General features: G+C 38.3%; 3 protein-coding genes and 1 non-coding gene across 5 annotated transcripts; 3 read left to right on the top strand and 1 right to left on the bottom strand.

Annotated features, from left to right (window-relative positions):
• Positions 1-30,281: 30,281 nt before the first annotated feature.
• Positions 30,282-38,492, top strand: LOC104212219 (histidine kinase 1). Of its 2 annotated transcripts, none has more exons than XM_009761436.2 (13): positions 30,282-30,672; positions 31,274-31,516; positions 31,613-32,404; positions 32,498-32,745; positions 33,410-33,569; positions 33,851-33,977; positions 34,100-34,189; positions 34,392-34,586; positions 34,692-34,761; positions 34,912-34,954; positions 35,250-35,390; positions 36,414-37,466; positions 37,886-38,492. In XM_009761436.2, the coding sequence occupies exons 1-13, from the start codon at positions 30,421-30,423 to the stop codon at positions 38,099-38,101; spliced, it is 3,630 nt and encodes a 1,209-aa protein (XP_009759738.1). In that variant the 5' UTR covers positions 30,282-30,420; the 3' UTR covers positions 38,102-38,492. The 2 variants fall into 2 exon arrangements, with proteins under 2 accessions (XP_009759738.1, XP_009759737.1); XM_009761435.2 differs by having other exon boundaries at positions 31,610-32,404.
• Positions 38,493-40,393: 1,901 nt separating this feature from the next.
• Positions 40,394-40,467, bottom strand: TRNAI-AAU (transfer RNA isoleucine (anticodon AAU)). The gene has a single exon. It is a non-coding gene; the product is annotated as a tRNA-Ile (tRNA).
• Positions 40,468-40,533: 66 nt separating this feature from the next.
• Positions 40,534-43,865, top strand: LOC104212218 (uncharacterized). The gene is made up of 3 exons (XM_009761434.2): positions 40,534-40,613; positions 42,053-42,166; positions 43,512-43,865. Exons 1-3 carry the CDS (start codon positions 40,593-40,595, stop codon positions 43,638-43,640), a joined length of 264 nt encoding a protein of 87 aa, XP_009759736.1. The 5' UTR covers positions 40,534-40,592; the 3' UTR covers positions 43,641-43,865.
• An 883-nt stretch (positions 43,866-44,748) lies between these two features.
• On the top strand, positions 44,749-45,501 carry LOC138885089 (uncharacterized). The gene has a single exon (XM_070165987.1). The coding sequence runs from the start codon at positions 44,749-44,751 to the stop codon at positions 45,499-45,501; it is 753 nt and encodes a 250-aa protein (XP_070022088.1).
• The last annotated feature ends 26,588 nt before the right edge of the window (positions 45,502-72,089 follow it).

Genomic DNA, 72,089 nt, shown 5'->3' with positions numbered 1-72,089 from the left:
GTCACTGCCGTTACACATTTGGCTCATCCATGTCATTATTGACTAACGGCTCAATTTTTATTTGGCCCATCCATGCCACTGTCATTAGTCAATAATGGCATGGATGAGCCAAATATGTAACGGCAGTGGCATGAAATAAGCATTTTTTTAACGGATGAGATGAATAGACCATTTCTGAAAGTTGAATGGCATTTTTAGATCTTTTCCATTTTTCTTTTATAGGTAGTCACTGATCGGACCGCTGGGTCAGAAAAAAGTCTTAAAAATGAGGACTAACTGTATATCAAGTTTCTTTGCTTGTCTGAAAAAATGAATCGAAAAATATAGCAAAAGACGACAAAACTGAAGAAAAAATAATTTAGCTTTATTTAATTAATTTGGTTTGATATGTATATATAGCCAAATATGTAACGGCAGTGGCATGAAATGAGCATTTTTTTAACGGATGAGATGAATAGACCATTTCTGAAAGTTGAGTGACATTTTTAGGTCTTTTCCGTCTTTCTTTTATAGGAAGTAGTCACTGATCGGACTGCTGGGTCAAAGAAAAGTCTTAAAAATGAGGACTAACTGTATATCAAGTTTCTTGCTTGTCTGAAAAAATGAATCGAAAAATATAGCAAAAGACGACAAAACTGAAGAAAAATAATTTAGCTTTATTTAATTAATTTGGTTTGATTTGTATATATAGCTAATTTACATAACTAGTTTGATTTCTTTTTAGGTAAATACTGAATCAATTCGCTACTTTGGCCTGTATGCTAAGGTAATGTATTTCTTTCTCCACCTATTGTGTTTCGTGGTATTTGACATGACAAGGGGTTTATAAAAAGAAATAAACTATTTTGATTTTAGAACTATGCCGAAATACTAAAAATCCTTTAATATCAAACAACCACTCTTGATTTTATAAAGTGGGCCTAAAGTAAGCGCAAAACAATAATATAACTAAAAATAGCACAGATATAGCCAGTTTTCGGACTGGTCATTCAAAAATAGTCAGCGTTTACGAAGTCAATGAAAAATAGTCACTATTTTGCTGCAACAAAGACCGGTCCAGCATAATATACTGGAGTTCGGTGCACTTGTGTATGAACTCCAGCATATTATGTTGGACCAGTATATTTTGCTGACTCCAATATAATATACTGGAGACTGGAGCACCGGTGCTCCAAACTCCAGTATATTATACTAGACAATTATACTTGCTGGAACTCCAGTATATTATGCTGGAGTTCTAGTGTATTTATGCTGGAACTCCATCATATTATGTTGGAGTTCCAGCATACTTATCCTAGAACTCCAGTATAATATACTGGAGTTCAAGCATACATATGTTGGAACTCCAGTATAATATACTGGCGTATTTTTCGGGTTTTGAACAGTGTTTTCGCTCAGATTTATCTTTACATGAAAAATGGCTAAATTTTGATTACTTTTGAAACTGGACTATTTTTGAACGACCAGTTGTAAATCTGTTTAATTTCTCCCTGAAATATCTTAGTCCTCATATAATATGTACGATTAGAATTGAGTATGACGCCTTTTAGGCTTCTACTACTATTAAAATTTCTTGACAGATTCTGTCTACAAAACACGCAGTCTTGAGCATTATGAGTGTTTTAATATTCAGAGATGCCATTTGCCTTTTAGTGGTAGTAATTCCAGAAAAACACACGTGTTATGTCTCCTATATTTTGCAATCTTTCAAATCCATGGCGAATATTTGTATTCTTCAAAAGTTTGATTTCTGCGGTGAACCTATATATCTCTTTTAATTCTCTTTGTCTCTGGAATTCGGCTTAAATAATGCAAACTTTAGTATCATCAAAGTAGAGGGCCGGGTCCTTCTCCTGATAAGATAAATATGGTCTAAAATGGGTGGATGTGTAGGGTTGGACACCAATCCATCTATACCCTTAAGACTATTTTAAGAATATTGTATCTTTATGCAATTTCTTAAATATATAGATTTTAACAGCATTACAAAGTGTAGTCGTGTCGATTCACGCCAATCGTAATGAGATAATTAATGTAAAATGTATCCAATAGGAAATATGTAATATTCAAACTATTTTTAGAACTACTAGTCTTAGGATACGCGTTTTGTGCGTGTATTCTAATCAATGAATACACTCTTTTAAAACATTATATAAATAGTACTAAGCAGTATGTTGATTTATAAACTAAAACTTAATGCAATAAAACTCTAAAATAAAATATTCATGAAAAACATAATTAACCAACACATACACTTAACCCCGATTTTGATAAACCCATAACTTCTTCCTTCACATTTCACAAGAATGCTATAATCAATTTGAATACCAATATATATTATTTGTTGCTAATTAACCAAAATTTTCATTTGGCAAAAGTGACAAAATATTTATTATATGCTTTTATCACGATTTTTCAAATATTTGTCAAACAACACCAATTTAAAACTTGAACTTCTAGTTTTTTATAGATTCGGAAATGAAGGGATAAATTGGATAAGTATAAATGTAAAATATAAAAATGACTTATATTGAGTTAATATTTTACAATAAATGACATAATATTAAAAACTACAAAGAGTCATTTTTTGGCAACAAAAATCACAAAGAATCAGTTTCTTGAATGAATAAAAAATAAAAGAAAAATAATTAACGTCAACTCATTTGAATATAATTTGTCAACACTGTCTCAATCTCATTTTTCTTATGTTTGCACTTAACCAATATTCTTAATATTATATTATAATCAAGTTTAAATTTTCTGATTCCTTTTACCGCTCATGTTTTCTTATAGAAATAAATTCATGCACTCAAAAAGTTATGTCAACTTGAAAAATAACTTTACTTATACGAAGAATTTAGAAAATAATTGAATGAGATTCTTTTTCTAATTAGTTAATTTAAAGACTTAGTTATTTATATCTTTTGTTTGATTCAAATTTTTAATGTTAGCTCATCCTGAATTTAAAACATTTAATTTTAGTTATAGTTTTATCGATTCAATAAGCATTATATTTTCAAATAGTTGAAAATCCAATCACTATTTCACTTTTGGATCTTTGTGTTTGTAGAGTTGTTAGTGTTATTGACTTTCGCTAACCGCCTCTCTCTCTCACACACACACATTTTTTAATTTTTTTACTTATTTGTTCATATTGTTGAGTGTAGTTTTCAAATATTATACAAAAATTGATGAACTATTTGAGTAGGAAAGGAGTTCAAACATAATATAAAAATATATTATAGTTTATACATTAAATGTTTAAAAAAATATTAAAGAAATTATTGTTAATTTATATTGTTCAGTTAAAAATAATTTATATTAGGTAAAATTTTAGTTTATTTTAAAGTTCTAAATATTAAATTATAATTTTTACATAATTCAAATAGGAAGGATTGGATAATTTGTCATGATTTTGTGAATGACAAAACATAAAATCATACGATCTACATTATATAACTCAAAAAAGACGTAAAATCCTAATTTAATAAAATTGACATAATTCAAGAAAAACCTAGGGTTAATTAATCTTCATAACTTAGTGAAAATGTGTAATATAATGAAACATCATGTTTAGGAGAAACTTTAGTATAATAGTCATGAAAAGTTATAAAAAAAAGGAAATAATCATAAATTTACATTCTCAAATAAGATCAAAATAAGAAGGCGAAGTAGTAATATGGAACTCGACAGACAAACCGAGTCACATTTTATAACTATTTTAAAATCCTCATTATTTTGATTTTTTTTCCTAGCTGGTTGATGTTTTGATTTTTCCCTTACTTTTACTATAAATATGTTGCATTGTTCGATAATGAAAGAATTTATATATGGTAGAATTTTAATTGATTTGAAATCTTAAATATTAGAATTTTTTATAAAGTTAAAATAAGGAAAGATTTGATAAGCAATAATTTTAAACTCCTAAATATTAGGAAATAATTTAAATGACTATTTTGTCTAAAGTGAAATCTATTCTTAAAGGGTAAAAAAGGCGAACGATATTTCGCTAAGGACCTTCGTGCTTTTAATATAATAAAAATATATTACTATCAAATATGAAGTAACAGGAAAAACTTAACATATCTCGCGGATAACTAAATGGTGCAATTGCTAAAAATTCAGTAAATTTTGTTAAGATTCACAAGCACGGGATAAAAATGCACATTTCAATTAATGCAAAGTTAAATATGCTTAGCAGAGGTTTGGATTGGTTTGGTTTTTCGAATTTTTTGGGTTTTTTTGAATTTTTTATTACATGAATATTTTTCAATCTTACTTTGTTTAAGTTATAGATAAAGTTTTGATAAGCCAATATATGTTTAGTAAAAAATAAAAAATTAACAAACATATATGTTCTGTTAAAATATTCTTATGGGAAAACTTTTTAGGAACACATGATAGTTATTTTCTTAATTGTGTAACAATAATTTTTCGTTAATATACAATTTCACGGTTAACCGAATTTAGTAATTAACCATTAAAATCAAGATGATACCTAAATAATGATATATTCTATTTAATTTTAAATTATCGAAATACCATTTCAAATGCGAAAAAGAAATAAGAAATCTTGACATATGAATATGGAAGAACAAATAGATGATTGACGCACTTTAGTAGCACTTTATAAGAAAGTGATACAATTCATTATTTATAGTAGCTAAAAATGAATGCATTTCATAGTTCTATTAAATATTACATCTCATGAGAGGATCTCAAATATGACTATTATTTTTTTTAAAGAAAATTCAATATAAAATCTTAAAAATATATATTTATATGTCGGTTTGGTTCATTTTTTTTTACTCAATACCAAACCAAGTCAAACTAAACTTAATCGGGCTTTTTAATCGGTTTGGTGCGATTTTCCGTTTCAGTTTGAATACCCCTAATGCTTAGTCAGATACATAAGGACCAAAATTGAAAATTCATTACGGACTAAAAACGCAAACTTCTCATTATTAAATTGAGCTTTAAATTAATTACTATTTAATCGAACCTATTGGATAGATTTTACTTTTAAAGTACAACCGAGCTAACCGAGTTGAGATGAATTTTGACTAAATTAAGCGAGGTGAGCTTATCAGCTGAATCCCAGCTATAACGCAAGTAGCGGCCAGACCTATATCATATTTATATGCAGCGTGAAATTTCAACATTATTGCAAGGGAAAGCATTTGGGCAAGTTACAAAAGGTATAAAAAAATTTAGAACAGCTATATTGTATATTTTTTCCAAAGTATTTAAGACCAATGCCAAATGCGATGTTGCACGTCGACTGGTAAGTCCGTAACACACACACACAAAAAAAAAAAAAAAAAAAAAAAAAAACACGGACTCCAGTTCAACACAGCAAGGCGGTGTAGTCGATATAAGGATCCATAAGAGATAATGTCGATGTCCCCCCTTACATTTGGATATTTTGTGACCTCAAATATCAATAATAGGTCGTCAATGACAACTACATTTTGCATAATGCCAGTACAAGGTTTCGATGGTGACCACTGACTGATTAGTCTATATCTATTCAATGGTAATTTTCAGCAATGTGAATCACAATATCAAACCCCTTATCCCAGAAACATCAAAAAAGAAAAAGAAAAAGAAAAAGAAAGAGAAAAAGAAAAAGAAAATAGCCTTAATAACAAATGCCTACAAAACCTTTTGTTTTTTCAAGTCACATTTGTAAAGTTAATAAGAAGCTGCTTATGATAAAAGTAGAAAATTAAACTTCAAGTGGTGGGTTCAATGTGTATGGGTCCAAATTTGAACAACCACGACCGTTGATGAGTACGACAAACGACGAGATCCTCGTAGTTCAACATCCTGCAGGGGACGACCTACAGGCGAACAAGAGACTGTACGACTTTTGGTGCAGTGTAGGCCCCTTAGGGGACATTAGGAATATTCTTTCAAATATTCCCTATGATTTGTCTTTTAGGGCTTAGAAGGGGTTTGTCCCTTATATATAGAGCATAAAACAACCCTGTAAGCCCTCTGGGCATTTTCCTAACTTATAACACTTGCTTACATAAACGATTGATGTCATTATTGTTTAAGGGTTCGTCTTGACAAGATAAAGAAATCTTATCCTCTGTATTCTCCTTGTATATCTTTTGTTCTAGAGATTATTATGCTTAGCTAAGATTTATCCCTTCATTTTCTTTAATTAATTTATTCAAAAAGGTTCCGATATCTTTTGAGTCAAACAATTTGGTGCCGTCTGTGGGGATTTCTATAGATGAGATCTTAGTTTCGTCTAGATCTTTGAAAGAAATAATCACCTCTTCTTAGCCTCGCAAAGACCAACAATGGCAGGAAAGGGAGAAGCAAGATTAAAGGCAATAGTAGGTGTCATGAACAACCTCCTGAATTCCCTCAATGAAGCAGGTAGGGAAGACAACGAAAACGCAATTCCAAGTGTTACTCCTGAGGGAGAGATCTCACCCCCCCTCCGCACGAGGGCGTGAGTGTCTCGTGCGAGAAGGAAACCTCAACATCCGCAGCTGGAGAAGAACCACCGGCTATGAAAAGGCTATTAGAAGAGTGGTTGACAAACACCTTCTGCAATATACTCGACAAACCCGTTCAAAAGGATATCGAAGGCATAATACCCGTAGAAATCGCAATTGTCACCGACGAGCCAGAAACTCCACGAACAGGTAACACTCATAATGTCATTGATGCAGATAACGATGCACTTGCGGCCATCTTGAAGAAAATGGAAGAGATGGAAAATGAGAAAAAAAACACTCCGCGATTAGATGAAAGAGCATCAGGAAAGGGTTGATAAAATACCGGGCGCTCCGAAGTTGCTACCAAAACGTGACGTGGGCCGATTCGTCGAACAACCATACAGTGAAGGGGTGTCTCCCCACTCTATTCCGAAAACCTTCAAAATGCCGCCATATTTGAAAATATATGATGGCACCACGGACCCGGAAGATCACTTAATCCATTACATTACTGCAGTAAAAAGTAACAATCTATCAAAAGAATAGGTGCCATTGGTGCTGCTAAAAACGTTCGGCAAAACTCTGACAGGGGGAGTGTTGACATGGTATTACCAACTACCAACACGTTCGATATCAACGTTCGAAGAAATGGCAGATAAGTTCGTCACCGCTCACGCGGGAGCGAAAAAGGCAAAGTCTAGGGTAAATGACATATTCGTCGTCAGGCAGACGACAGGCGAGGGACTTCAAAATTTCCTAGCCCGATTCAATAGGGTAAGAATGAGCCTACCAAACGTGTCGGAAGGGATGTCGGTAGCAGCCTTCCAAAATGGGTTAAACAGAAACGGGTCAAAAGCAACCAAAAAACTGCTAAGTAGACTCATGAAGTAACCCCCCACCACCACGTGGGGAGAAATCCATAATGCCTATTGCGTCGAAGTAAGGGTAGACGAGGATGACCTAAATAGCCCGATCCAACAGCTAACATCGGTCCAAATCGAGACAAGGAAAGATCGCTGCAACAACGGCAGAAGGGACTAACTACCCTATTTCAATCAAGAAAGGCACCAGCCCTATATCCGAACATCCAACCCACCTCGTCCTCGACATACAGACATCACGCCTTGACACACCGCACCACTCTGAAATGAAAGAGGTATGCCTCCACTGTTATCTGCTCATAACTTTTGTGTTTCTCCATCATAAATAGTGTATGCACTGGAAAAGCTCGGCGCAAAGGTGCAGTGGCCGCAAAAGATGAAGTCATATTCGAGCACCCAGAGATCGAACGTTCTATGTGAATTTCACCAGGAAAGGGGACACAAGACCGAAGACTCCATAGGTTTACGACAGGAAGTGGTAAGAATGCTAAACCAGGGACACCTGAAAGAACTGAAGAGCGATCGAGGAAGGGTTAACTTCGCTCGTGGACGCGATCAACCTCAAGGACCCCCAAAACCACCATCATCAGCTCGTACCATATAAATGATCATTGGTGGAGGCGATGATACAGTAATCAACCCTATGAAATTCACCACCACACACAAACTCAAACGGATAGTCGCCCACGAATAGTATGATGACCTCGAAGATAGTATCATCTTCGATAAGTCGGATATTAACGGTTTGTCTTTCCCTCATTATAATGCTTTGGTTATAACTTTACGCATCGTGAATACCATGTAAAGAGAATAATGGTGGATGACGGAAGCAACACGTGTATTATTCACCCCACGAGTCCTCATACAGATGAGGCTCGAGGATAAAATAGTACAGCATTGCATAACACTAACGGGTTTTAATAATGTAGTGGAACGAACCTTTGGAGAGATAGTGCTACCCGTTCTGGCAGAAGGAGCCACCCTGGAAATGACGTTCCACGTCATGAACCAGGAAACAACCTATAATGCCATCATAGGGCATCCATGGATACACGCTATGTGAGCCGTCCCGTCAAGTTTCTGTCAAGTAATCAAATTTCCTACCCCATGGGGGATATTCAGCATTCGAGGCGAGCAGTGCACCGCCCAAGAATGCTACTGAATCATCCAAGATTGCACACACACCCAAAAAGTAAAGGGGGCAAGTGCGGAAGCATAACAATCAGCTATATCGGGAACCAAACCTGACATACAAATAGAGGCTATCAAAGACCCGAATGTCGTAGAAGCTTGCAAGGAAACCGTAAAAGACCTTGAACCCGTTCAACTAGACAACACCGATAGCACGAAAAAGGCTTATATCAGACACAACCTCTCAGAACTAGGTAAGTACCATGAGTTCTTAACTAACAATGTTGATTTGTTTGCCTTTTCCTATTCAGATATGCCAGGAATCCCAAGGGACATTGCCACACACAGGTTGAATGTCGACCCTCTTTACCCGCCAGTACGGTAAATGAGGAGAAAGTTCAATGCCACCAACAATGAGGCGGTCAGCGAAGAAGTTGATAAGTTAGTCGTTAATGGTTCCATCCGAGTATCAAAATATCCCCAATGGGTCGCCATTGTGGTCATGGTATAAAATAAGAACGAGAAATGGCAGATGTGTGTCGACTTCACCGACCTAAACAAAGCATGCCCGAAAGATTCCTTTCCGTTACTACATATCGACCAGCTCATCGATGCAACGGTGGGACGTGAAATACCGAGCTTCTTAGACGTTTATTCTGGTTACAACCAAATTCTAATGGCTGAAGAAGATCAAGAAAAGACCATTTTCATCACTCACCGAGGAACGTACTGCTATAAAGTCATGTCGTTCGGACTCAAGAACGTAGGGGCGATGTATCAAAGGTTAGTCACCAAGATGTTCAAAGAACAACTCGGTAAGACCATGGAGGTTTACATTGACGACATGCTAGTGAAGTCGAAAAAGATAGAGGATCACATTAGTCATCTGAAGGAAGCCTTCGAGATATTGAGGCAATATGGAATGAAACTGAATCCTGAAAAATGCGCCTTCGACGTAACCTTAGGAAAGTTCCTTGGTTTTCTGGTGTCACAAAGGGGTATCGAAGTCAACCCGGATCAGATCAGAGCTATCGAAGGAATACCGGAGACATTCACCAGCAAGAAGCAGGTGCAAAAATTAACAGGACGAATAGCCGCCCTATCGAGGTTTATTTCACGATCGTCGGACAGATGCCATAAATTCTTCAATGTGCTAAGGAAAGACCACGGACTATAGTGGAATTCAAAATGCGTCGATGCCTTGAGAAAGCTGAAAGTGTACCTATCCTCGCCACTACTACTCGTCAAGGCAGACCCAGGTGAATGCCTACTGGTGTACCTAGAATTCTCCGAAGTTGCGGTAAGTGCAGTCTTGATCCGTGAAAATAAAGGTACGCAATCTCCGATTTAATATATCGGAAAAATCTTAATTGATGCCGAAACAAGGTACCCTCACCTTGAGAAACTAGCTCTGGCATTAGTCGTAGCTTCACGAAAGCTTAGACCATATTTTCAATGTCACCCCATAAAAGTGGTGACAACCGTCCCCCTTAAGGGTATCCTACACAAACCCAAACTATCGGGTAGGTTGGCCAAATGGGCCATAGAATTAAGCGAGCACGATATAACATACCAATCGCAAACTGCTATTAAGTCGCAGGTTCTCGTCGAATTTGTCGCCGATTTCAGCGCATAAATATTGCCTGAAATAGAGCAGGAGGCGCTCCGCGCTTCTGCGCATTCTGACCTCTGGGTCCTCTACACCGATGACGCATCTAATGCATCGAGATTAGGATTAGGACTCATCTTTGAAGTTCCTACGGGCGAAGTAATTCGCCAGTCCATACAATGCCCTGAGATGACTAACAACGAGGCCGAGTATGAAACTGTGATTGCAGGATTGAAATTAGCCCTCAAATATGGCGCTCGATGACTCGTCCTCCAGTTCGATTCTCAACTCGTGGTGAACCAAGTCACTGGGACTTTTCAAATCAAAGAACAGAGACTACAAAAGTACCAGTCAGAAATTCACAAACTGCTGCCAGAATTTGATGAATGCCACCTCGACCAAATACCCAGGGCATAGAATATCAAAGCAGATGATCTCGCCAAGCTAGTGGCAACCACCAAAAATATCAACAAGGAAAACATGGTCACTCTTCTTCATTCCACAATAGACCAGGTCGAGGTACATTTTGTAAACCTAACTTGGGACTGGCCCAACTGCATCGTAACATATCTGCAGGATGGAATGCTCCCACAAGATAAGAAAGAAGCCAAAAAGCTTTGAATACAGGCAACCAGATACAACATCGTAAACTGTGATCTTTACAAAAGAACGTTCGGCGGCCCCCTAGCCAAGTGTCGGGGGCTAAATCAAACAATGTGAGTACTAGAAGAAGTACACGAGGGGCACTGAGGCACCCATATGGGAAACCACACCCTCATCTGATGTCTTATCCGCGCCGGATACTACTAGCCTACCATGAAAAAAGAAGCTGCGGATTACGTCAAGAAGTGTGAACAGTGTCAAAAGTACGCCCCTATGATACACCAAGCAGAAGAACTCCTGCATTCCATCACTTTGCCATGGCCATTCATAAAGTGGGGGATGGATATTGTCGGACCCCTCCCGGTAGGACGAGGTAAGGTACACTTCCTTTTGGTTTTAACTGACTATTTTTCTAAATGGATGGAAGCATGTGCAAACACTGAAATACGTGAGCAAAAAGTTATCGTGTTCATATGGAAAAATATAATATGTTGCTTCGACATCCCCAAAGAAATCATCTGTGACAACGGACCTCAGTTCGTCGAAAAGAAAACGACCGAGTTTTTTGAAAAAAGGCACATCAAGCAAATACTCTCCACACCATACCATCCCGCCGGCAATGGCCAAGCTAAATTCTCCAATAAAGTGATACTGAATATATTGGAAAAGAAGCTTGAGGATGCCAAAGGGCTATGGCATAAACTAATACCAGAAGTACTATGGGCATACCGCACTACGCCAAAAACTAGAACAGGCGAGATGCCATATTCACTAGTCTACGGGACTGATGCAGTTATACCCGTCGAAGTCAGAGAACCTAGCTTGAGATACTCAAGCAAAAGCGGACCAAACAACAACGAAAGTAGGCTACAAAATCTGGATGACGTCGAAGAACGAAGGGATATGGCCCAAGTAAGAATGGTAGCCCAAAAGCAACAAGTAGTAAGGTACTATAACAAGAAGGCCAAAGTACAACCGCTCAAGGTCGGAGACTACGTCCTCAAAGCTAAAACACAAGCAGCGAAAGACCCTAACGAGGGAAAACTGGGAACAAACTAGGACGGACCATACAAAATCATGGTGGCAGCAAACAAATGAGCATTCCAGTTTGAGACAATGGAAGGAAAACTACTCCAAAACAATTGGAATGTCGCCCTTATCAAATACTTCCACTTCTCAAAGGAGGCGCCACCTAAATCGTACTCTCTTTCCCTCATCTAGGTTTTGTCCCAATCGGGTTTTCTCGGTGAGGTTTTTAATGAGGCGACAAGGGGGACGTCTCGAGGTCCAAAGTATTGTTCATTACCCCGCCCGTTGACGTGATCTTCAGGCCGAGTAATGAATGGACTGGATATAGATGATCAAAGCTCCATTGTATGCACAAAGTCGACATGTATTTCCTACAAAAATATAATCAAATCTCCATTGTATGTTTGACGATCCGGCCAGTCGTCTTATGAATTACTACTCTGTTCCCCCATTTATGCTTCTTTATTCTTTGTTTATATGTGTTATGTGGTATCAGGTCGGTCGTATCGAGTTCGGAAAGGATTTGGTAAGGTTTGAGACACTTAGTCTCCTTAGAGTGAATTTAAGTTGGAAAAGTCAACCGGATATTGACTTGTATGTTAAAGGGATCGGATGTGAGTTATGATGGTTCGGTTATCTTCGGGAGTTGATTTGGGACTTAGGAGTGTGATCAGGATGAGTTTTGGAAGCTCGGAGTAGATTTAGGCTTGAATTGCAAAATCGGATTTTTGGCGATTTCCGATTGATAGGTGAGATTTTTATGTAGGGGTCAGAATGGAATTCTGAGAGTTGAAATAGTTTCATTGTGTCATTTGGGATGTGTGTACAAAATTTTAGGTCATTTGGACGTGGTTTGGTTGGGTTTTTTATCAAAAGCAGAATTCAGAAGATTTTAGAAACTTAGGCTTGAATCCCATGTGTTTATGTTGATTTGATGTTGTTTGAGGTGTTTTGAAGGTTTGTACAAGTTTGAATGAGGTTTTGGAATAAGTTGGTGCCTTTGTTTGAGGTCCCGAGGGCCTCGGGTGAGTTTCCGAGGGTTGAACAGATCATTTTGAGTTGAAGAAAATTTCAGCTGTTGCAGGTATTTTACTATTCGCGTTCACGAGTGGACCCTTGCGTTCGCGAAGAGTCAGTTGATCAAGGTGGAATGTAAACCTACGCGTTCGCGAGGAAGCTACGCGTTCGCGAAGGGCTAAGGGTTTGTGCATCGCATTCGCGGGGGAGGAGTTGCGTTAGCATAGAGCAAAAAAGGCATCTAAGCTTCTGTGGATTTTATTCATCGCGTTTGCGAGAGGCAGAACGCGATTGCGAAGGTTGGTCTGAGCAAAGAATCATGTTTGTGATGGGGATGTCGCGATCGAGAAAGAGGAAAAGTGGTCAAAGTTAATTTGTGCTTCCCGAACGCGAGGCTTTGACCGCGTTCGTGAAGAAGGATTTCAGGCCTGGGCAGAAGGTTTAAAAAGTCATCTTGTCCACGAATGTGGGGTTTATTTCTTCCATTGTTGGTCCATTTTGGAGCTATTTAAAGGATATTGAAGAGGTATTCAAGGGGAATCACTTGGAGGTAAGAATTTTGGACTTAAAACTCGATTGTATTGTGAAATCTACCTAATAAATCACAGAATCTAAGCTTAAAATTGAGGAATTAGGGCTTGAGATTAAGAGACTTTAAAATGAAAATTTGAAGGGCCGTTTGGACTCCGATTTCGGTGTTCTTGGTATGTATGGACTCGTGGTAGGATAAGGATTCTGTTGATGTGATTTTTATCAAGTTTCGAGATGTGGGCCTGGGTATCGGGTTTGGTCAATTTTGGGGTTTTTGGTATAATTTGATTATTTTCGCTCGGGCTTCATTCCCTTAGCAAATTTTGACGTCGTGATTCTGATTTTGAATAGATTCGACGCGAGTGGAGGACAATTCAAGGGGAAAAGGCATTGTGTAGTAGTATTTTCACTGGTTTGAGGTAAGTAACCATTGTAAATCTGGAACTGAGGGTACAAAACCCCATTATTTGACTTGTTTTGAAAAGTGCGGTGACGCACATGCTAGGTGACGAGCGTGTGGGCGTGCACCGATAGGGATTGTGAATTTGTCCACCCGTAGCGACTATTGAGCCTCGTATTTGATTTAAAACCTTATGATATTTCGTACTTTAGTCATTTATACGGTATTATGGGTTGTATGCCACGTCTGGGGCCTTGTGCCGACCTGTTGATACCCTTAGGGGCATTTTTACTGTTTTCCTCACTTTATTTGTTGAAAGCATATCCTTAGTCATGTTTTACCTGTTTAAAAATTTAAAAACTAGTTTTATCACTCCACTTCTAATTGTGAAGACTATTTGGGCTGAGATCCCTAAGTTCTATTGTTGTGCCCGAGAGGTTGTGAGGTTAATGACTGAGAGAGGTTGAGAACCAAATAGTGAGGATATTATATGTATATATTATGGATCGGGATGCACGCCACAACAATACTTATATGGATCGGGTTGCACGCCATAGCAATATATATATATATTGGATCAGGCTGCACGCCGCAACGATATATATATTGGATCGGGCTGCGCGCCGCAGTGATATGACATTTGGGCGGGAAGAGCCCTTCCGGAGTCTGTACACCCCAGTGAGCGTAGTTGACTATAAATTATGGATGGGGCTGCACGCCGCAGCGGTTACTATGATTTCTTTTACTATGAGATATTAATGAGCCTGAGTGTTGAGAGTGAGTATTTAGTGACGAGAGTTAAATCACGAGTGACTGAGAGGCTGCCCGAGGGGCCATATTCTGAGTGATACCTTGCCGAGGGGCCCAGTTATGATATTTTCACTGATTTTACTCTTCTTTTGAAATAAGCCTCTGTGGTAAGAAATTGCTAAGTATATGATTTCCAGGATTTTAACTGAAATTGATGATTTTTCAACGAAAATCGGTTTTAAACTGTGGAATTTGATCTTTTATTCTGTTGTCTATTCATTCATATGATTTTTAACTGCTCGTCACTGCTTTCAAACCTTATTTACTTTAGTTAATTACTGAGTTGGCGTACTCATGTTACTCCCTGCACCTTGTGTGCAGATCTAGGTACCCGAGTGGCAGAGTGAGGGTCCTCAGCTGATCCAGAGGTTGCCGAAGATTTCGAGGTAGCTACATGGCGTCCGCAGCCTGTTTTCTCCTTCTTATCTTGTTCTTTTTCGTATTATTTAGACTTATATTGTATTAGACAGTTAGTTATGTAGTAGAGGCTCTAGACTCGTGACACCAGATATTTGGGGCTGTGTAGTTCATGTTTATTTGGCTTCTGCTTATATTTTGTTGTTTTTAAACACTTATTATGGAAAATTGGTATTTAAACCTGTGTTAGAAAAATAATTTTATAAAAGGAATTTGTTGTAGTTAATGGTTTGGGTTGGCTTGCCTAGTAATGTGATATGCACCATCATGACCGGGTATATGTCATATCCTTCTATTGGTTATTCTGGTGCTAGGGGTTCCCTTCAGTCCCCATCTCCAGCACCGGGGAGTTGTTATGAGTGTAGGGAGTTTGGGCATATGAGGAGGTAGTGTCCTCGTCTTCATGATGGTTAGTCTCAGCAGAGAGGTCAGCCCTCGACTTCTGCTCTAGTTACTTCACCACCTGCCCAGCCAGCTAGGGGTGGAGGTCAGTCAGCTAGGGTTCGCCCTAGAGGGGGAGGTCGATCAAGTGGTGGTTAGGCTCGTTTCTATGCCCTCCCAGGTAGACCAGAGGTTGTTGCTTCAAATGCCGTTATTTCAGGTATTGTTTCAGTCTGCCACAGAGATGCCTCTATATTATTTGATCCCGGTTCCACCTTTTCTTATGTATCATCATACTTTGCCTGTTATCTGGATACGCCCCGTGAGTCTCTTGTTTTACTTATTCATGTGTCTACTCTAGTGGGCAATACTGTTGTTGTAGACCATGTATACCGATCATGTGTGGTGACTATTAGGGGTCTGGAGACTCGATTGGATCTTTTTATTATTGTGTATGATGGATTTTGATATCATTTGGGCATGGACTGGCTATCTCTGTGTCGTGTTATTCTAGACTGTCATGTCAAGACAGTCACATTAGCTATACCGGGTGGGCCACGGATTGAGTGGCGAGGTGTGACTAATTATGTTCCTAGTAGAGTGATCTCATTCTTGAAGGCCCATAGTTCACGCGTTGAAAATTTGGAGGCATTACTTGTATGGTGTGTCTTGTGAGGTGTTTACTGATCATCGTAGCCTCCAGCACTTGTTCAAATAGAATGATCTCAATTTGAGGTAGCAGAGGTGGTTGGAGTTGCTTAAGGATTATGATATCATTGTATTGTACCATCCGGAGAAGGCCAATGTGGTGGCCGATGCTTTGAGCTGAAAGGCAGTGAGTATGAGGAGTTTGGCATATATTCCAGTTGGGGAGAGACCTCTTGCGGTTGATATTCAGCAGATAATACCAGAGATGTGACCATTGGTGATGATGGGGTGTTGAGGATGCAGGGCCAGATTTGTGTGCCCAATGTAGATGGGCTTCGAGAGTTGATTCTGGAGAAGGCCCATAGCTCACGGTATTCTATTCATCCGGGTGCCGTGAAGGTGGATCAGGATTTGAGGCAGCATTATTGGTGGAGAAGAATGAAGAAAGACATTATGGGATTTGTAGCTTAGTGTCTCAATTGTCAGCAGGTGAAACATGAACATCAGAGACCGGGTGGCTTGCTTCAGTAGATGGATATTCCCGAGTGGAAGTGGGAGAGGATCACTATGGACTTTGTTGTTGGACTTCCACGAACTTTGAGGAAGTTCGATGCTATTTGAGTGATTATGGATCAACTGACCAAGTCCGCGCACTCCATTCCTGTGTGTACTACCTATTCTTCAGAGCGGTTGGCAGAGATCTATATCCGGGAGATTATTCGTTTGCATGGTGTCCCAGCTTCCATCATCTCATATAGGGGCACTCAGTTTACTTTGCAGTTTTGGAGGTTTGTGCAGTGAGAGTTAGGTACTCAAGTTGAGTTGAGTACAACTTTTCACCCTCAGACGGACAGACAGTCCGAGTACACTATTCAGATATTGGAGGACATGTTGCGTGCTTGTATCATTGATTTCGGAGGGTCATGGGATCAGTTTCTACCACTTTCAGAGTTTGCTTATAACAACAGCTACCAGTCGAGTATTCAGATGGCTCCATATAAGGCTTTGTATGGGAGGCGGTGTAGATCTCCAGTTGGTTGCTTCGAGCTCGGTGAGGCTAGGCTATTGGGGATAGACCTGGTGCAGGATGCTTTAGAAAAGGTGAAAGTGATTCAGGAGAGGCTTCGTACAGTGCAGTCGAGGCAGAAAAGCTATGCTGATAGAAAGGTTCGGGACATGTCCTACATGGTTGGCGAGAAGGTTCTGTTGAAGGTTTCACCCATGAAGGGTGTTATGAGATTTCGGAAGAAAGGGAAATTGAGTCCTTGGTTCATTGGGCCTTTTGAGGTGCTTCAGAGGATTGGGGAGGTGGCTTATGAACTTGCTTTGCCACCCAGTTTGTCGAGTGTACATCCGGTATTTCATGTTTCTATGCTCCAGAAGTATATTGAAGATCCGTCTCATGTTTTGGATTTCAGCACGGTTTAGTTGGATGATGATTTTACTTATGATATGGAGCCAGTTGCTATTTTGGGTCGTCAGGTTCGAAAGTTGAGGTCAAAGGATATAGCTTCAGTGAAAGTGTAGTGGAGAGGTCGGCCCGTTGAGGAGGCTACCTGGGAGACTTAATGGGAGATGCGGAGCAAATATCCTCACCTATTTAAGGCTTCAGGTATGTTTCTTGGCTCATTCGAGGACGAACGTTTGTTTAAGTTGGGGAGGATGTGACGAATCGGCCAGTCATTTTATGAATTACCACTCCATTTCCCCCATTTCTACTTTTTATGCTTTGTTTATCCGTGTTATGAGGTATCGGGTCGGTCAAATCGAGTTCGGAAAGGATTTAGTAAGGTTTGAGACACTTAGTCTCCTTAGAGTGAGTTTAAGTTGGAAAAGTCAATCGGATGTTAATTTGTGTGTGAAAGGGCTCGGATATGAGTTCTGATAGTTCGGTTAGCTTCGAGAGGTGATTTGGGACTTAGGAGTGTGATCGGAATGAGTTTTGGAGGTTCGGAGTAGATTTAGGCTTTTGGTGAAATCAGATTTTTGGCGATTTCCGGTTGATAGGTGAAATTTTGATATAGGGGTCGGAATGGAATTATGAGAGTTGCAGTAGTTCTGTTGTGTCATTTGGGATGTGTATGCAAAATTTCAGGTCATTCAGACGTGGTTTGGTTAGGTTTTTGATCAAAAGCGGAATTTGGAAGATTTTGGAAACTTACGCTTGAATCCGATGCGTTTAGGTTGATTTGATGTTGTTTGAGGTGTTTTGAAGGTTGGTACAAGTTTTAATTAGGTTTTGGGATATGTTGGTGCCTTTGGTTGAGGTCCAGGGGGCCTCAGGTGAGTTTCGGAGGGTTAAACGGATCATTTTGAGTTGAAGAAAATTGCGAGTGGACCCTCGCAGTCGCGAAGAGTCAGTTGAGGAAGGTGGAATTTAAGCCTACGCGTTCGCGAGGACGGCTATGCATTCGTGAGGAAGGCTACGCATTCGCGAAGGGCTAAGGGTTTGTGCATCGCGTTCGCGGAGGAGGAGTCGCGTTTGCATAGAGCAAAAAGGGCAGCTGAGCTTCTATGGATTTTATTCATCGCGTTCACGAGAGGCGGAACACGATCGCGAAGATTGGTATGAGCAAAGCATCGCATTCGCAATGGGGATGTCGCGATCGTGAAAGAGGAAAAGTGGTCAAAGTTAATTTGTGCTTCGCGCGAGGCTTTGACCACGTTCGCTAAGAAGGATTTTAGGCCTGGGCAGAAGGTTTAAAAGGTCGTCTTGTCCGCGAATGTGGGATTTATTTCTTCCATTGTTGGTCGTTTTTGGAGCTATTTGAAGGAGATTGGAGAGGGATTCAAGGGGAATCACTTGGAGGTAAGAAGTTTGGACTTACAACTCGATTCTATTGTGAAATCTACCTAATAATTCATAGAATCTAAGCCTAAAATTGAGGAATTAGGGCTTGAGATTAAGAGACTTTAAAATGAGAATTTGAGGGTCCATTTGGACTCTGATTTCAGTGTTCCTGTTATGTATGGACTCGTGGGAGAATAAGGATTTCATTGATGTGATTTTTATCAAGTTTCGATATGTGGGCCGGGGGGTCCGGTTTGGCCAATTTCGGGATTTTTGGTATAAGTTGATTATTTTCGCTTGTGCTTCGTTCCTTTAGCAAATTTTGACGTTGTGATTCTGATTTTGAATAGATTTGACGCGAGTGAAGGCAAATTTGAGGGGCAAATACATCGCGGAGTAGTATTTTCACTGGTTTGAGGTAAGTAACCATTGTAAATCTGGAACTGAGGGTACAAAACCCCGGTATTTGACTTGTTTTGATAAGTGCGGTGACGCACATGCTAGGTGACGAGCTTGTGGGCGTGCACCGATATGGATTGTGACTTGGCCCATCCCGTAGCGACTATTGAGTTACTTATTTGATTTGAAACCTTATGATATTCCGTACTTTAGTCATTTATATTGTATTATGGGTTGTATGCCATGTTTGGGGCCTTGTGCCGACCTATTGATACCCTTAGGGGAATTTTACTATTTTTCCTCACTTTATTTGTTGAAAGCATATCCTCAGTCATGTTTTACCTGTTTAAAAGTTTAAAAACTGGTTTTATCACTCCACTTCTAATTGTGAGGACTGTTTGGGTTGAGATCCCTAAGTTCTATTGTTGTGCCCAAGAGGCTGTGAGGTTAATGACTGAGAGAGGTTGAGAACCAAATAGTGAGGATACTATATGTATATATTATGGATCGGGCTGCACGCCACAGAAATACTTATATGGATCGGGTTGCACGTCGCAGCGATATATATATTGGATCGGGCTGCACGCCGCAGCGATATATATATATATATATATATTGGATCGGGCTGAACACCATGGCGATATATATATTGGATCAGGTTGCACGCCACAGCGATATGACGCTTGGGCTGTAGGAGCCCCTCCTGAGTCTGTACACCCCTAGTGAGCGTAGTCGACTATAAATTATGGATCGGGTTGCACACCGCAGCGGTTACTATGATTTTTATTACTATGAGATATTAATGAGCCTGAGTGCTAAGAGTGAGTATTGAGTGACGAAAATTAAGTCATGAGTGACTGAGAGGCTGCCCGATGGGCCATATTCTGAGTGATACCTTGTCGAGGGGCCCAGTTATGATATTTTCACTGATTTCACTCTTCTTTTGAAATAAGCCTCTGTGGTTAGAAATTGCTAAGTATATGATTTCGAGGATTTAAACTGAAATTGATGATTTTTCGACGAAAATCGGTTTTAAACTGTGGAATTTGATCTGCTATTATGTTGTCTATTCATTCATATGATTTTTAACTGCTCGTCACTGCTTTCAGACCTTATTTACTTTAGTTACTTACTGAGTTGGCATACTCATGTTACTCCTTGCACCTTGTGTGTAGATCCAGGTGCCCGAGTGGCAGAGTGAGGGTCCTCAACTGATCCAGAGGTTGCTGGAGATTTCGAGGTAGCTGCATGGCGTCCGCAACCCTGTTTTCTCCTTCTTATCTTATTATGTAAAATTGGTATTTAAACCTGTGTTAGAAAAATAGTTTTATAAAAAGAATTTGTTGTAGTTAATGGTTTGGGTTGGCTTGCCTAGTAATGTGATATGCGCCATCATGACTGTGTATTTAGGATCGTGACAGTATGCACAAAGTCGACATGTATTTCCTACAAGAATATAATCAAATCTCCATTGTATGCACAAAGTCGATATGTATTTCCTACAAGAATATAATCAAATCTCCATTGTATATACAAAGTCGACATGTGTTTCCTACAAGAATATAATCAAATCTCCATTGTATGTACAAAGTCGACATGTATTTCCTACAGGAATATGATCAAACCTTCAATGTATGAGCGAAAATCCCAATGGCCAAGGCCATCGACGAAAATATGAGTTCGACCTCATTGGAACTACGACGGGGTCCTACTTTGACGCCAGCTCGAAAGTAACATCCCAATGGCCAAGGCCATTGATGAAAATATGTGTTCGACCTCATTCGAACTACGACAGAATCCTACTTCGACGACAGTTCGAAGGTAACATCCCAATGGCCAAGGTCATCGACGAAAATATGAGTTTGACCACATTCGAACTACGATAGGATCCTACTTCGACGCCAACTTGAAAGTAACATCCCAATGGCCAAGGCCATTGACAAAAATATGAGTTCGACCTCATTCGAACTACGACGGGATCCTACTTCGTTGCCAGCTCAAAAGTAACATCCCAATGGCCAAGGCCATTGACAAAAATATGAGTTCGACCTCATTCGAACTACGACGAGATCATATTTGATGACAGTTCGAAGGTAACATCCCAATGGCCAAGTCCATCGGCAAAAATATGAGTTCGACCTCATTTGAACTACGACGGGATCCTGCTTCAACGCCAGCTCGAAAGTAACATCCCAATGGCCAAGGCCATCGACGAAAATATAAGTTCAACTTCACTCGAACTACGATAGGATCCCACTTCAACGACAGTTCGAAAGTAGTGTCCCAAAGGCTAAATCCACTGCCAAAAGAAAAAGGGATCGATCTCACCCAAAACAAATCGGCTTAATAGTTCGACAAGTACCCTGGATACCATAGATATTACAAATATCATCACCGAATCAGCGAAACAAATTCTACATTACCTTAAAATGTTACTTACACCTATCTTTACAACGGGCTCAAGCATGCCCTTACAAAAGTCCCAAAGCAAAAAGTAAGTACAAAAAAAAGTTACATATCATCCCCGGTTAGATACGCATCTTCATACCAAGAGTCAGAAGCAAGACGGTTTGCATCGTCAGAGTTGATGTCATCCCCGTCAGGTGTAAGATGGTCGTACCCACATGCCTCACGAGATGCACGAGCTTTGGCACGCACACCCTGAAGTTCTGCTTCAAATGCCCTCCCTTCAGCATGAAGAGCCTTGTACACGTCAAGCCGGGCCTCATCATGGAGCCATAACTCATATAAGCAATGAGGCACGACCGGATCGACCGAGGCACGAGACGTAGAAGGTTGTGAGCGTCGACTCGCATCCTCTGTTCTCAGTGAGGCCACTTTCCCATTCAACACAAATAGCTCCGTCTTCAACTCCTTAACACGCCCTACAAGCCCCACTACCTTAAGCTTAGATGCCTCCTTATCCTCGGTCAGCTCCGACCTACAAATACAGAGGGTATTCTCCAAGGCCGACGTTCCAGAAATAGCAGTCGCCAACTTATCAGCACCGATACTCAGTTCTCCCTTAAGCCCCTCAATCTATACCGCCTCCGTACCCTATTCAGCAGTCAAACTAGCCACCTTCGCTTGCAAGTCGACATTCTTGGCCATCACCCTCTGCTTAACTCAAGCTTATCCTCCTTCACCTTAAGGGAGGTCTCAAGTTCACTGTTGCGGGCGACAGTCTTCATAAGCTCCTCATCTCGCTCCCTCAGCTCCTCTACTTTGCGCGCCATTTGGTCTTCCCTTTGTTTGAGTCTCTCGCGGAACAATTGAAAATCAGGGTCCTGATTATAAATATCGGCCATTGCATGATGCTTAGCACGATACTGTTGATATTTGTAAGACATCTTCCCGTAGATGGCTATCCTCTTTCTTTCCCGGCGCTCGCGCTCGGTCTCCATAATAAGGGTCTAGCACAAAAAGAAAGAAGTTAAAACAATAACATAGGTCGATAATAACAACGCAAGCCCAACGACGAAAAGTAAAAGAAAGACACCTACTCGCAAGGTCATGCCAGCGATGTTCTGAGACAACTCCATGTCGCTCATCGCTCTAAGCACCTTGCTCTCAGGGGCAACACATAGAGGGGTTAAAATAGACGCCACTTGATCGCAGTTCAACAACAAGTTGTAGTCCCCCGGGATAATTATGTGGCGATTAGACCCTTCCACTCCGACCTCCACGTGAGTATGTCGACCTAAAAACTCGCGAACGTCCTCCGGGTCGACATCTGAACCTGAGCCTTTGCCTTCGACACGCCGGCCTCCTCCAACATTGGATGATGCGCCACTCTCAGCGAAGCGCACGGAGCCAGACCCTGGGTAAATCCCTTCCGTTTGGGGGTGGGGGGACGGAGGTGAGGGGTTGGTACGGAAGAAGCCTCCTCCCTCATGACCATATCCCGAGAGGGACCTTCCATTTGAATCGGTTTAGGACAACCCCCTTGAACAGATTCAATCAAAGTAAACTGCATTCCTGCAGTAGTGACAGCCTGTCGGAATGCATGAACTGGTGCCCTCCACCTGGAAGCTCCTCGCCCTGTCGTCATGAAGAGTCGTATCAATAGACGATGACATATAACCAACAAAGTGATATAAGGGAAAGAAAAATTACCGGATAAAACTCTCGAGCCATAACGTTTTATGAAGACGGACCAATCTCGAGTCTCCGCTGCATGGGGCAACAGACGGGCTACCCAATGCCTTATACCCACAATAGGACGGGGCGAACGTCCCATAGCTGCAAACGAGAAGCAAACAAACCCTATAATGAATGAAGAGGAATAGAAAGAGTAAAATAAGTGGCGACACTTACGAGTCTCGTTCCACTGCTCCGGGAACCTGGCGGGGTCAGAAATAACGTGTTAGGTTTTGACAAAGAAGTACATATGCCAAAACTTGCGACTTGCTCGGTTGTCGGTCCCAACCACCAGCCCTTTTGTTCCACGGTGCCTCAAATGCACCATAGTACCCCTGTGGAAGCTGGGCGAGAACATGTGAAAGAGGTGGTGAATAGTAACCTCGCATCCCACCAACTCCGCATATTTTGTCAACAACATGAGTATCTTGAGCGTGAATGGCGAAAGTTGTGCCGGACAAACTTGATAGAATCTACAGAACTTTTCCGCTAATGGAAGGAGGGGTAAAGAATAACCAATCACGAAAGGGTACTCGTAAAAAGCGCAGTACCCAGGTCTATGGACTTCCACGAAATCCCTCCCCGCTAGAACCATGTCAACATGAGCAGGGATTCCATACTTTGCACGAAGAGCATCAATATGAATATGTTCCATTTCAGAGAGTATGAGGGTAGGAGTAGGAGGAGGATCTTTGAGGAAGTCGCTTCGAGACATGGGGTGTCTCGGAAGCAACTCCTCCACCGTAGGAAGGCTATCCCCTTCTTCCACCTTCACCGCCTGAGGGGGGGCCACGGACAACGGGGCGACCTCAGAAACTCCCCACGAGATCGATGTGATCTTGGCATATTTTCGATGAAAAAGGTGTTAGAACAACAAAAAATGTTGTGAGCAAAGAATGGGAGAAGAAGAAGCAGAAGGTTGTTGGAACAAACTCGGGAGGGATGAGAAAGGGTAATTTGAAATGAAATGGCCAAGAGTTTTTGAAAAAACAAACCCTCCACCTATTTATAGGATTGGGTGGCGTCAGAATCGAAGCGGAAGGTCGCAGAGTGGCACCGAAATCAAAGCGACAAGCCATCAACCCCTCTCTCGAAAACACGCATAATGATGACACACGTGGAGATGACGTCATTTCCCGATAAAATACACTACCTGGTATCTTGCTGAGCACGCTGACCACCAATTATTTGCCAAGACGTAACGCCTCGTAGGATCAAATTTCTCCATAAGAACGCGTGGTGTCCGCTTATCGAGGACACACCAAGTTGCAACCCCGACAAGCGGAGGGACTAACTGTATGGGTCCAAATTTGAACAACCACGACCATTAATGAGTACGACAAACGACGAGATCCTTGTAACTTGACATCCTGCAAGGGACGATCTACAGGCGAACAAGAGACTGTACGACTTTTGCTGCAGTGTAGACCCCTTAGGGGACATTAGGAATATTCTTTCAAATATTCCCTATGATTTGTCTTTTAGGGCTTAGAAGGGGTTTGTCCCTTATATATATAACGTAAAACAACTTTGTAAGTCCTCTGTGCATTTTCCTAACTTATAACACTTGCTTACATAAACGATTGATGTCATTATTGTTTAAGGGTTCGTCTTGACATGATAAATAAATCTTATCCTCTGTATTCTCCTTGTATATCTTTTGTTCTAGAGATTATTATGCTTAGCTAAGATTTACCCCTTTATTTTTTTGATTGATTTATTCAAAAAGGTTACGATATCTTTTGAGTCAAACACAATAATCAAAGATTTCTTCTAAACTCAAAGGTTATGATATGAAACGCTACTGTAAATGTACCCATTGCAACCCAGCTTGTTAATCCAAATTCCAAAATATTGATTAAAAAGCGAAGGGAAGATCATTTGACTTTTCATTTATGTCCTTGTTTTAAGTCGTACTAAGACTTTTAGAAGTCTTTCCCCTCCTTTTTAATATATATTTTTTGGGTGAAAGCTTTACCAATAATGGCGGAGCCAGAATTTTTAATAAGGGAAATTAAAATATAAATAAATAGACATACGAAGGGGTGTCAATTGACTCCCCTAGCAAAGAGCGGCTCCGCCATTGTCTACCGGTGAGCTAAGAGCTATTACTCTTTATGCCCTATTTTAGATTGCACTCTATCCATTTTGGAATACTTCAAAATATTTGGCACGTACTATTGTACTCATAAATTTATTTTATATGACTTTCACAGCTTTCAAACTAAAAATCCAAGTCCACATTTATTCTAACGTTTAAAATATGATTTAGTATTTTCTCTAGCGCATTAATCTTCAATTATTTTTTTAAATATTTTTTCAATGTCATTAACACAAAGGAGTATGTAAAATTAGAATAACATCGTAAACTCCATTTTGAGTGAAATATTGATGTTCGGCCAAAAATACATATATTTTTTCATTGTTGCCTCAAAAATACATATATTTTTTCATTGTTGCCTCATGTTCTAGTACTTTTTAATCGTCTTTGAAGTATTATTTATCACTTTGTACTTAATATTATATTTTAACTGTAAGGAATAAAGCAGTGTAAAAATAAAGACATTTGAATCAAAATCGAATAAAATACGGAAGAAAAAAAATAAAATAAAAGAAATAAAAATGGGGAAACAAAGGGGGGACACCCTTTGGGGTTTGTGCCCCCAAATGTAAGACAAAGGGGAAGGAAGACTAATTGAGTTAAAAGAAAAGAAGGAATTAGCGTGAAAACGCTACTGCTTTCAGTGTCCAGGCGTTGTATTGCGGGAGTTTTTCTACTTTGTTCGGGACAAGGTTATTTTGGCCCTACACGGTCTCAATTTGTATAAAAGGGGTCCTAAACCTATTTTGGAGGGGGAGAATATTTTTGAGAGGAAAACACAAGCATAGAGCCGCAGTGAAGGCCGGAATTCATCAAGTTCCATCTTTCTTCTGCCAAACTTAGTAATTTTTATGTTTCTTTGTATGATTTATTGTTTGGCTACCATATCTATGTGGAGCTAAACTTCACGTTCTAGGGTTGTGGTTCTTTCATGGCTATGTTATTCGGATATTGATTTTGATTTATTAGTTTATCATATTGATTTATTTATTCACTCCTGCACTGAATTATTTGATTGCTTGATCATCAATTGAATAATATCTACGAATCTAGAGTTGAACTCGAAAGTGAGAATTCTAGATTGCATATAGGATTGAGTATAGCAAGTTCTTGAACCTGGGCATTGGGGAACGGATTCGCGGTTAGGATAGACATATACCTAATTGCCTTCCTTGGTTGATATACATGAATTATAAATGTGTTCTTGTTGATTCTAACTCCATAGACATATAGGCGTTAGGTTAGCTTGAATAAGCAAGTAAGAACTCGACATATTCTTATGAGCAATATTAATTCTGTCAACCAATAAACTAGATAAATTAGTTAGTCAATTCAATTGAAGAATACAATAGGAATGTTAGATAGCCCATGACCCTAGATCGTTTTCATTACATTGATATCATAAAAATCCGCTTTTCCCTTGTTCAGTGTTCACTAGTTGTTTTTCTTTATTTAATTAGTCTAGAATCGAATATTCCTAGGTTTAATTCTTGTTTAGATAATTAGGATAGTCTAATTTAGTTAATAGTTAATAACAAGTCCTCGTGGGTTCGACAACCGACTTTTAGTCACTTTATTACTTGACGACCGCGTATACTTGTGTGTACGTTTGGCCGCAACAAATTTTTGGCGTCGTTGCCGGGGACTTAGAAATTAACTATTTTTCTAAATTAGAATTTTACTTTTATCTTTACAAGTTTTTTTTCCTTCTCTTTTTTGTAAATATTTTTAATTTTATAACTATTTGACTTTTCTCCTAGTGTGTTTCTAGTTCTCTCAACATGACATCTGGGAAAGAAATATTCGGTGATAAGGTTATTGATGAAGACGCTTGGTTGACGGAAGAATTTTATGGCCCGTCTTTTTGGGCTTGTCATGACTTGAACTCTGACAGGTCTGAATTTGAATATGGGAGTAAAGGTTGGTATTGAGATTGATATTCTCGATTAGGTGAATATGTGGAACGACGTTGTATTCTAACAATGTTGGTGAATGATTGGTCTAAGGAGAGAGATGAACTTGCACATAAAATTGATAATTTTCGCTTGGTTGTACATAACTTAGATGCAGATTTGAATGCAAAGGTTGATGCGTGTAATGCCCAACAATTTAATAATGAGTTGTGTGAAGCTGAAAAAAATCTTCTAGACCAAATTGAGGAGCTAAAACGAGAATACCAATCATTAGACCATGTTTTACTTGAGGATGCCAATGTTGAGAAGAGTGATCTAGAGTCATTTGAGGGCATAGATAACATTACTTTGGGAAACTTGATTGTGTGTAAATATGGGGATGCAAATAGCAGTAAAATTCATGAGTTAGGGCGCATTAGACCTCATTCCAATCATTTTTTCACATTGTGTTTAGATAGTAATCGAGCCATATGAGCCAATGAGGGGGTCAAAGAGTGAGGATGAGAGTTCCTATATTCTTGAATTTGTTGTACCAAAAAGCAAAAATTACATTCCTCATCTAAAGGCCAAGAAATTTAAAGTGAAATAAAGGAAAGATTTAATATCTTCTATTACTACAACTTGTAGCAGAGTAATATATATGTGAAGAGCTACCCGCTTTATTCTCCAATTTGTACTCATAAATAAAAGAATGCAACAATAAAGTAGAAGTTTATTGATATAAAAACTCATATCATAATAAACTTAAAGTTTATTGATAATTGCACGCGTCATGGTATAAACCTAAAGTTTATCAATATTGATAATTTATTCAGTTGGTATAATTGGTTTAGTCATATCAATTTAAGTATGATGTGCAAAATAAAAGAGAGTACATATGGGTAAATATTAAAGAACTAGAAAGTTCTTTACGAATTCTCTTATATTGCATGTTCTCATTAATTAAATTGACCAACTAAAATTGGGATTGAATCCCATGAATTCTGGAAATATCAAAGGTGAATATGGGCTCATTCACCTGCCATGTATACCACATAAGATGTATTTATGAGATCGTTACATGTGCAATTATTATTAACTCGCAACATGGTGTTTTGCGATGTAACTTGCTCAATAGTTTAATTTCGAGCATAATTTCCAGATTTTCTATTCAAGAAGTTCATCTTGATAAGTTGGTTTGCATCACAACTGGTTTAGCAAAATAATTTATTGAGTGCCTCCACTTAATAGCTAAATTGTTGCTCATAAGAACAAAGTTATCTATATCAGTTTGATATAGGTCATATACGAAAGTATATTACATTCTCCCCTCACAAGTGGTTCGGGGTCAGGAACCAAATAATTTCATCTTGTTATTATTGATCTGCGGTGTATATATTGATTAAGACCATAACGCACAAGATGAGTTCCCAAAATTGAGGAAACAAGTTAGTTTTTCTAACATGAGGGGGAGACATGATAAACAGTTGAGAAAAAGTTACTTGGAATTGATTATCATTTGTATATCTAGATCCTCAAATACGATAATATGAACTTGAAGTTCATAAAAAGATAATTCATCTGCAATATATTGCAAAGTATGCTAGACGATTTGTTGACCCAAAGAAAGTAACTATATTCTCATTGCAAATGCTCCTATTGAGTCCTAGAAGGACAAAGTCTATGGTACGCTTAAACCATATAGACAAATCGGTTTCAAATAAACTTTTTGATAAAGAAGATGAGCAAATGATCATAATAAAGGAGGCAAGTGATCTAGAAGATCACATGACATAACACTTCATAAAATCTCATGAGAGATTCAGGTACCTGAATATATGAATGAAGAGATCTCTATGTTATGTCTTTATGAAAAAATATTGGAATCGATATAAAATGTTTGTCGACGATATCTATCATAGCGCTAAGTATAGATGAGTATCGTAAGTCTATCGAATACAGACACAAAAGTATTGGCCAAATGGAAGAGACATAATTCAAGTAGAATTGATTCCATATGAAAGACATATAATTTTGTCTATGTTGTTCAAATACTTGAAAGTATAAAGTCAATGGTATGTGCAATCAGTTTTCGATATCTTATATGTCTAGCATGACATAAAAACTTGATATGCATCTAAAGTTTATTATATGGCTTATATGACTTAACTTATATGACAATCCTTGAAGGATTTAAATCGCTTGAAGCATATACAATTCTTGGTCCCGAAGTATCGTATGATAAGTGTAATTTGTGCACATATGTATTTTGCTATAACTATAAGCATGATAATGTGATAGCGAGAATACCTCTATGGAGATATTGAAAAGGCCATTCTACGGCAGTTTATGAAGACATTACATCTCTATCAAGAATGATGATTTCAAGATGCAACATATTCATTCAAGTTAATATGGTTGATTTGTTTATCAAGTCTTTACCAAAGATCGTTTGAAGATGGTACACAAGATTGGAATGCAAATGCTTAAAGATGTGAATTAATACTCTCATCAGGGAGAGTTAATACGCGTTGTACTCTTTTTTCTTACAAGGTTTTGTCCCACTGAGTTTTTCTTGCAAGGTTTTTAACGAGGCAACCAAAAGGCGTATTGTTAGATATGTGTACTCTCATCAGGGAGAGTTAATACGCATTGTACTCTTTTTTCTTACAATGTTTTGTCCCACTGGGTTTTATTTAGTTAAGGTTTTAACGAGGCACATTATCTGTTGAATAGACATTCAAGAGTGAGTGTTATAAATAGAATTTTATTTATGGTGAATGTCCATATTTAGAGAGATTCTAGGGTTTATTACTTGGTGGCTAAGTCAACCTCTCCCTATAAATAGAGGGTTCTATTCTATTGTATTTTATCACAAAATCAATAAGAGTTCTCTCTCCCTACTTTTCTATGCAATAGTCTTCTTCTTATTTTATTGTTTCGTAACAATATATAATAAATAACACCAAACCTCCCACTCGCTATTCCTTTAGCACATCCATAAAGTGGGAAGCGACAGTGTCACAAGAAATTTTATATAATTAACAGAGACTGCCCCTTCTTTAAGTCTCTGTCATTTATGTCTATAGGCTTCAACTTCCTCCTCTAGTTGTTAATTACTGCAAAGTACTATTCACTAGCTAGTCTTGTGATTATTCTTCCTTTGAACAAAAAGAATATTAATGGCACATAATAAAGCTTATGGAACTTCTACTACTCTAAGCTCTGAATCTTCGTCACCTCCAATTACACCAAAGGGATCATTGCCTGAAAGGGTTCTTTACAAGATGCTTGGCTTTGCTGATTTTTCAAAAAGAAACCAATTATCTCCTTCCTTCCATAAGGATGTAGAGGTCGATGAAGAACTTCAGTTCGACAGTAGCATTTGTCAGTCTTCCTACCGTGGTGTTTTCGTCGTTCGTCTTGCTATCATGGTACCCAAATTTTATTTGTTGAGTTGAAAGCAACTACTGAAATCGTTTTGGCTAAAATATTTCAATCATTTTCTTGGTTCGATCAGTTTTGGCTGTTTTTAGTTTTGCTTGCCAATTTTTGATGATTCATCCCCATAGAGAAAAACCTCTGGCATTAGCTGCCTATTTTATCTTCTGGCTAGTTTGCTAAAAACATACATCAAATTAAATCCTTTGTTTATTTTTCATCTTGAGCTGTCAATTTATTTCAGTATCCCACTTCTAATATCTTAGTGGTCTGAAAATTAAAAGGGTAACTTGTGCGCAAAACATTCCACATTCAGGCAGGGTCCGAGGAAGCCGGCACTCCAAGGTTGTGATGTACATAGCCTGCCCTAATACAAGAATTAGTGGCTGCTTCCACAGCTCGACCCCGTGCCTTATAGGTCACACGGAGACAACTGTAGTGTTGCTCCTAGGCTCCCGTTCAGTGGTTGGAAAATTGAATCTTGATTTTTCATCTTGAGACAGTACAAGTGTTGGTTAGATACATATTGAGTTAAATGAGGTGGAAATATATTCAGATTCTTGATTTGGCCTTTTTCTTTATGGGTGTATGCAGGTCATGCTAGCAATTTTGATTGGAATGCTAACATTATTAACATGGCATTTTACCAGAGTTTACACAACAAGGTCACTTAACACACTAGCATTTGGTCTTCGTCATGAACTTCTGCAGAGACCAATATTACGAATGTGGAACATTTTGAATTCCACTGTTGAAATAACCACTGCTCAGGTTAAGCTGTCTGAGTATGTAATCAGAAAGTATAGCAAACCTGTTGATCAAGCTCAACAAGTTGAGGTTATTTCTTTCTCCTCTTGCTTTCTTACTTTTATGAAGCAGTGTTCAAGCTTCTAATTATCTAATTTTATTAATTTGATGTTTGCCCCTCAGCAGCTGTACGAATCCATGAAGGATGTAACATGGGCTCTATTTGCAAGTCGGAAAGCTCTTAATTCCTTAACCATCAACTATAGAAATGGTTTTGTTCAGGCTTTCCACAGAGATCACAGGAGCAACAATACATTCTACATATACTCTGATCTTGCCAATTATTCTATAAGTGGTATATATGATGTTAATTTGTTGTCGTCTCGTCAAGGATGGAATGATCAAACTATACACAACAACATCTCAGCAGTTTGGTACCGAGAACCCTTAGATCCCTCTACTGGAGAAAAGAATGGAAAGCGAAGCATAATTCCTCCCGATGAGTTGATCAACATTGCTGGAATATCTCAAGTACCAGATGGTGCAGCTTCATGGCATGTGGCTGTGAGCAAGTATACAGACTCGCCGTTGCTTTCAGCAGCGTTGCCAGTTTGGGATCCATCGAACAAAAGCATAGTTGCTGTTGTGGGAGTTACTACAGCTCTTTATAGTGTAGGTCAATTGATGAAAGAAATTGTTGAATTCCACAGTGGTCACATTTATTTAACCTCTCAGGAGGGATGGTTGCTCGCTACTTCCACGAATTCCCCTCTCTTGATGAATACCACAAAAGGACCGAAGCTAATGATGGCTATTGATTCTGAAGACCCAGTTATACGGTCTGGAGCTGAGTGCTTACAGAAAGAATATGGAAACAGGCTTCCCCCAAGTCAAGAAGTGCACATAGAGAATGCTAAACTTGGGAACCAGCTCTATTATATTGACTCATTTTTCCTGCACTTAAAGAGACTTCCAATGGTAAATTGTTAGCTTAGCACAAGTTTAGTATATCATGGTTGGATAAGTTCGAGGCAAATTATTAGACGTCTTACTGTTCTGCAAACTTTGCAGGTAGGAGTTATCATTATTCCAAGAAAATATATAATGGGAAAGGTAGACGAGAGGGCTATCAAGACTCTAGTAATATTGATCTCAGCATCAATATGCATCCTAATCATTGGATGTGTCTGCATCTTTGTACTGACAAATGGAGTGTCGAAGGAAATGAAACTTAGAGCACAGCTGATAAGCCAGTTTGATGCAAGAAGGAAGGCAGAGGCATCGAGCAATTACAAAAGCCAATTTCTAGCAAACATGAGGTGAATATTCATCAGTCCTTTATTATTATTAGCTTAATATATTTGTACCTGCTGTGGGGGTTTTTAGTGCATTAATAATGGGTTAAGTTCTAGCAGATCTTTAAAAGAGAAATAATTGCACTGTTTTGTGTTTACATAGCTCATATTAGCAAGTAAAAGCCATCTTCTGAAAATATATTATCTGAAATAAAGCTATCAGACATTTCAGTAGTGTCTATCTTTTGGTCTAGTTTTTGCTTGCCATAGTTGTTTTAAATTGCGTCAGACCACAGACGAATTCCATGAAAATATGGGCATTTTCGCAAATTTAATAATGACTGGAATAGGTATTATAGTATACTGAATTGTTACTTTCCAAATTAAGGTTCAACATCTGCACCGGGAAATAATAACCAGCACGTATTCCCTTCAAGTTCAGCAGAAGTTGCATTAACATTTTTGCTTGTTCAATGAAGCAAACTTTAACCGAGCTTTTAGCTTTTTGTTTACATTTCCTTTCTTTTGGACTGCTTTCACTTTTAACTCTATAATTAGCTAAACTTTCACTATTCTACTCTAGATCTTGCCTTAGGGTCTGATTCATTGTGATCAGTTGAAAGTTTTAGTTTCTCAAATGTTCAAGTTGTACATTTCTACAGTTACTTCATGCTTTGTTTTTTCACAGTCATGAATTACGAACACCTATGGCTGCAGTTATTGGCTTGCTGGACATCCTTATAAGTGATGGTTATCTTACAAATGAGCAGTATGCAACTATTACCCAGATTCGTAAATGCTCAACCGCTTTGCTTCGCCTTCTGAACAACATTTTGGATCTCAGCAAGGTAAGATGCAAAAGCAAACTATGGAAATATCAACACGTTTGTGAACACTGATATAGCACATTGACAAGTCTTTTGATGATATATTGGAAAGAGTTTACTCTTTGATTGGCTAAAGTTACCTCACTGTTCCTTGGAGAAACTATAGTAGCAATGAAATAGTACTATAGATTTTCATGGACCATTTTGGGTAACGTTGCAGCTGGCTTAAGCTTGTTCTTCAAAGAATAGTTTTAATTAGACCTGAGAAAAATCATATACATCATCTTATACTTTTTGTACAGGTAGAATCTGGAAAACTGGTGTTGGAAGAAACAGAATTTGACTTGGCTAAAGAACTTGAAGGACTTGTTGATATGTTCTCTGTCCAGTGCATTAATCACAATGTTGAGACAGTTCTAGATATCTCCGGTAGAGCCTCTGTTCTCCGTACAATTGTAGAAAATGCACAAGAATTATGATTAAGAGTTGAATTTGAGACTCTTCGCATTGTTTTCTAAAGGCATATTATGTTTTCATATTTCTATCCGCAGATGATATGCCAAAATTAGTTAAAGGAGACTCTGCCAGAGTTGTTCAAATTTTCGCAAATCTAATTAGCAATTCTCTCAAGTTTACTACCTGTAAGTGCAACTTTTTAATACATACATTAGCAAGTTCTTTCATTTGTCCTCATAATTGGTAAAGCCCTTACAAGAATTAAATAGCGTGATTCTACTGACCCTATTCCACCTCTGATAAAATGAAGAGATTAGATCTTGATCAATAACATTTTATTGCGAGACAAGTGCATTTGGTGATTTTACAATTTGAAATACCTTACAGCGGGTTACATCATTCTTCGGGGATGGTGCGAGAGTGCAAACACTTTTTCTTGTGGAGGGAATTTTCCACTTAATCAGAAAGACTCTTGGTCTGCTCCTAAAGTAAAGTTGAAGCGACAAGAGAGCCAGGGAAAAAAATTGTCCAAGAAAGATAACAAAATGATCTTGTGGTTTGAAGTTGAGGACTCTGGTTGCGGTATGAAATAACCATTTAAACTTATTTTCCCACTTGCTGCTACTGCATATTAACTTTCTCTCTCTCTCTCTCTCTCTCTCTGGATTTCCCTTGTTGTTACTCTAGGAATTGATCCAAGTAAATGGGAATCTGTATTTGAAAGTTTTGAGCAAGCTGATCCTTCGACAACTCGCTTGTAAGCAGTTTTCACATCATTCTATTGGGTAAACTTTGTTAGTTATATAACAGAATACATGTATGACTGAATGAATTTACTTCCTGCACACCTTAAAGCTACTTTTATCTAACTAAAGATATTTCATTGTTTGATTAACTTCATACTCAGGCATGGTGGCACTGGCCTTGGACTATGCATTGTACGTACCCTGGTGAGTTCAATTTTTTCTGTTTCAAATAAATAAGTTTCAGGAATTTGAGACTTCGAATTCGCAAGAAAAAATATTTCAATTTGGATTTGGCTTGAAAAAGAATTCAAGTTCTGTCTTTAGGATTTTCTAGACTTGATAACGTCTTAAGCCCCTTACAAGCCAAAACAACCCCTCTAATAAAAATCCACACTGTTCATAATTTCTGAAAGTTTTCCCCTTGGAATAGGCTTTAAACATAAAAGTGAAGAATATTGACTACCTTACCAGTTTCTAATGATGATAGGATGATATACAGGTTAACAAAATGGGTGGAGAGATTAAGGTTGTAAAGAAAAATGGACCAGGGACAGTGATGCAACTATACCTTCAACTAAACTGTCCTCCAGAAGTCACTGGACAACACTGCCAGTTCAATTTTGAAGAGCATAAAATGAGGGTAAGTATCACTACGAAATGATGTGTTTTTAGTGCTGCACCTACGAAATGATGTATTTGCAGGAATACATAGACCATGACCAAACCATCTTAGGCTAACTTCTCTCATTTTATCATATATATCTACAGGAGTTACTTGCATTCTCTGTGGACGCAATCATCTCTAATCCTGTATAGTCTGGTACTACCGCACATCAATCATAGCATTCACATTTCTAGGACACCTAGGCCCAGTATTTACACACATGTAATATTGTTGGTCTTCCGATTGTTATATAAAACTCGCATCACTTTGCTAGCCCGCAAAGCTCCTCCATTTCAGTCATCCTATTTGAATTCTATATATTATATCTTCATCTATCATACCATTCTTCTAATAACTGAGCCTAGATATCTAAGTTGCCTTCATTTTAAGCACACAATCTCGTCTAATTTCAGTTCACCTCCATTCTTATGGGACTAAAATTGCAGCGGATATCTTCTGTCTTACTTCTGCTTATCCTAGAACCTTTCCGCTCTACATTTATGTTCCATATTCCAACTTTTGGTTGAATACTTCGCTAGTTTTGTCAATTAAAACAGTGTTATATGCAATAGCATGTACGTTTTAATCTCATCATGTTTTTTTACTGGTCAGTTCATCCATAACTATGTAACAAGTGTAGATTCAAGGGAGATCGTTGGCGTAAATTCACAGTTATGGGAAGCTCATTCCTAACTCCACCCCTGTGTCACACTTGTGATCGCTCCCTCATACAATTCTTTGTGGCAAATGTATAATTGATATGGGTTCCTCCTTCGCCAGCACCCATCGAAGTACTTTTTTGGCACTTTTATCTTGTGATATCCCTACTTGATTATCTTATCATGATTCCATCCCCAACTAGCCCTTACAATCCCCAACACCCTCATTAAGAATGGCTATATTACTTTGGACTTGTGAAAACCCTCGTGTACCTTGAGTTAAATTGATTATAATTTGTGAAAGTCTGAGCAATTTGTACATAATGGAACTTGAATACAGGTGTTGCTTGCACTCAATGGCAGAATGAGTAGAGAAATAATGTCCCAGTGGTTAGAGAGAAATGGGGTGCATACTTGCGGAGCATCTGATTGGAATGAGCTCACTCAAATTCTTCAGGGGATTTCAATATCCAAAAGCCATTTGCAAGACGTACCTTGTGAATGTTTAGAACCTGAAGATTTGAGCATTCAAGATCCTAGTGCCGCATCACTTCTTGTCATAGTTGTAGACATTGGCATACTTGACTTGAGCACAAATATATGGAAGGAGCAGCTAAATTTTCTTGATAAATACTATGACAGAGCAAAGTTTGCATGGATTCTTTACCATGACACCCCCAGTACCATTAAGATGGAACTGCGAAGGAGACACCTAGTTATGGTCAATAGACCACTATATAAAGGGAAAATGATTCAGATTTTGGAAACTATTATAAAAGAAAAAAATCTTGAACTGCAGTCCTTTGGCAATGTAACAGTAGAAGGAGATTTGCATGAATGTCTTGAAATTGATTCTAACCACTCTGATATTGCCTGCTCAGATGACTCTGACAAGTCAGATAACGGATATGAAAAATGTGGAAGTGCCTTCCTTTCTGAAAAAAATAGGGAAGAAAATTTTGCCAAAGCCTCTCTCTCACATTTTGGGACATTAAACAACTACTACATTGACTTCAATGAAGAAAACACTTCGGACATGAATGATCTCGGACAAACGAGGAATGGAGAACATCATTTGACAAGCAGTCCCACCAAAGAGGTCACTAATGCCTGCTCAGATAAGATAGCAGACCAGAAGTCTCTAGCTGATCTTCGTATACTGCTTGCTGAGGATACTCCAGTGCTGCAAAGAGTAGCTAGAATAATGCTGGAAAAATTGGGAGCTAAAGTGGTTGTTGTAGGAGATGGGCTGCAGGCAGTGGATGCACTAAAACCCATGTCTAGTTCTGATGAATGTAGAAATGAATCTCTTCAGGAAGAAGGCAGTTCAATTACCCTCCAAGCTGAAAGCGTTCATTCCCTTCCTTATGACTTGATCCTCATGGATTGTCAAGTAAGTCGATCACGACTTTACATAATAATCCCTCCTTTTTCATCTTATAGAACAATACTTGATTGGCCACGGATTGTACTAAAGAAATAAAGACTTTTCCCATGTGCCAAAAGTACCCTTAGAACTTGTGGTTTTGAACATGCCATGACATTTCTATGGCTATAAGAGCATAATGTTAAGGTGGTAAACTAGAAAGTTTACAGCTAAAAGAGGTACTACATATACAAAAATATCATTCTTTTTTTAATAGAGTAAAAAGGAAAGAGTGTCATAAAATGGAACAGAGGGAGTTTTTGGAAGAAACAATCAACAATCACTGAATGGAGGAACAGTTAAATGAGAATTGTTGTGTTGTTTCATTCTAATTCTCTCGACATGATCATTCTAAAATTTTCTGCTAATATAATTGTTCTTACCAGATGCCAAAGATGGATGGCTATGAAGCAACAAAGGCAATTAGAAGAGCGGAAATGGGGACAGGAACACACATACCTATTGTTGCACTGACAGCTCATGCAATGTCATCGGATGAAGCAAAATGCTTACAGGTTGGTATGGATGCTTATTTGACCAAGCCCATTGACAGAAAGTTGATGGTTTCCACCATTCTTTCCTTGACCGAGAGAAAATCCTAACCACCATACCTCTCCAGCTACTGAAAAACAAAAACAGAAGAAAACAAACAAAAATGGAAGAGCTCCGAAAACTTGTGAGCTTGAGCAGAGTTTTGATGAGCAAAAGTTTTGCAATCTGTACAGGAATGTTCTAACTTTGTATCTGTTCTATAGCTTATGCAGAAATTCGAATTAATAAGAGTCTATAACACTGCACGCGCTGGCTTTTTTTTCTTTTTTTCTTTTTATAGTTAGCTTAAGCAGAGTGTTGATTAGCAAAATATTGGCAATCTGTACAGGAGATGTATGTATCACATTGAACACTAATTCTGTATCTGTTATAGTTTATGCAAAAGTTTGTAATAAGCGTCTTCAATATGACTGCTGGTTCTTTTTTGGTCTCCAACTTTAATATTTGTGTCTTTGTTTCTGTAAACTTCTAATTTCTGAACAATCTTTAACGTGCAAATTACAAACCCAAACTCATCTTGGACTTCCTGGACAGCCGCCCCAAGTTATATAAACCAGGGATCTTTTTTATAAAAGAAGTTAATTTAGACAGAAGACAAAATGTGAAAAAAGAAAGAACATGGCAAGCACAACGCTTTATTGTCGCGAGGATAAATAAAAAACAAAAAAGGACCAAAAAGAGAGTGTATGTGTGTCAGTGTAACATGTCAAGCCTGAGAACTTTATTATCGCAAAGATAAATAAAAAAGGAACACATAGCTAGTAGTAAAACATGACGAGCCTGGGAAATTTTAATTGAAAAAAACTACTATGTCAATGATTCGGTTTGACTGGTTATTTTATAAAATTTGTACCGTATCAGTTTTTCAGTTATTCTACTATTATGTATAATTAAAATTAGACTTTTCGAAACTGTCTCAATCATGTCAGTTTCACTTCAGTATCGGTATAGTTCGGTTAATATTTTGGTATTTTCTTAAATGTTATGTAAAAGTCACTAGTGAAGTAGAATGTAATAATATTCATACTTTTATAAGACGTCGCAAAACTCTTTAGACATTTTTACTATTCAAATGGTGATGAATTAATAAAACATGAAAGATAGCTGAAGTATATATATCCATCAACTATTCTACAACAGCGTAAAAAAAAACTACGTTAAGACAAAGAAAAAATAAATCACACGAGGAAAAAATATTAACCAAGCTGAGACTCAAAACTAAAGTCTATAGGAGACTAAATATTCAAAAAAATAAATTTAAATCATACGAATGAAAATATATTCAATATATTGTAGCTGGCTACTCCGCTAGAATACATTGTGTCTTGCTAGTTAATATGCGAAAATAATTTAGTTTCACTAGGAATAGCATAACCTATTTAGGAATTAGAATTTGAGTTTAATTACTTGTTGGCTTGTAAATATTTTCATAATTCCAAGGCCAAAGACAAAATTTAATGCTTTATTATTTTTAAACTTAGTATATAAATATATTTCACATATAAATTTATTCGGTACGGTTCGGTATTTTTCTGGTTTATTTTCATAAAATAAAAAACTTACTCTAATTATCGGTACGTTTATAAAATTATACAAAAACTTACGATTTATTGAAAGAAACCTAAAAATTCGTTCGGTGCAGTATGGTTTATATAACCTGTTTGGCCAAGCTTATTTTTGGCAAAAAATGCTTCTTTTGACCAAAAATTGAGGTGTTGGCCAAAAGTTAATATGCGAAAACAACTTAGTTTCACTAGGAGTAGCATTAACCTATTTAGGAATTAGAATTTTGAGTTTAATTACTTGTTAGCTTGTAACTATTTTCATAATTCCAAGGCCAAAGGCAAAATTTATTGCTTTATTATTTTTAAACTTAGTATATAAATATATTTCACATATAAATTTATTCGGTACGGTTCGGTATTTTTCTGGTTTATTTTCATAAAATAAAAAACCTACTCTAATTATCGGTATGGTTATAAAATTATATAAAAACCTACGATTTATTGAAAGAAACATAAACATTAGTTCGGTGCAGTATGGTTTATAACCTGTTTGACCAAGCTTATTTTTGGCCAAAGGTGCGTTTTTTTTTTCTTTTCCAAAACCACTTTTGACAAAAAATTGAAAAAAAGCACCTTTGGTAAAAAATTGAGGTGTTCGGCCAAGCTTCACTAAGGAAAAAAAAGTGTTTTTGAGGAGAAGCAAAAGCAGAAAAAGTAGCTTCTCTCCAAGAGAAATTGCTTCTCAAAAAGCAGTTTTTTAAAGCTTGGCCAAACACTAATTGCTGCTCAGAAGTGTTTTTCAAACAAATTAGCCAAAATTTTAAAAAAAAACAGAATTGGCCCATGCAGGTCTCGAACCTGCGACCTTCGCGTTATTAGCACGACGCTCTAACCAACTGAGCTAATGGGCCTTTATTACTTTGGCAGAAATATGTTTTATAAGATGATATTGACTCAGTAGCCTTGGTATATTAAAATTGAGGTTAATTGCGAATTTGAGGGGGAAGAAGCAGGGAAGAAAACCCATAACTCAGTCATGATGAAGGACGATTACGAGGTACCAAGCTTTCTGCAATTTTCCTGTTACTGTTACTGTTGCAATTTTCCTTTTGTTTTGTAACACTAGGTATTTATTTGATTTTGGATTGCGGCTTTAAACCTTTTGCGTTTGGTTTTAATAGACTCTCGACATTGTTTGTGTTTTTTGAAGCTTTAACTGAAGCTTCTTATTACCCCTTTTTGGTTTTTCTTTCAAGTCTATTAAAAAAATTAGGCCTTATCCCGGATGCAGTTGAACAATTCTAACTGTAATTTTTTTATTTTTTTGGGAGAAGTGATGCCATATAAAATGGCAATAAGTTGGTATGTTAATCAATTGGAACCTGTAGTTCCAAAGATAACTTAGCCATAAGCATGGGAGAAAATATATTAAACCTTGGATCTCAAAATCCTGTGGCCTTAGTAGCATTTGAGTCTAGAATGATTATCAAAATTGGGTAATTTTCAAAAGTGGGATTTTTAATAACTATGTCTGGTACAGGTAACACTGCCAACTAAAGCTTAGGCAAATTGGAAGAAGTGTTTCAAGCAAGTAGTGAGTATTGATTTCTAGATTCTAGCTTTGCCTTATCTGGTTATAGATCACCTCCTTAAAGGCAATCCCAGGTTTGCAATAGGTGAAGGTTTTAGGAGGCAAATCTACCCTTAGTCTTTCTTTAAATAACGAACAAAAAGAAAAGGAGATTTTTTTCCTCAGATTGAATCTATGGCTAGTTCAAATTGGTGAACTGCCTAGCTAAAGAAAGGAAGAAAGGAACCGATAATCAAAGTGAAAAAGGATAATCAAGATCTAACTTGTTTTGGCAGTAATAAAATTCAGTATAGAAAACTTTTATTGTTAATAGTTGAAAGTGGAAATACCCACTAAGCGAGAGAGTTTTCTTCACCTCTCTAAGGATTGATGGAAGTGTTTGACTGCAAAATAAGCGTCTTGTATAAATATAGGCACAATTTTTTTATTTTATAGTTTTTGGTATAGCCATGAAGTTTTTGTATTGAGTGACATTAGCAGACCATGTTATTGTGCATGTTCACTATTTTTTGGTATACGGCTTGTATACAGGAGTTTTTCACATAGTGATAAAATTATTTACCTTAAGAAAAAATTCTCCTTGGGATTTGTTTGATGATTATTGTTCTGTTAAGCATCTGTAGTCATGGGTTTTGGGTTTTTGATACATGTATTAGGGACGCCGCTGGTGCATAAATAATTGACATAACCCCTCTAAGATGGAAATAAGCATGGCTAGAAGCATGTCCATGCATATAAGATTTTATTGCTGACTTTAGTTGTCTGAAACTATTTTCCTTATTTTAGGAGTGACCACTGCTTGCTGAAAAGTTTAAGTTTGGTTACCATGCAATGTGCACGAGGATCCTTTGGAATTTTCATCTCTATATTGTGCTATTAGCTTTAACTCTCATATAACATTCCAGGTTGAAGAAAAGAAGCAAGCTGCTGCAGATGTCTTGTTTCAATATTCAAATTTTGTTATGGCATGTATTGGTAATCAAGTTCGACCTTGTGACTTGAGACTGCATTTGATGAAGGTAAGTTGCATTAATGAATTTTCTTGCTGTATCAGTGTCACATGGGAACAATCTCATGAGTACAGCGTGTGATAACCACTCAAATTTGAGGATCTCAGCCATTTCAACCAAATAACGACTCATAGTTGACAAACTTCTAACAGCATGTAAAAGCACATCAACCATTAGGGACAAATGAAAGAACTATTTGTTTTCTGCTTCCGCTTTTTTCCCAACTCTCTTTTCTTTTGCCATTTCTTTACTCTTTGTCCTCATCACTGCACTAAATCCGGATTTGGTCCCGTCTTATCCTTACTCGTTGTTCTCCTTATATAGTATTCTACTGTAAGTTGCCATATTTTTCTTAATGAAGACTGTTGCATGGTTTAAAAAACAAACAAACAAAAAAAGACTGCTGCATATAACCCTGTGCAACAGTTTCATTCCGACTTTGAGCATGAAACTGAACAGAAAGGTAAAAATCTAAGGTTATTGTTCTTTCCAACATAATCTTCATTTTGTTAAGTGATCCAAGTTTAGTAAGAACAGTTTGATAGGTCTAATAAGCGGTGCATTCTAAATATGTTCCTTAATCTGGGGTTTCTAATTCATGATGTAACTTCATCTTCTGTGTTGCAACTTTATGTCGCGATAAAATTTTAAGCTGTGATGTGCCAAATAAGAAATTGGTGAACTGACTAACTGGAAGCAGCTATTAGTCTATTACTACTGATACCATATTAAACTAAGCATGACTCAAGGCCACCTCTAAGAGTGAGGCATTGCACTGTGTCCGTAACGATTGAACTGATGCATTTACCTTTTTCTTCTTAGAACACCTAAAATGAAATAAGTTCAGAGGAAATGATTATTACAGTCTTATATATTGCGGTGCTTCACAAGAGCACAGATACCTGCATTTAATATTAAAAGTGACGTCATTGCATTTTGAAGAGGAAAGATAACATTCTGCACCTGGTATTTCTGTCTAAAGGAATCATAGCAATACTCTCTGTCCAAGGCCTGTATTTCCAGCAGCATCTAGATTTGTTTCCAAGGGTCTTTTGGAAACAGTCTTATGGAGGGGTAAGATTTGCGTACACTTCACCCTTCCCAGACCCCACTTGTGATATTTAACTGGGGTTGTTGTTGTTGTATCTAGATTTGATTTAGCTAGAGTTGTTGATTTGCTCAAATATTTGCGCAACTTCTCAAACATTGATGTTAAATCGGTCATCTCAATTCTTACAGTTGTTGGTAATATTATGTATTCTTAAAGAAATGGAACAAAGAATTCAAAATGAGAGCATCTCTCCCTAGTCATTGAATTGTGTAGATAAGAACTGTCCTATTAATTCTTTTTCAGGAAGTTTCAGGATTGCCAACTTCTTTGAAGCGGGAAACACGTCCAGCACCTTCTCCTGATGTAATGGGAGAATCCTCAAGCTCAGGTACCTCAAGACTGGATAAAACAGACAGTTTTCGAGGCCCTTAGATTTGGAAATTGCAACATTATTTTTGTTTTCTAGTTTGCTTTGTGTAAAATACAAGTATCATCAGTTGATGTACTATTTGAAGCATGTAGGATCTTTGTTCATTTTATTCTCAGTGGTATCAGTGTCTGCAGTAAATCTCTGTCGCATACATGTTTATTATGACAATTATTTCTTCCATCATGACACAAGTATGCATTTATTATTGTATCGGCGTAAAACCTAAACTATGTCTAGAGCTGACTATCATATAATTTGCTATTATCCTCATCCCTAAGAATATAATAATTTGTTCAAGTTTCTTCAGTAGATTATCCTTTATCAAAAAAACCATCATGATACTGGGTATGTCGTTAAAAAAACCATCATGATAAAGGAAAAATTATCATAGAGAATAAACTTCTCAAAACTGACAACAGTCAATAGTACAACAATCACTCCCTATTGACCAACCAAGTGATTACATCATTCTAGTGATGTCATCCAAGTTGTATTAACAAAGAGCATTACAACAAAACATCACTTGAACATTTGAGAATTCAATTCAAGCACTCCAACCGTTCATCTGTCAAGCATTCAATTCTCAAGTACATCAAGAACAAAGTACAACACTACCACGGACCAGCTCCTACAACAAGTCTCTTGTATGTCCTTAGTTGAGTTATAACTTTGTAATTGTTCTTCATTGTAATTCCTACTTTGCTTATCAAGAAGCTTTAATTAGGAACCTCTTGTAAACCATAAACCTTCAGTGTTTGTGTCGTGAGTTGAAGTCTTTGTAATAAGTGTATTGCAAAATGGCTTGTAATAGGTGTATTACAAGTTAGTGAGGGATTAAGAGTTTAATTCCTAGATTGCATAGGTTGTAATCTAAAGTTTGCTCATAGTGAAGTTGAAATCCTACCAGTGTAGGTCGTGATTTTTTATTCCCTTGAGCAAGGATTTTTTCACGTAAAAGTTCCCTATTCCATTTACTTACTGTTGCATTAGCATTATCTGTGGAAACCTATATAGGACCTGGTCTCTATATAGTTTGGTGGACTCATATATTCTATCAATTGGCATTAGAGCGGGTTCTTTCTATCAGGTTAACACCTAGAAAGGATCCTCATGGCTGCTCCACCAAATTTTGAAAAGGGTCAGTTTACCTACAGAGCACTCAGGTTCAATGGGCAATACCATGGGTGGTGGAAGACAAGAATACATGACTTCATCATGGTAGAAGATTCTGAGTTATGGGATGTTATTTGTGATGGTCCTTATGTCCCAACAAAGAAGGTCAGAGACCCTCCAGTGATGATGCCAAAAACTAAGAAAGAATACAACGATGCAGATAGGAAAGCTGTGGAGAAAAACTTTCGTGCCAAGAAAATTTTGGTGAGTGGCGTAGGACCTGATGAATACAACAAGATCTCAGCCTGTCAATCCGCCAAGAAAATATGGGAAGCTTTACAAACAACACACGAGGGAACCACTCAAGTAAAGCAATCTAAGATTGACATACTCACCACTGAGTATGAACTCTTCAGAATGAAGGACGATGAATCCATTCAAGACATGCACACAAGATTCACGTCTATCATAAATGAGCTATACTCGCTTGGGGAAATCATTCCTAGGAACAAGCTCGTGAGAAAAATTCTCAGTGTTTTTCCCAGTTTATGGGAGAGTAAAGTGAATGCCATTACTGAAGCAAAAGATATGCATGCCCTAACTATAGATGAGCTAGTTGGAAATCTAAGAACCTACGAAATGAAGAAGAAGAAGGACAGTGAAAGAATAGAACCAAAGAAGAAAAAGAACCTGGTACTCAAAGCTGAAAGCAATGACTCAAGTGAGGAGGATAGTAACATGGCTTATTAACTAGAAGGTTTCAGAAAATGGTCCAAAGAAATAGAGGCATACCAAAGAGAGGTAGTTCCAGCAAACCAAAGAATGATGACCTCTATCATAAATGTGGAAAGCCAGGGCATTTCATCAAGGATTTCCCTCTCCTGAAGCAAGAACACTTTAAGAACAACTCTGATAAAGCAGCCAAGAGGAACTCGGTTCCTGACAAATGCTTCAAAAGAAAGAACCCCACTGACAATGTTGTGAAGCAAGCTCTTGCAGCATGGAGAGATTCCTCCAGTGAGTTTAAAGAAGAAAATGATGCAGGTGATAGTTCTATGATGGCTGTTGAAAGTGAAGTAAATGAATATGATTCAATCTTTGCTTTGATGGCTCAATCAGACAATGATGAGGTAAACTTCAGGGATGTTCAGAGAAATCTGAAATCCTACTCTCCTAAGAAACTCATGTCATTAGCAAATGTATTAATTGATGCCTATCATAGTCTTGTAGATGATAATGATGCCTTAACCATAGAATTAGGAGATACTGAACAAACTAGAGATGCCCTGGTAGTTTGTTTAGTTGATCTGAAGGAAACCATGGGTAATCTGGAAAATGAAAAGGAGGTTCTAATTGAGAAAGTTGCTAGTGTAGATCATGAAATAGACGATTTGATGGTGGTAGTTGTTGACTTAAAAGAAACCACTGAATTTTTCAGTTAAGAAAAGAATGGCTTAGTGGAGAAAGTTGATGCCTTCGAGCAAGAAAGAGATGACTCATAGTTGTGATTATAGACTTGAAGGAAACAATAGAGGAACTCAAAGCATAATATAGGCCTGGAAATTCTGAGAGAGGAAAAGAAGTTGCTAGTGAAGCACATATTAGGCTTGAAAATGAGTTAAATGTTGTAAAAAATAGTTTATGTGGTGAACTTAAGAAAAATAAACAACTTCAAGCAGAATTGGAAAGACTAAAAAATGATCTTGAGAAGTCTCTTAAGTGGACCTAGTCCTCGGATGCTATTACTGCCATGTATGTTAACAATGGTGGAAATCGGCAGGGAATAGGGTTTTAAAGGGAGAGAACTCCTTATAACCCTCATAGCAAGTATGTTACTATGCCTGATAATTGGCTATGTACCCACTGTGGGAACAATGGGCATTTCAAAGAAAATTGCCAAGCCAGGGTTCAGTCTCTTAAGAAAAACAAAGTTTTTGCCGAGAGAGTAACTGCTGAAAGAGGACCAGGTGCCACCCATAAAAAAGTCCATGTTACCTGCATGGACAAGAAGATCACTTATTCATCCTCTTTTTATTACAAGGGACCCAAACTTGCTTGAGTTCCTAAATCTAACCCGTGATTTCCTTGTGCAGTGAACATTAAAAGGAAGCAGTCAACAATGGTTCATGGATAGTGGAGGTTCAAAGCACATGACTGGGAATACCATGAACTTTATTTCACTAAAAGCTCTGCAAGGAGGGAGTGTCTTCTTTGGTAATGGGAAAAAAGGGTACATTCTTGGAGTTGGAAAGATTGGGAAATCACCCACTCACTAAATTGAGAATGTGTACTATGTCAATGGTCTTAAGTACAGTCTCCTGAGTGTTTCTCAAATATGTGATAAAGGAAACAAGGTGGAGTTCTTGTCAAAGATATGCACAGTTACAAATATAGTAACTGGTGAAGTGGTACTTGTGGCCAAAAATACAAGAATATCTATGTTGCTGATTTTGAGTCCCTACAAAGTGGTGATTTGAGCTGCTTAAAAGAGGTTGATGATGATGTTGAGCTATGGCACAAAAGACTGGGGCATGCAAGCTTCTCTCTACTGAATAAGCTAGTTCAGAAGGACCTGGTTCTTGGTCTGCCCAAGTCAAAGTTCATGGAGAACAAAGTTTGTTCCTGCGCCAGAGGGAAACATGTGAAATCCTCATTCAAGCCAAAGAACGATGTCAACACCTTGTGAGCATGCGATTTTTGCTCTATTAGAATTACTCCTACAAAAGTAAAGAAATAGATTTTTTCCAAATTGTTTTCAATTTTATAGGATTTTTGTCGGATTTTTATTAATTGTTTGCATTTTGTGCATGTTTAATTTTGTTAAAACCATGAAAAATGCCCAAAAATGTCAAAATATCATGCATTGCATATTAGATTTCATGTTCACATTTTAGGATTAATTGGTTATTAATTGCATTATCAAAATAAAATCACAAAGAAAAATGTCGTTCATTTTTAGTTTTAATTCCCTCTTTATTAATGTAGGATTAATTAATTGGTAGGTAATACAAATAGATGATTAGCTTAATTTTATAATTTAGGATAATTTAAGATTAAAATTAGGATTTAATTAATTAATTTAGATTTTTTATTATTATTAAAGAAAAAAGCAAAGAAAAAGAAAGAAAAAAAAGCAAAAAAAAGAAAACAAAAGAGGGGCTGGTATTTCAAATTTGGGCCACCCAGAGACCAAAATCTAGTGGCCCAATTCCCTTTACCCGTTCAAACCCAAGCCCAAAGGCCAGTCTGCCCGGTCCGTTTCCCACTAACCTAAAACGACGACGTTTCCCCGCCTTTCAATCACGGTCGTTGGATTCTTTTGATCTATCGGCTCAGAACTGATTGCCCATCTCCTTTAAAACTGTCCGAACCCACCCCAAACCCTAAAATCCCTCTCACTTCTGTCTCTATACCCTCTCACAAAGAAACCCTAGTCGCCCTCTCACCCCTTGCCGGCTCCGCCTCTCTCCGAGGCCCAGAAATCGCCTTACGGCGCTGGAGTACCTCCAAACCGCTTTAAATTCACACAATGTAATCCTGAGCCCCTCCCAAACGCTAATCCCTCATTAGGTTCTCCCAAATCATCACCCAAATCCTCCAATGTCAAATCCGAAAAGTCACACCCTAAACCCTAGGTCGCCCAACCCCAAATTCATACCATAGGACCCTCAACTCTCCCTCACCACTAATCTACCACTGGTTCTCCAAATATCCCCTTACATTTCCTCAAATCTTAGATCTTAGGAAGAACCAAAAAAACCTAATCCCCTTTTTCTTGATTCTGGTAGTTTTTTTGGGTTTGATTTAGTTCGAAATATATGTTAATTAATCGTTCCCAGTAGGAACGATTGATTAGCATATGTTGGAGCTATTTCAAAGAAGTTCTGGTTTGCTAGAAAATCCCTCCGATATATTTCTTTGACCTATTTTCCCTTTTGTTGTGTTATGATTCGAGTGCATCTGTTTAGGTTAATTAAACTGCTAGTTTAATTTTGAAATTATTCAGGCATGTTTGACTTTTAAAAAATTAGTTTAATTGTTAGTTTGTTTGATTCGATCATTTGTAAATTAATTAGGTTAATTTCTAGGGTTTCTTAACATCTTTATTTTAGTTCTTCGTTTGGTTCACTGTTTTACTATGTTTGCTTGTTTGAATATAGTTTTGTTTAGAGTTTGATTAGATTAATCCTTTAATTCACTAATAGACTAGGCTGTTTGGTTTAAGGTCCAGTTAATTCTAAGTTTAATTGATAATCAAAGCTTCTAAGGATACAACTGAAAACAATGTTAGGAAGTTTCAATGGTGAAATCTGTTAGATTGTTCTAGGAGGTTCCACAAATAGTTTTGAAATCAGAATTTTAGTCAGGACTGGTTAGAATTGAAATAATCAGTACTTGAAAGGGTAAAATTGGATTTTTACAAAGAGTAAAATATCAGAATGTTCTAGTATGAGACAACTTCCCCATTCTTAACATGTAAATGTTGGAATTGAGTTGAAAAAGTGGAGAGACAGCTGTCCAAATATGCTGTACTATCTGACCTTTCGGGCATTTAGGGTAGAATATGCTCTTTTGATGCTGTTTTGGGCATACTCTATAAAAGAAAAACTACTCCCTCATTCTAAAGAGATTTTTCAGATCCTAAAAACACTCTAAAAAGTTCAGCTCTACTATTCCATTAGTAGCTGATCCAATTTCTAATTTCAAAAGAAAAGCTAGAACAAATTTCTGGGAATTTCTGGTTTTAGGAGTCGAACTATGGTGTGAGGTTGAAGTTGTGTGATATTGCTGTCATTTGCTGCTGAATTACTTGTTTCTTGTTGCTTTTTTCTGTTGTTTCTCAGAGATTCCTCACCCTGTTCTTGTTGTATCCAGGTACTTCATGAACCTTTGAGTGACAAAATGAAGCTCTAAGCATGTGTTTAGGTGGATGTAATAAGAAGTTGATATTCAAATGTTGAGCTTAAATTTTTCCTTACATATATTCTTTCAAGTTACTTAGTTTTTTTTGCAATTTCTTAGTTTTGTTTAAGCATGTTGGATTCTGCTTGATAGTTAATAGCTTAGTTGGAAGCTCCATTGTGATGAAGGTTTAAATTAGTTCACCTTTTCATGTATTGTTCATAATTGCTCCAGTAACTTATTTGATTGTTTATTATAGGATATTGATTAGTATGTCACACATGTTTGAAAGATGCATTGCTTGGTCGCTGAGTACATTCAATTTAGTTGTCTAAAAATCCAGCATTGATAAGGTGATTGCATATTGTAGATTAATGTATTTAATGAGTAGTTTAAGGTTTAAGCTTATAAGTATTATAACTAATGGTTTGTTAATGATTTAAGGCTTAGAATGTGGATATTCAATACTTTGATTTTCCAATATTTATGTAGTGTTTTTTGTCATATCTGAAATAGAAGAAATCAGGCCTCATTAGGGCCTTAACGTTACATGTCCTCTTGTTAAAATAGTTGGGCCTGGCGTTGGCCCAGATGAGGCAGCTTGTTAAAACCAAGCCCAACATGTTCCTACTCCGTTTTTTCTTTCACTTTTGGGCTCAATTTCGAGCCTAAGCAAGTTCAGCACCTTATTTATTAAGTTTTTTTTTAAGATAGCAAAATGGGTTTTAACGTTGAAGGCTTTCTTTCAAACAGCTGGGCCTGATATTGGCCCAAATGAGGCTGCCTAGTCAAAAACAAGCTCACTTGTTTTCGTCCTCCTTTGTTTTCACGCTTGGGCTCAATTTCGAGCCCAATCAGCACCAACCATATTTTTCTTGCAAATATTCCTTAGATAATGTAGTGGGCTTGCTGCTGGCCCAATTTTCTCCAAATAGAAATTAAAAGCTAACATATCTACCCAAAGTATATCTATAATTAGTAGCCGTTCGTTAAATTTTGAATTTGTTTTATATACGAACATTCGTAGTTGGCTTTAGGCGCGTAATTAAATCATCGTGACTATGTGTACGGTTCCCGTGGCATAGTCATGGTACATAATTCCAAATTCGGGTGTGCATTTCATGTTACCCAATCATAATAACTTTGAATAATTATAAAATAAACATATCGCAAATCGCGGGTGCATTTCATGTAGCGTGGTTTGCAATTTGTTCCAAAACGACAAGTGTACGACAATCGTGACTTGTTCTAGAAATAATTCATAAATCCTAAAAAAGCGGTTAAAAAATAATTAAAAGTGATTATAAAGTTAAAAATGCACAATAGGTTTAAAATATGTAATTAATCATATAATTAGGCCAATTATTAATAGTTAAAGCGACCATGCTAGAACTACGAAATTCTGGAATGCCTAACACCTTCTTCTGGGTTAATAGAATTCCTTACCTAAGATTTCTGGTTTCACAGACTTTTAAATAAAGTCAAAATTCTCCTCGATTTGGGATTTAAAATAAACCCGTGACTTAGGACATCAAACAAACTATTTCAAGTGGCAAATCTGAAATTAAATAAAATAATCCCATTTCGATTAATGTCACATTAATTGAAAAAACTCCCTTATACCCCCTACCGGGTAAACAGGAGGTGTGACACCTTTGGCGACTCTGCTGGGGACAAAAACCCAGAACTTTTGGTTCAGGGTTCAAGAATTTGAGCTTAGAATAACTGTTTGGCTTTATTCATTATTTAATTTTTACATGTTTGAGCCTAATGTGCTAAATGCCGCTTTTTACCGCTTTGATATTGTTTGGACTGTATATAAATTGTTACGAAATCCTTCTTCTCTCTGAGTCTTCTAATTCATATGGGAAGTGTGCACTTCGTGTGACTTCTTTTTTGTTAGAGTCATATCCCAATTTTAGAACGAGGTTCAGACAAGTTATAAAGCCGGTGAAGCTTTTATATTCCCGGTACGCTTGCCCCCCTCGACTCGAGCTGTCCGCTCGGGTAAGCCAGGTCTAGAACAAATACACCCAGGTTTTACACCTAGAATAACATATCCTCATGCCTGATCCCTAGTAGGAACACTTGTTTGCATCACTTGCATATGACTTTGGGGACTCAACACAGGGGTTGGGTCCGTCTAGGACAGGTGCACCCGAAATCAAAAGATCATCCTGATGCATTTTATTTGCTCCTAGTGCATTTATTTTCTTCGGATTGCTTGTTGATCGGCTTCTAGAATAAGGGAGAAAAGTTGGAAAAATTAAATTGAGGTATGGGAGAGATAATTGATATGCTCAAATTACACTTTAATTAAATAGTATAAGGCGGTCGATGTCAAATATAATAACCCAACAAGGTTGGGGTCGAATCACACAGGGAATAGGCGTGAAAAGGTTACTCGAGTAGTGTGTTACTTGACTTAGGTCGTAATTCTATTCGGTTAATTGTGACAAGAGTATAATATGATTGTGATTTGAAGAGATAACTAATTGTAATATTGAGAATGTAAATAATTTGATTAAGGAAATCAAGGTTGTGTCCCCTTCAATGAAATGTAATGCTATCGGTGTTAATATGATATATTTCTAATGGAAGGTTCTTTAGATATGCAAACAATTTCTAAATGACTATCCAATATTTTCGAATAGTTGGGTAGTATTTCCTCTTTATGATTTTTCCAAATGTAAAAGAGTTGCAATTAAGAGCAATCAATTTATGCCAAATAAAACTCATTTATTCCTAAGCGATTCTATTAAACAAGGTTTAAAGCCTTGAGTTTTTGATATTTACTTCTCCCAAACTCTAACTCACTTTTCCAAGTAAAGAAAGAGTTTAATGGCTCTTGTTAATATTTGCAACCACCAACAATAAATGAAGAATGAGAAATAAATATATGTCAACCAACCATTATATATATATTCAATGTTAAACACCCATTAATATAACACCCATTTAGGGTCCACAACCTTAGTATTTAAAGCTAGCTACTCATGCTAAAATACAAATAGATGAGAATATTAAATGCCATAAAGCTTACAAAGTGCAAGATTCTTCACTCTTAAAACTTCCAAAAAAGAGGAATATTCAAAGGTTGGAATGTAGCTCAAAAACCAGACAAGATGCCCCCCCACAAAATCCCAATAAATCAGTTTATAGTGGGCTAAAACTCGGGACCAAATTCAGACAAAAATACCATTCCAGGTCAATTATGCAATTGCATTTCTATCGCATAACAGACATGCGGTCCACATTCTCGTCATAGCCATCACATCTTCGAAACCCTAGTTTTCAGGTATTCGTCGCATTTAGGTTATGCGGTCCGCATTGTTGATTTGCGATCGCATTTGTCACCACATGTTTTGCCTTCAGCAACTTCTACAGAGAGTTTGCGATCCATTATGCAGCACACAAACCTATTATGCGGTTGCATAATGGACCACATTTCTTGCACTTGAATTTGGCCAACAGACTGTTGGGCTTTGCGATTCCTTTGAGCATTATGGGGTCTGTATGTTGGATTTGCGGTCCGCATTTTCACATCTGCGATCGCATTTTGCTCTTTTCTTGTCCTTTTGTGACTTTTTATTTCATTTCCATGTTCTTAGATTCTTAAACCTCATACACTGCAAAAATATTAAAATTACATAAGTATAAAAGATAATTGCATTTAAAACAAGCTAAAATCTAAGCAATTTGTATTAAATGTGCCGAAATTTTCTGGCACATCAACATCCCAAACTTAAACTCTTGCTTGTCCTCAAGCAACTAAGATGACACTATCCTATTCTAGATTCCATCTAAATGATATGAAACAATAGTGACCATGGACGGTGTTACTTGTCAGTACTACAGGCATGCACTTTCGTTCTACAAGATGACACTATCCTATTCTAGATTCCATCTAAATGATATGAAACAATAGTGACCATGGACGGTGTTACTTGTCAGTACTACAAGCATGAACTTTCGTTTACTTATCCTTCTTGAACCATCATTGTTATTTGCAAAGAAACTAATCAACTTGTGAAACTTTGAGCCTCGACCAATTTGACAAAATGTTACTCTCAGCTGAGTGCACTTGCATTCGACTTCAAGAATCAACTTCTGTCCAATCTCACAATTCATGTGCCCTCACTAGAAAGAAAGTCCCAAACTCACAATATTTACAATGACAACAAAAGGGACGGATTCACAAGGACACTCACTCTCAAAAAGAGTTTCAAGTGTTACAACATGCCATACCATAGGCTTGCCCTTATTTTAATTCATTGCTTTATTCTAAGAACGTTCGGTTGGAGATCCCATAAGAACTTTTTAAGCTTGTAATGTAGGTTTAGGAAAGAGTCGGATAAACATTTGGGTACAAGTGACTACACCCTCCTTGAACACTACTCACATTTTTCTTTCTTGTTGCTCTTTGCTTCTTTTCATACCACATAGTCCTCATTAGCCCCTAATTTCCAACATTGAACCACCTTAAATACCTCTCTAATTTTCTTTAAGGCTCTGTATTTATATATATATATATATACAAACATTTCTTTTTCTTTTCTCTTGCATTTTTTTTTTCTTTTTGGAGCTTGAATAGTTTCATATGAATATCTTGAGGTATACTTTCCTACACTCACTGTACAACCTTGTCAATTTTCGTCTCATTCTCAATGTTCAAGGAGGGACGGGTTCAAAAGAGGGAATTATTTTACAAAAGGGAAAATGTTTGTAATGAGGTGACCAAAGAAAAGGTTAAAGGCTCAAATGGGGTAACTAGTGATAATATCTATACAATGGGTAACTTGAAAGGCTAACTGGTTTTTCAAAATCACAAAGACTGCCTAAGGTCATTTCTCCAACCAAATATAATTATCATTAGCATCGAAAGACCAACCGGGCAAGTTCTAGATGGCAGAAGTAAACACAAGAATTATTTATACAAACACTCACACACATGGCACACGAACTGTTTGACTCAACATAGTTTTAGCCCTCGAGTCAACACTTGGCAACCCGAAGCTTTCATCATATTTACATGTATAACTCTAGGTAAACATAGAGTCAAAGAGCAAGCCTCAAGTTCACACAGTTGATTTCTTTTATATATATTATATTAATGGAAGGGTATAGGCTATTTACAGGCACACATGCTTGAAACTAGACAATTACACCAAACCGGTCAAAATGTTTCATTCTACTGCTCTGGTTCTACTATTACACCCTTGCAAAAGAACCCGGCGAAGAAAAATCAAGGGGGATTCATTGCTAATTACTAAAGATGAACATACAACTATCTACTTTTTTTTTGGTTTTTTTATATATACAAAGATAACCTATGCACAAAAACAACACAAGTATATACACAAGTTACAGAAGTTTGCTTATATAACACACAAAAACATGTACAACAGTTCAATTCAAAAAATGTTTGTACAAGGCTATCCTACCCCCAACTGAAAAGCATGCATTGTCCCCAATGCAATATAATGTAAGGTAGAGTTTAGGGGCTCCCTGAGGTGCACTAAGCACTATAGGAGTCGGAAGCCGGCTGAATGATGGTGGGGTCACCCTCTAATGCTGAAGCTGGGACCGATGAGATCTCGGCCGGAAGAGTGACCTCCACTGATGGAGGAGGGATCTCCAACTGTCCCAACACTGGAGTTGGGGCCTGTGAGATGCTAGCCTTGCCTGCGGATAGCTGAGTGGTCGATGGATTGGCTTGGGCGACCATGTCTGCTAGTAAATGTTCTATCGCCTTTTGAACAACTACTTGTTCCTCCTCTGCAACTGTAGGGGCAACAATCTGCTTACCTTTCTCCTAAGGACCCTCATCCTCCTCGGACCATGACTTCTCATTAGTCTCTCCTTCGTCTGCCTCCCCACCTTTGAACTCTGCAGAGTGTCCCGAATCTTTCTCAGAAGGGATGTCAATATGTGCAGGGGAAGCTGAAGGCTAGGAAGCCCTGACAGTATGAGGTGCATGAGCTGTCTACAAGGTGGAGAAATCAAAATCTAATCCAGCCACGGACGTGCCCGCTCCCTGCTCTCCTTCCTTGGGCATGAAGGAGGATAGATCGAACTCCAGAGTTTGCATTTTGTGGAGCTCAGTCTTCAGTGTGGCAACATCATCACGGAGCTTTGGCAAGTCTCCAACCTCACCCCGCTCTATCTTTTCAATCCGCACCTCAAGCTGCTTCAGGCGATCCCCATAAGATGTTTTTTGCTATTGGAGGGCCATCACTGAGGATTGGATAGGGGTCAATGCTTGTCTGATGAGTGTGGGGAGGTTTTTCAGAAGCTGGTCTTCCTTAGCATTTGCATGTTGAGATAAGAGACCGAGCCTTGAAATGGCTGGCAGTGGGGCAAAAAGCTGTTCAATGGTGGCCTGAGAGGTGGGTTGTGGAGTGGAGGTGGAGGCCACTACGGCCTGAGGAGAAGCAGGAGTCTGGGAGTTTGAGATCTCTGTATTAGCAGGAATCAGGGTCTGAACCTCTGGGGAGAAACAACTACTGCGTCATTAATGCACATGATATCATTATCCTTCAGCGCTTTCCCTGTTTTGTCAGCGTGTGGCATTGAAGGACTTCCACAGCCTTGTAGAGGGTTGTGATCAAGCATGGGAATGGCAGTGACGTGGATGTTGGTTGTCCCAGATCCCTAACTCTCGGAAGATAAAGTCACCCACATTAGTTTTTATCCTAGTCATAATGCAGACAATGAGAAGAGCTTTCTCAATGCTTATATCAGCCTCATTTTGGGACAATATCAATTGAGAGGTGACAAAGTTGAGCCAGAATCTACCCTCTTGTGTGAGAACTTCCTTGAATATTTTATGCAGAGGGTCAATTCAAGCAGGGGTCCCCTTGGCTATCACTGAAGCTATCCAACCATGCTCATTATCCATGTTGGCCCATTTGGTGTCATACTAAGCTGTGCCTGATCTCCAGTTTGGGAAGTAGAACTCATTTATGGTGTCATAGCTACAAAACACCTGCTTCCCCCGAACCAAGACAGTATCACAGAAAACTTTGTTGTGCTTGTGGTGAGGGGTCCTGGAGGCTCCATAAGATGCATAAAATTCATGAACCACTGTTTCATTGTAATCATCAGGCAGCTCAATGAAGCACTCCTAGTTTAACTAATTATCCAAGAACCCCCCCATTACAAGTAGATACCCAACTACGAAGAGGAAAAAGGAACAAAAACTAAAGGAAACAAAAATAGGAAAAACACAACAAAATTTAAACTAAACTTTACATGGATGAAATCGAGAAAGGAGAACATACCAGTAATGGAGAATTGAGAACACTTGGGAGATGAATTCAACAGGTGTTGTTTAATCTTTTCGATTCAAATAGCCATTTTCCTTTCTTTTTTTTTCATTTTGTTTTGTTTTCTTTCTGATAAATTCTTTCCTTTTGTTTACAAGTGTTTGAATGCTGGTGGGTTTTGATATGCGAGGGGTAGGAATACTTACCTTTGTAACATTTGTGGTGGATAAGTCACCGCATAACACTTTATACGACCGCATAAGTGTTATGCGGTGGTTTCAACTAGAGTTGCTCATGGACACAATGTGGTGCACTTGTGCGATCGCATAACTGAAATGCGGTCTGCAAAATGCACGTCCTCGCCGCATTTCTAACACCAATATTTGCCAAACAAACTGTCTAAGTCTACGACCACTATGCAGTCCGCATAGTTAAAATGCGACCGCATATGTGTAGCAGACTTCCTATGGTGACTTTTCTTCCTTTTCACATGCAATTTTACCCTGTGTTATGGCCTTTTGAATTACCTGCACTCTAACACACACTTTAAATTGCTCAATTGAATCTATATAACAAAAGTTAAAATTTAATGTACAAAAAGGATGTTACCACACATAGGTTACCTCCCATGAAGCGCTTGAGTTAACGTCGAAACACGATGAAGTTGGCCTTTCTTTGGTTTCACTCATTGGTCGGGCATGGACCATCTTCGAGGGCCAATGTTCCACCAAGTGTTTTTCTCCATATGTGCCCAAGTAGTGCTTGACTTGCTGGCCATTTACTTTGAAGGTTCGGAGCCCATCCTCCGATTCTAATTCCACAGATCCTAAAGGGGATCCATCTACCACCTTGAACGGACCGGACCATTTCGATTTGAGCTTGCCCGGAAACAATTTGAGCCTTGAGTTGAAGAGCAAAACCAAGTCACCCGACTTGAACTCCCTTTTCAAGATCTTTTTGTCGTGGACGAACTTCATCCTTTCTTTGTGCATAGCTATAGTTTCATATGCATGGAAACGAAATTCCTCCATTTCATTGAGTTGTGTTAACCTTAAATTTGCAGCTTCAGCCCAGTCCAAGTTCAACCTTTTTAAAGCCCACATGGCTTTGTGCTCCAGTTCTACGGGTAGATGACAAGCCTTTCTGAAGACTAACTGATAAGGATAAGTGCCAATATGGGTTTTGTACGCCGTGAGGTATGCTCACAACGCGTCATATAGCTTCCTTGACCAGTCGGTCCTATTTGCATTAACAGTCTTTGCTAGAATATTCTTTATCTCCGGTTGGAAACTTCAACTTGGCCACTTGATTGGGGATGGTAAGGTGTGGCTACCTTGTGCTTGACACCATATTTTTGTAGTAGCCCCGTGAAAGCCTTGTTACAGAAGTGAGACCCACCATCACTAAGAATGGCTCTAGGAGTGCCAAACCGCGTGAATATGTTTTTCCTTAAGAATGTGGTCACACTCCTTGCCTCATTTTTTGGTAAGGCAATTACTTCAACCCATTTGGGCACATAGTCCACAACCACCAGAATATATTTGATACCACAAGAGCTTATAAAGGGGCCCATAAAACTAGTTCCCCACACATCAAAGATTTCTATCTCCATCACAAAGTGCATTGGCATTTCATGCCTCTTGGAGATTTATCCTTGCCTTTGACATTGGTCACAAGACTTGACCATTTTATTGGCATTATGATAAATCGACGGCCAATAATAACCACATTCAAGCACCTTTGCCGCCGTTCGATTACCCCCATGGTGACCCCCGACTGGTGAGTCATGGTATGCCTTTAGAATTGGCATAATCTCCTCTTCTGGACAGCACAAACACAGAACAAGAATGGTTCTTCCTAATAGTATTGCTGACAATCTCGCAAAAACTTCTTCTTCTGATAAGCTTCCAATCCATCTGGGATAAGGTCGCTAACTAAGTAGTTAGCAATATCGGCATACCAAGGAGCAAAAGTGTTAGATAATTCCAATGTGTGTTCATTCGGGAAAGCATCGTTGATTTCAGGATATTCCTTTGGTCTCCCTACCTCTTCAAGCCTTGATAATGATCTTCCACTTGATTTTTCATCCCTTTTATTTCGAAGTCAAATTCTTGCAACAACAGAACCCACTAAATCAACCTAGGCTTTGCATCCTTCGTTGCCATAAGATAGCGAAGAGCAACATGGTCTATGTACACTATCACCTTGGATCCCAACAAATAAGCCCGGAATTTCTCAAAGGCATAGACAATGGCAAGAAGTTCTTGCTCAGTCACCTATAGTTCATTTGCGCTCCATTGAGTGTCTTGCTTGCATAACAGACTGGGTGAAGAACCTTGTTATGAATTTGGCCAAGCACGGCCCCAATAGCTACACCACTAGCGTTCTACATGAGTTTGAATGGAAGAGAACAATCAGGTGTGACAATAATAGGTACCGTGGTAAGCTTTTGTTTCAATTCCTCAAAGGCTTTGAGGCACTTCTCGTCAAACACAAATCTTGCATCTTTCTCAAGGAGTTTGCACATGGGATTTGCAATTTTGGAAAAATCTTTGATGAAACGCCTATAGAATCCGGCATGCCCCAAGAAACTTCTAACACCTTTAACTGAAGTAGGTGGAGGAAGCTTGGAAATGATCTTTATCTTTTCCCGGTCAACCTCTATGCCATGTTTTGAAATTTTATGTCCCAAGACAATACCTTCATCCACCATTAAGTGACATTTCTCCTAGTTAAGCACAAGGTTGGTCTCCTCACATCTCTTGAGCACTTGTCTAAGATTGTTAAGACAATGCTCAAAAGAGTCACCTACCACCGAAAATTCATCCATGAAAACCTCTAGAACATCCTCCACCATATCTGAGAAGATGGATATCATGCATCTTTGAAAAGTATCCCGAGTGTTGCACAAACCAAATGACATCCGGCTAAAGGCAAAAGTTCCCTAAGGGCAGGTGAATGTTGTCTTCTCTTGGTCCTCCAATGCTATGTTGATTTGGTTTTAACCGGAATATCCATCAAGAAAGCTATAGAATGACCTTCCCGCTAGCCAATCAAGCATTTGATCAATAAAAGGCATAGGGAAATGGTCTTTGCACATGGAACTGTTGAGCTTCCGATAGTCCACACACGCCCTCCATCCGGTCACCGTTCTTGTTGGGATGAGCTCATTTTTGTCATTTTCAATCACGGTCATGCCTCCCTTTTTCGGCACACATTGCACCGGGCTCACCCAAGAACTATCGGCAATGGGGTAGACTACCCCAGCATCCAACCACTTGATAATTTCTTTCTTTACCACCTCTTACATGGATGGGTTCAACTGTCGTTGATGCTCCACACTTGGTTTAGTCTCATTCTCCAATTGAATCTTCTGTTCGCAAATTCCGGTGGGAATGCCTCAGATGTCCGTAATTGTCCACCCAATAGCTTGCGTATGCTCCTTCAAGACATCCAACAATTGTCCTACCTGTACATCATTCAAAAAAAGATGAAACGATTACCGGTAAAGTATCATTTGAGCCAAGAAATCTATACCTCAAGTGTGGTGGAAGTGATTTGAGCTCTAGTTGTGGTGCTCAATAATAGAAGGTTTTGCGGGAGGAGTGGCTCTATTCTCCAAGTCAAGAGAGAGCTTCGCTGGAGCATAAGTATAGGACCCAAGCCCCTCCAATGCATTGACTGATTCCATATACCCCTCCATATCTTCACCATCGAAGGTCACCAAAATAGACGCCAACGCCTCGCCGAGGCATTGTTCTTCCATCTTTATTTCAACCGCATCTTCCACTTCATCAACAACATCAATCACCGAGATGCTTTCATATTCATGTGGTAGTTTCATACCCTTGCTTGCTTGGAGTGTAACCTCTTTATCATTCACACAGAATTTGATCTTATTCCGTTCCGAATCCATTAGTTCTCTTCTTGTGGAAAGGAATGGTCTCCCCAAAATGATAGGGATCTCTTTGTCAACTACACAATCAAGTATTATGAAATCGGAGGGTAAATGAAACTTTCCCACTTTACAAGCACATTATTGACAATTCCCACCGATCTCTTTATGGAACGATCGGCCATTTGCAATCTTACTTGTGGGCCTTGGTGTACCTAACCCTGCTTGCTTGTAAATGGCAAGAGGCATTAAGTTGATGCTAGCCCCATTATCATAAAGGGCTCTTGAAAAATCATGTGCCCCAATAGTACATGGAATGGTGAAAGCTCCTAGGTCTTCTTTCTTTTGAACGGTGGATGTTGCAATGATGGAACTAACCCGATGAGTCACATTCACCACTTCATTCTTGGTGGTTCTCTTCTTGGTAATCAAGTCTTTCAAATATGTAGCAAAACCCTACATCTCTTGAAATGATTCCACAAATGGAATATTCACCGATAACTGCTTGAGAATGTCATAGAACTTTTCGAGTTTGCTATCATCAACCTTCCTAGCAAGTCTTTGATGGAATGGATGAGGAGAACTAGGAATAGGTGGTAGAGTTTTTTGTGTCTCTTTTACCTTTTCCTTTACCTCTTCCCGACTTACTTCTTGCACTTTCAACTCTTCCGGAACGTTTTCAACTTCACCAACACTTGGCTTTTCAACCTCAACCTCTTGTTCGAACTCTTTACTTCAACCACTTGTTCACTTTCTCCTTGTAGTACCTTCCCACTATGAGTAGTAATTGCCATGATATGAGAAGTTGGGCCACTCCCACTACCCTTTAGGTTCACAATTGTGTCACTAGGAAGTGTTCCCTTTTGCTTTGGAATTTGTTCCCTAGAGAGATCTTTCAATTGCATCTCCAATTTTTCAATGGATGCGGTGTGAGAGCCAACAAGCTCGGTCATATTCCTCATAGAAGTGTCAGGTTTCTCTTGATTTTGCAATACCCGTTCAAGCATGCTTTCCAACTTAGAATCACTTGAGGAACCTTGATTTGAATATTGATCCTTTGGAGGAGCATAATGGTTTGAACTCCGATTTGAGAAGTTGTTGTTGTTGTTGTTGTTGTTATTCCAATTTTCTTGATTTGAGCCACCTTGGTTATTTCGCCACTGTTGGTTGCCTTGCCCTTGCGGGTTAGGCCCCCATTGATTTTTTTGTCCTTATCCTTGGTATTGTTGCCTTTGATAGCCTCCTTGAGAGTTGTTGAAATAGTTGGTTTCCTCATAATCTTCATTTGATGATGGTTGAATATCTTCCACCACATTTACCTTCTTTGTTTGGCTTTCAGTGAATATTTTTGTCAATACATTGACATTGGTGGCAAGCCCTGCAATTACTTGATCTTTTTATTGATTCTCCTAAATCATGGTGGTTAAAGAGGGTGAACCATATGCAATTCCACCTGTGGTGTCCTCTGAGTGCCAAGCTTGATTATGTTGTGCCATTTTGTCAAGGATTTGTGTGACCCTTGCGAATGTCTTGTCCATAAAAGATCCATCAGCTGCATTCTTGGATATAGATTGGTTCATAGGATCTAAACCCATGTATAATTTCTCCAACAAGATAGAATCCGGAAAGCCATGATTGGGAGACCTCACCAAATATAACTTGAATCGGTCCCATGCCTCATGTAGATGTTCTCCCGGTACTTGCTTGAAAAAGAAAATTTTATCCTAGAGCTCAGATTTCTTACTTTGTGGGGATCCATTTAGCTAAGAATGCACGGACAAGTTCAGGACAAGAATGAATGGAATTTGGTGGCATATTTTGAAGCCATTTCCTTGCGTCCCTAACTAGTGAGTACTTGAACACCCTCAACCTTAGGGCATCATCTGAGATGTTGTTCTGCTTATGCATCGCACACACACCCAAGAAGTTTCTAAGATGTTGTGTCGGATCATCATCAATGGAATTCCTGAAAAACCCCTCCGCTTTGAGCATAAGGATTAAACCATGTTCAACCTTGAAAGTTGCAGCACCAACAACCGGAGGTACAATAGCATTTGTATCCTCAATGTACTCATCTATGTCCGCAAAAGGATTTTCTTCATTTCTTGCACATATTCGGCCATGTATTCCTATCAACACCAAGCACAACAGGCAAAGTGTGATGGGATATAATAAGACATAAAGTAAAGTACACACTATTTAGTAATTTCAAAACCGTATTCCCCGGCAACGGTGCCAAAATTTGATACACTCAAATTACACTTTAATTAAATAGTATAAGGCGGTCGGTATCAAATATAATAACCCAACAAGGTTGGGGTCGAATCCCACAGGGAATAGGCGTGAAAAGGTTACTCGAGTAGTGTGTTACTTGACTTAGGTCGTAATTCTATTCGGTTAATTGTGGCAAGAGTATAATATGATTGTGATTTGAAGAGATAACTAACTGTAATGTTGAGAATGTGAGTAATTTGATTAAGGAAACCAAGGTTGTGTCCCCTTCAATGAAATGTAATGCTATCGGTGTTAATATGATATATTTCTAATGGAAGGTTCTTTAGATATGCAAACAATTTCTAAATGACTACCTAATATTTTCCAATAGTTGGGTAGTATTTTCTCTTTATGATTTTTCCAAATGTAAACGAGTTGTAATTAAGAGCAATCAATTTATGCCAAATAAAACCCGCTTATTCCTTAGCGATTATATTAAACAAGGTTTAAAGCTTTGAGTCTTTGATATTTACTTCTACCAATCTCTAACTCACTTTTCCAAGTAAAGAAAGAGTTTAATGGCTCTTGTTAATGTTTGCAACCACCAACAATATATGAAGAATGAGAAATAGTTATATATCAACCAACCATTATATATATATATATTCAATGTTAAACACCCATTAGCATAACACCCATTTAGGGTCCACAACCTTAGTATTTAAAGCTAGCTACTCATGCTAAAATACAAAAAGATGAGAATATTAAATGCCATAAAGCTTACAAAGTGCAAGATTCTTCACTCCTAAAGCTTCCAAAAAAGAGGAATATTCAAAGGTTGGAATGTAGCTCAAAAACTAGACAAGATGCCCCCAAAAAACCCAAATAAATCTATTTATACTGGGCTAAAACTCGGGACCAAATTCAGACAAAAATAACCTTCCAGGTCAATTATGGGACCGCATTTCTGTCGCATAACAGACATCCAGTCTGTATTCTCGTCACTGCCATCGCATCTTCGAAACCCTAGTGTCGCGCTCCCTTTTTTTCGCAAAATTGGGTTTATGACATTTGGAAGGACAAGTCGTTCCTTTTGGGAACTGGGTTTTTGCATTTGAAGAGTCGCCACCTAATGATTAAAGTGCATTAGGACACCAATAGAGATTCAATTCTAAGTTTGTTTGGGTAACCAGAGATTGGATAAGGGCTTGAAATTATCCTAAGGGGAAGGTGTTAGGAACCCCTCAGGATACACTAGTGTGGTTCCCGGCAAGACAGTTATTGTGAATTTGGGGTGCAATTAACATATAAGCAGATAAGACTCAAATAAGAAGGGATTTCAATGCACAATAGTTTGAAAGTAAGCAAAGTTTGAAAGAGCAATTAAAAGAGCTGATTTTAAATAAGGAGTTACTATGCTTAAAAAAGGGGGAAATAAAGAAAGGGGGTCCTAGGTTTACAAAAAATATGGATCACATCAATGCAATACCCGGTAATCACTCCTCAAAAGAGGGGTTACACGTGGCATTAGCGCACCGGTCATCATATTCATATCTACCCTTCCCACCCCGTTAAGGTATTACAGCGCAGATTGATCTCGATTACTATTGCTTGCTGTTACCCGTCCCATTCCTATCGGTCTGGGAGGCACTTAGGACTACTATTCCTAAAGGGAAGGGATATTAGGCTAATTGGTTTCAAAGGATAAAAGTCTAAGGCAACATACAAAAACAGATAATTTGGCATATAAAGGGGAAGCATATAAACAGACAAAAGGCTCATGTATACCTTATCAAAACAAAAGCACATAACTAGCATGACTTGCACATACTTTTTAGGTTTGATTTAAAGCACATAAAGACGAGGGAAGTTAATTGTTGAGGAAGATTAGTTTATTACAAAACTCAGATAAGAAGTCTGAATCAGGCCTGCCTACTGGTTGTAACAATTAACAAAGGCGGATTCAATTTTACAGTTATTACTCTAAATTAGGCCCTAAAAAACATGATATCTAAACGGTGACAAATGTGCAAAATTTTAGATAATCCCTATAGGCAGGTTATCTAGATGTGATGTTGAACAAGTAAGTCCTATAGACATGGTTTTTAAATGTAATGTGAATATGCAGAATTAGAGCAACCATATAGGTATGTTTTCTAAATGCGATTTGAACAAGTAGAGAATGCAGTCCTATAGGCATGTTTTTTACCCTTGAGCATGCATAATTTCCCAACCCTTTTTTTCACTAGCTAGTCCCAAATGTTCATTACAAATTATTACAAATCAGGAATAATAAATTACATCAGAAAAAGTACAAAGAAAAGTTATAACCAGAGGAAGCCTGATTCTTGACTTCCTCTCTGAGTTATGAGATAAACCAACTCAAAATACCATTGATCCAAAGCCTTTCTCAGCCTTGAGTGTGTCAGAGTTCTCTAAGGGCCTCAATAGGACCTCGGGCAGTGCTCACACCCAAGTTTCATAACCAGAATAGGGACAAGTGCAGTGTGGAATGCCAGCCCTCATGTGTCCAGGTTCAGAGGGAGCTCATGGGCCCCAAGGCAAGGCTCACATGAGGGGGGCAGAACTTAAGTCTAAGAAGAGAGTGATAAGTGCAGAAACTGATTTTTAAGAATTGAGGGATAAAGGAGAGGGAAAGGCTGAAGGGAGTCAGCCATTAACACTTCAAAGAATTGATAACTTCACACAAAGGGGCAGGGGATTGGGAATCTATTGCAAGGGGGTCTATATACTTAGGCATGGGTTAATTTTGGGCATGCACAACAATAGGGAGTGTTGTTATGCTTGTAAATCAACAAGAACACACAACATATAAGGGTAACATGGAGGTTATGATCCTAGAAGGATCAAGTTTGGGTCATGCTCAACAATATTCAATGTTGTAATGCCCCAAACTAACCACAAGTATTAATCAAATTGGGGTATAGATTTAGGTTTCATAATACATTGATTCAGAATAAGAGAAAGGAAATTACAACATGCTAAATAATGGTACTGAATTAAATACAAGCAGTAGGCAGACAAAAATGCAAAATCAGTAATTAAGCATGTTGTTGTTGGTGCTGAAAAACTTAATTAGAACATAAAAGTCAAAGAAGCAAAGTGCAGTAAAGAAAAGTAGCAGGACTTCGAAATATATCCTTGGCTTTCAGCCGGCTAAACAGGCAGTAGCACAAGTAGTAGTAAAGCAAGAGAGAGTGTTTGAGTGTAAGTGTGAGTTCAGAACTAAAAGTGTTCGTGTTTTTCAAAGAGAAGAAGTAATAGGTATATATAGTTTTTTGAAAACGAGTAAGAAAGAGGTAATAAGCTACAAACATGGAAACAATCATAATTCAGAATCAATTATACAAGCGATTGCCCTTAATTAAGGGGTCACTTGCTTAACGGGCAGTGACATGCTCGAAATAAGGAATACAATCAATTAAAAAAAGGCTGAAAGTTGCCATAAAAGAAGTAGTAAAATAACAAGTAAGAAATTCAAGTCTAGGCACAGAGATACTCTAATTTTGGAAAGGATTCACTAAGGCAAAACAGGAAAGAAATCAATTAACCTTAATAGGCGAGTAAAATCAGAATCTCACAAAGGAAAAGTTTAAACTTAGTCACGAGTTTGAAAATTAGTCAAAGAAGGAGACTCAACTTATAAATAGGGTGCATAAACATTTTACATGCGAGGCCAGGTCTGTTGGCAAGAAGAAATAGCACACAACAGTAGCACAAAGATTCAGTAGATAGCAACATTCGAAGCATGACAGTCCAGTAGGTCAAGTAGTGAAGAAAACATAGAATATCAAATGCATGCGAAGGTCTCACAGTAGCAGGTAAGGAAAACCCCTTTAGAAAAATTAGGGTTTTGAGCATATTTGAGTTTTAGAAAAGATAGAAACCCAGCAATCAGAAGAATCCCACAAAGGGAGCAAAAGATTTCGAAATAAAGAACTTCAAATCGAGTCATGCACTTAAACGAACAGTCTCAGACCCAAAACCCTGGGATTTTCAACAATAGGAGAGTTTTAAAAGAGAATAAGCAAACAAATCGGACAAAACTCATGTAAACAAACATTCATTTAGTAAACAGTTAAAAGAAATTGAGGGTTTTAACATACAAACTCAGGTAGAAGAACGATATAAGCAAACATAGCCAAACATGTCAAAGAATCAGAGAAACATTTTGAAATAACTAAACAGAAACCCTAATCGGAAAGATAAGGGGTTTTGAAAGCAGAGTTTTAAAAGAAAATTTGAGAAAAACACTTAGAAGTTAAGAGCAAACATAGATTTGAAACAGATCTAAAAAGAAATCGAAGGAACCTTAAAGGCTAAGGTTTCAGAAGAACCCCAAGTGGTGAGAAAGGCTTTGAAAACCAACGATCTAAGCAGGAGAGTCAATAGTCTGACTCGAATAGCCATGGCTGACCGAATAAAAAGTCGGAGATGACCGGAGAACGGTCATGAACTACAATCGAACAAGCCTGGACCAAGCTCTTTCGAAATCTAGCCTCGAGACCATAATAATCGAGCACATAGAAGCCATATGGGGTGGATATAGGTCTCCGATGACTTTGAGAACCATAGATTTGGGGAGGTATTAGGGTTGTAGTTGATGGCGATGGCTAGGGTTTGAGAGGATTTGAGAGAGAGTTGAGAGAGAAGGGGATTCAGAGGCGGTGGAATTTGGAAATGAGGCTAGGGTTAGGGGTCGTTTGAATTAAAAAGGCAAGGATGGTTGTTTCAGATCAACTGCCTGGATCAAAATGGGCGAGTGGGAGGGTTATGAAGATGGGTTTGGGTCGGATTAAATCGAAATTGTATCGGGTGGTTCCAATGGTTCAATTGAGTTCAATTGGGGTCAGAATTGGGCTATAATCGAAATGAAATTGGGCTTACATTTAAATAGCCGATTTTCCCTATTTAATTTATAAAAAATAATAAATTAATTTCTAGAAATAAATTAAAGGTACAAAAATGATTTATAATATATAATTAACTATTTAAAAATACCATACCTAATTTTTATGAATATAAATGTAATTAATCTTAAAAGAGGCTAATGTTGTAATTATATACAATTTAACTTTAAAAATACTAAATGACTTTGTAAAAATATGCAAAAATTATATTACCTATATTTTAGCATAAATATGAGAATCCATGAAATGAATCACCAAAATGATAATTTTGGGAATAATTATTGGGGTTTTATGGATAAAATAGGGCAATAAATCGATTTAAAAATTAAGAAAAAAATAATAAAACATTTGGACATACTTATATATGCATACATATGCTATTTTGAAAGTATTTTGCATATTAAAATATACGGGAAAAAATTGGGTATCAACAGCTTCCCCTCTTTACACGGGAAGGATGAAAGAGTTATCGGGTAAAGATATGATGACCAATTTTGACCGAATGAAACGGTTCGAGGAGGTTTAGGCCACGCCCCAGCTTTCGAGCTGCCTAGATATCCCTGGTCTTACAGGAATCAGGCCATATGTAGTTCCGCATCCGTCAGCGGAGTATGCCGATGAAGACTTTTCAAGAACAAAGGCAATATCTAGGGTCGAGTGTGTGGTAGGTTTGTGGAAATGTTTAGGTTTGATATGGCTGCGGGAACTAGAGTGGAACCGCTCTTGTCGAGATGGCCGTTGCTTGCCATTTTACCTGCGAATAAGCAATACAAGCATATATTATGCATAAATTTAAACATGTTGCAATTTCCCATCGGACCATGAGGATTGTCTTCAGACGGTTAGAATGATGTCCTTATACCATGATGTCCTGGGCCATGAAGCGTGTAATAAAGGATTCGCGGGCCATGAAATGATGCTCTCAAGCTATGAGGATGATGCCTCCGAACCATGATGCCTTTGAATAATGATATGCAAAAGATTAAAAGGGGTCCTCAGGCCATGACATGGCGTTCTCAAGCTATGAAAATGGTGCCTCCGAACAATGATGCCTTTAGATAATTTGGTGATCTTTCAGCCCATGAGATGCAGTAGGTGGCGTTCTTTCAGCCATGCAAATGTAGAGGTGACGATCTTTCAGTCATAAAAATGTAGAGGTGGCGATCTTTCAGCCCATGCAAATAAAGAGGTGGCGATCTTTCAGCCATGAAAATGTAGAGGTGGTGATCTTTCAACCATGGAAATGTAGAGGTGGCGATCTTTCATCCATGCAAATGTAGAGGTGGCGATCTTTCAGCCATGCAGAAGTAGAGGTGGTGATCTTTCAGCCATGCAAAATGAAGATAAGGAGGCGATCTTTCAGCCATGCAAATGTAGATGGAGACAATGTTTAGTCTCGGAAGGCAGAATGGTAGCCTTATGCAATGCAGAAAATGCAAATGGAGACGACATTTAGTCTCGGAAGGCAGAATGGTAGCCTTATGCAAGAAATAAAGTAGGAAAAGGTAACAAAGCTTTCTTAGCTGATAGTAGGTTGCGATATTGTGACTGTTGAGGACATTGTGCCACACAGAATATCACCGGAGTGTGTGGATAGCAAATGTTGGTAAGTGCAATAATTTTGAGAATTGTATTCCTTAATAGTGTTTGTCTCATGAGTGTATAGCATGTCTGATACTTTCGTAATCTAAGTGCTTGAATCCAAAGAAAAATCGTGAGTTTTGTAAAGAGGGGAGGTTAGTTCATATCCCTGCTGGCTCTACTTGATATGCTTGGCTTTGATCTGTTGATACTGTATGTATCATTGGGGTAGCATTGCTAAACAGGGCAATTTCAGTAATAAACATGCATGATTTTGTAAAATATGACATAAGTATATAATTAAGAAACAACTTTTATATGAATCGACGACTGTGACGTGGTTCAAGACATTGCAACCTCTCTTGCTACGGATTTTTGAGGGTCCTTCTCAAAATTCTGCCCCAGTTTAATCAGTTGATGTTTCTGACTGTTGCTTGAGATGATTGGCTGAAATCACTTCGAAATTTTGAGGGTCCTTCTCAAAATTCTGCCCCAGTTTTCAATTGCCGGGGGAAATGAAAATTTTATTGAATTGTGACCAAACCCATAGGGATGCCTACGTATCCCCTCTTAAACGGGAATCAAGTCAGGCGTAGTTCAATTTACATCATATAGGAAAGCATAAATATTACACATAGTAACGCTTGACTACATCTGAGTTGATAGGCTTTGGCCAGACTTCTCCGTCCATTCTGCGAGTATGAGGGCTCCTCCTGTCAGAACCCGGTGAACCATGTATGGACCCTGCCAGTTGGGAGAGAACTTCCCTTTGGCTTCATCTAGATGAGGAAATTTTTTCTTTAACACTAGCTGCCCTGGTATGAACTGTCTCAGCTTAACTCTTTTGCTGAAGGCTCTGGACATTCTGTTCTGATAGAGTTGACCATGACAAACTGCGTTCATTCTCTTTCCGTCTATAAGGACTAGTTGCTCATAACGACTTTTTATCCATTCTACGTCGTCGATCTCAGCTTCTTGTATGATCATTAGGGAAGGAATTTCCACTTCAGCGGGAATGACTACCTCTGTACCATAAGCCAGCATATAAGGGGTTGCCCCAGTCAATGTATGGACTGTGGTGTGATATCCAAATAGAGCGAATGACAACTTCTCGTGCCACTGATTATGCTAGTCTATCATTTTCCTTAGTATCTTCTTGATATTCTTGTTGGCGGCCTCTACGGCCCTGTTCATCTAAGGTCTATAGGCTGCAGAATTCTTGTGTCAGATCTTGAAGGTTTCACACATAGCTTTCATCAAGTCACTGTTGAGGTTGGAGCCATTATCAGTAATGATTGACTCTGGAATCCCGAATCGGCAAACAATGCAGTCGCGGACAAAGTCTGCCACGACTTTCTTGGTTACTGCACTGAAAGATGCTTCTTCGACCCATTTGGTAAAATAGTCGATTGCTACCAAGATAAATCTGTGTCTATTGGAAGCGACGGGCTCGATTGGTCCAATAAAATCTATCCCCCAAGCGACAAACGACCATGGTGAGCTTGTTGTATTAAGCTCATTTGGAGGTACCTTTATCATGTATGCATGTATCTGGTAGCGATGGCATTTCCGGACATACTGGATACAGTCCGTCTCCATAGTCATCCAAAAGTAACCAGCTTAGAGTATCTTCTTTGCTAAGACAAAACCGTTCATATGAGGACCACAAGTCCCAGCGTGAATTTCTTCTAGTAGACTTGATGCTTCCTTTGCGTCGACACACCTTAATAGTCCCAAATACAGGATTCCTCCGTTGTGAAAGAAATTATTGGACAACCTCCGAAGTGTGCATTTTTGAGTAGGATTTACAAGTTCTGGGTATTCGCCTTTTGCCCAATATTCTTTGATATCATGAACCCAAGGTTTTCAATATGCTTCTTCTTCAACATGGGCATAATAAGCTGGCTGATTATGGATCTTTACTGCAATGGGATCGATGAAGGTTTTTGTATGGATGTTTTATCATGGATGATAGGGTAGCCAATGCATCGACAAACTCATTCTAGACTCTGGGAACATGTTGGAACTCCGTCTTCGCAAACCTTTTTCTCAATTCCTGTACATGATGCTGATACGAGAGTATCTTGGAGTTCTTAGTTGCCCATTCTTCTCGTACCTGGTGTATAAGCAAGTCTGAATCTCCAATCACTAGCCACTCTTGAATGTTCATGTCAATAGCCATCTTGAGCCCTAGGATGCAGGCGTAATACTCGTCCATGTTATTGGTGCACGAGAATCTGAATTTGGCGGAAATCGGATAATGCTGACTGGTTTCTGATACGAGGACTTCTCATATGTCAACTCCCTTAAAGTTTGCTGCTTAGCCGAAAAACATTCTCCAACCGTCATAAGATTCTGTAATATCTTCTCCTATGAATGATACCTCTTTGTCAGGAAAATACATTTTTAGGGGTTCGTATTCTCCATCCATAGGGTTCTCAGCAAGGTGATCTGCTAGTGCCTGTCCCTTGATTGCCTTCTGAGTTACGTAGACAATGTCAAATTCACTCAACAAGATTTACCACTTGGCTAGCTTTCTAGTGGGCA

Source organism: Nicotiana sylvestris, chromosome 2 (genome assembly GCF_000393655.2).
Source record: "Nicotiana sylvestris chromosome 2, ASM39365v2, whole genome shotgun sequence".
Taxonomy (NCBI): domain Eukaryota; kingdom Viridiplantae; phylum Streptophyta; class Magnoliopsida; order Solanales; family Solanaceae; genus Nicotiana; species Nicotiana sylvestris.
The sequence above is the reverse complement of the archived record's forward strand: the minus strand, read 5'-3'. Positions and strand labels throughout refer to the sequence as shown.

Coding starts and splice junctions, on each gene's coding strand:
- LOC138885089 (XM_070165987.1), top strand. CDS start 44,749: ATGGCTGCTCCACCAAATTTTGAAAAGGGTCAGTTTACCTACAGAGCA.
- LOC104212218 (XM_009761434.2), top strand. CDS start 40,593: ATGATGAAGGACGATTACGAG. Junction 40,614..42,052: donor TGATGAAGGACGATTACGAG/GTACCAAGCTTT, acceptor ATAACATTCCAG/GTTGAAGAAAAGAAGCAAGC. Junction 42,167..43,511: donor TGAGACTGCATTTGATGAAG/GTAAGTTGCATT, acceptor ATTCTTTTTCAG/GAAGTTTCAGGATTGCCAAC.
- LOC104212219 (XM_009761435.2), top strand. CDS start 30,421: ATGGCACATAATAAAGCTTATGGAACTTCTACTACTCTAAGCTCTGAA. Junction 31,517..31,609: donor ATCAAGCTCAACAAGTTGAG/GTTATTTCTTTC, acceptor TTTGCCCCTCAG/CAGCTGTACGAATCCATGAA. Junction 34,762..34,911: donor GATCCTTCGACAACTCGCTT/GTAAGCAGTTTT, acceptor CTTCATACTCAG/GCATGGTGGCACTGGCCTTG.